We start from the raw sequence: 72089 nt of genomic DNA, 5'->3' as shown, positions 1-72089 counted from the left end.
AGACTGATATGTGCGTCCTTCGGGAGCACTAGACTGATACGTGCATCCTTCGGGAGCACTAGACTGATACGTGCATCCTTCGGGAGCACTAGACTGATATGTGCATCCTTCGGGAGCACTAGACTGATATGTGCATCCTTTGGGAGCACTAGACTGTTATGTAGGGTACCCCCGAATAGGAAGTTAACTGTTGTCCCCTAACGGGCCCAGTAGTGGGTCCCTTACTGGGTATGTTTATACTCACCCTTTCTCTTCTTTAACTTTTCAGGTAGGGGTACAGCGAGGGGCAGACCGACGAGAGGCAGGAAGGATGCGTGAAGGCCATATGGACGCGTCTGGTTTTCTTATCGCTTCCGCTATGTATTTTGTCAGAATATTTTGACTTGTGATTTTGAACTGGTGACTTGATATTTTATTTTGTGACTTTTTGATTATTTAAAATAGGGCCCGAAACTGTCTTTTGTAAGATTTTTAATGTTTTAATGAATCGTAACTGGTCCGTTTTAAATTTTATGTGAATGGTCGAGTTTTGGTGTTTGGTAGTGACCTCAGCTCAGTCCGGAAAGTTGGGTCGTTACAATTTGAACGATTGATCTGTTAGTCATAAACGATTATGTGGTATTCTATAAACGAATGTTTATGCAAATAAACGATCTAATAATAAAATCTAAACGATTGTTGATTTACATGTAAACGATCGTGTTGTAAGACCTATACGATCGTGCTGGTAAATATAAACGATCTTTTAAGTTTTACATAATGGAAATATTTGTTAAACGATCGTGCATTTATGTTAAAATGATATTTAAGTAAATTTAAACGATTTTATCATTAAATTTAAACGTCATTATATAACGTCTGAACGATTGGTCTGTTAATCATAAATGATCATATTGTATTCTATAAATAAATTTTTCTGCAAGTAAACGATTTGATAATAAAATCCAAACAATTTAAACGAATGTTTATATTCATAATTATAAACGATTGTTTTACAATATGTTGTCACATGTTACTATTTAACAAGTGTAATACAAAAAAATATTCAAACATGTACAATTCCTTGAGTTGTTGAATCTCACTCACCATTTCCTTCGACTCCTCGATTGTTTTCTTCCACTTCCCAAATGCTTTAGGATCAACCTCAATCTTGTCTTGGTCGACCGTGGAATCATTAGAAAGATTGTCAAACCTTAGAAACTCGTATTTACTTTGGAGCAACTCATATTCTTTGTTCTTACTCTCAATCTCCTTCCTCATCTTTACTTCTTTAGAAACCAAAACCTCCTCAGCCTGGTATACAATTAATTTTAACCAGGACCACTGTTTTCTGGTGTTGAGGAGGTTTAGGATGGAGAAAGTAGGTAAGAGCTTACCATAGTTTTTTATAGACATTTTCAAAATCAACATTACAGTTTTCTTTCTATCTACATCTTGTACGCTTTTTCCCTTTTCTTTTCGATCGTGTTGTTGTTGGTTGAAATAACAGCATCTTGAAAGGCTAATTAAATGAAGATTAAAGATAAAAAAATGAAGAGTTTTTTGTGTTAATCGATGAGGGGCTAATAAATGTTCATTGATTATGTACAAAACGTAAAAACCCCAGTCTTTGCATTGTCTCCACGTGGCCTGAATTTCTTCATACGGTCGCCATGATAGATGTAAACAATCATTGGTGTTACCAACACTATCGATCTTCTACATCTTTAAACAATCGTGCTGCTAAGAATGTTAAAAGCTAATGAATGCGAATTAATTGATTATTTACAACATGCAAACTCTACGCATGGACTCCACTTGGTTTTAAACAATCATGCTGCTAATAATTCATATTGTCGCCACAATAGATGTAAACGACCGGTTGTGTTTAACCAACACCATCGATCTTCTACCATTTTAAACGACCGTACTGCTAATAATGTTAAACAATCATGTTATAGTTTACACGATCGTGTAATATATTATTTAAATGATATTGATATATATTCTACATGTAAATGACATTGTTATACAGTTTATAGGATCGTATAGGATACGATCATGTTGTATAGTTACACGATCATGTAGGATATTATTTAAACGATGTTGTTATATATTTTACATATAAACGATGCTGCTATAAAAGTTACGCGATCGTGAAGGATATTATTTAAACGATCGTGTAGTATGGTGTAGTTATATGTTTAAACGATAGTGTTGTTGAATCTAAACGATCGTGATAATAAATGTAATTGATCCCGTTATACGTTTTATAGGATGGTGTAGTATATCAAGAGTGGAATGAAATACAAATTACTCGAGTATAAAACAAAGAAATCTTCAAAAGGTAAAATTTACAAATTTGAAGCTTTACAAACACTATAAATCATTTCTAAGATATTGAGAATTTTTAGGTCAAAAGATGAAAAGGAATCAATGTATTCTTGAGTTGACATTCTTCTTTCGTTCTTCTTGCTATTTTTTTCTTGTTTGTCAGATCAGTTGTCTTCATATCATTTTTTAAACTTTTGGCTTTTTTTGTCACTACTATTTTTTTTAATGTTTTCTTTTGTTTAATTTTTCTTTTGTTTCCTTTTGTTTCTAGTTTTTCTGTTGCATCTTCTTTACTAGGTATCAATGTCGATCTCTTCTTCAGTTTTCTTATTATCAACATCATCATCTTCATTCAACTTTTATTTTCCTTTTGTTGTATCTATTTTATTTTGTTTACCTTCAACTTTGTCATCCCATTTTTCTATTTTCTTTTTTTAACAATTACAATATTTCCTAATTGATCCTGGCTTTGTTTTGTTTTCGGGCCTCCTATTTTCTTCTTCCTCACTTTCATCTAATGTTTGATTATCTTCTTATTCTTCTTTAACTTCTTCTTTTTCTCCATCTTGAACTTCATCTGTCTGAATGTAACAAGAGAATTTGCTGTCAAAATGGTTGTGCAAGAAAATGTAGACGAGTGTGCAATATAAAGATCGTTTAAATATATATACACGATAGTGTAAAATATATAAACGATCATGTAACATAAATGGATGATCGTGTAACATAAATAAACGATTGTGAAACGAGTTGTATACCAAAGAAATTAAAGTGTGTGTAACCTAAATGGACGATCATGTGAAATATATAAACGATCGTGTAACATAAATAAACGATCGTGAAACCAGTTGTATATTAAAGAAACTAAAACCTGTGTCAACAGTTGTGTTTTTTGTGTTTCTAAATTTATGATTTCGTTGTTCTATTCTTCTTCTTCATCTATCTCCAAGTATGTAAAGTAAGAATGTTAAGAAACATCATATAGAAAACTATCTCTCATTATCACAGATAGACAGAGATAGACCCCTATCTTTGTCTATACCAGATAATGTGTATTTATTGTTTGCAAAAGAATTAAACGTGTGACAATATTTGTGTTTTGGGTGTTTTTAAATCTGTAGTTGCTATTATTTTCTAACTACTTTGTGTTTCAAAAACAACAGTTCCCTACATAGAAAAAGAAACAACACTATTGTCTTTTACTTGGAATTTAAGCAATTTTAGATAACACAAAGGAGTAGATAACGAATAAAGCACTAACCATAGAGCTGCAAGAAATATGAGTTTCTATGACAATTGGGTATAGCCAAATTGAGGTTTAAGGGTGAAAAAAATGTCATAAATGCTAAGAAAGCGCGTTTTTGGCGCGAAAAGGTGAAATTTTTTGAATTTAAAGAATTTATGACAGTTTTGAAGTGTGATAAATCTATGACAATTTTTAAATGTCATTGAATATAAATAATAAAATTACAAACATTTATTTCCTTTCCTCTTTCATACATTTTCCCCAAATTTCCTCTTTTTCTCCGAATACCCATGAAAATCCTAATCTTCTTCTCCTTCCCCAATTTTTTCAACCTCATACACTCTCAAACTCTCGTCACTGCAACTTCTTCAATAACCCTAATCATGGCTGATTGAGGAGGAGACTGCAACGAATTTGGCAGAGGCTTCGGTGGTAGAGATCGTGGTGGCAATCGTGGTTGTGGATGTCGTCGTGTTGGCCATCGTGACGAAGAAGAGAAATAGGTTCTAGTAGGGCTGGTTGCCATGACGAAAAGGAGATTGTGGCCGTGACTGCTATTCCGGTGACCTATTATTTGGTGGGCATGCCATCAGTATGGTTCCTGTTATTCCAGTGACTAAGGTTTCTTGCTATAAACTATGAATCCAATAAACTAAGGTTTCTTGTCTATAGTACATACTTGAACTTTATGTTGAGTCATAAAAGTAGATAGCTAGAGATATATGGTGCAAGACAAAATTTACTCCTACCCGCTTCTAGGGATAGTAGAGAAGTTGTTTCTTTAAATACAAAATTTGGGACTGGAACAAGAGATCTCACCCTCTCACTGGTCGGAGAGAGATTTGATTTAGTAGTTAGATGATAAACGAATTGTTCACTAGAGGATCGATGAGACTTGGAACAAGTTTTTTTTTTGGGTAAAACGATATTTCGGCTTAGCCAAAATTATGAACAACCTATGGAAGATCGACTTAGATCATGGTTATTTCAAGTGGACACAAATATATCTACCGTGAGGAGAGTGCAGCTACAAGTTATAGTGGACAATCCCAATAGTTAACCAATGCTGACCAACTAGGTTAAAGAGTTTAGTCCGTTATTATCGGATCATTGGAACTCATGATTTGTAGGTCCATTAAGTCTCTCTACTAGCCTCGTAACGAAATTAAACTTAGAGCATAGTGTGATCTAGAAATTTGAATTGTTCAAATTGACTTAGAAAATAAATCATTGATAATATCTGATATAATTAATGACTTAGACTTGAAAGAGAAATGATATTTAAATAAGATTTAAATATAAAAAATTCAAATAAGAATTCTAATTAAGTAAATTGGATTGATCGGGGTAGTAGATAAAAACAATAATTTAATATTGAATATTAAATTATAATTAATTGAATAGTTTAATTAGTTATATATTATTTTATACATTTTATATAGTTAGTTTTATTTAGAGAAATTCTTAAGAACAACGAAAGAAAAAAATTAAAACTATTTACAAAATATAGCAAAAAAAAAAAAAAAAAAAACTCAAATGATCTATAGAAGATTTAATAGATTTTATTATACTTTGTAAATAATTTTAAATTCTTTTTCTATATTAAAAAAATGTCTCTTTTATTTTATATATTATTTAATATGATTAATTAAATATAAGTTATATAATTATATAAAAATTCCTCTTGGTAGAAATTTCCACCTACATCAACGTTTTTATGGTCGAAGAATTTCTTGAAAAATGGGGTTCTGGTGGTTGTTTTTTTTCCTCCTATGACCCATATTGGGGAGAGAAAACGAGATTTGCCTTACTTTCTTATGATTATCCATACTGGAATTATCAAATAAAACCAGTGGAATGGGCTCTCTCACTCTTCTTCTCATCTTGATCTAACTCTCTTTCCTTTATCACAATTACTCTCCACTCTCCCGATCTCTCGACCTCACTCCTCTCTCTTTGCTCTCCTTTCTCACAATCTCGCTCTCTAATATCCTTTATTACAATCTTCTTCTACAAGATAAATGAAAACGAAGGGGAAAAGTTCGTCGGATCTGATCTAGTCTGGTCCCTTGTCAAAGAGAAAGAGAAGAAAAATGAAAAAAGAAAAAGAAAAAAAATGGAAAAACCTTCGCGTCCTAATTCTTATGATCTTCTCAATGTTTGACTTTTCAGTCTTGATCTTCTCACTTTTATCACTCTCTCACAAACTAAAATGTTACTTAGAAACAAATCGAAAATAATGTCAAACTTCAACAACATATGCATTGTTCATAAAAATCCAAAATAAATAAATATATAAAAGTTTCTCACTTGCATATTATGTAAATATGATTGATTGTTAAAAAAGCTATCAATCACATTTACTTAATATGCAAGTGGGAAACTTTCTATGACTTACTATTTTGTTATTGATCTTGTCATTTACTGCTCCTCTTTTCCTAATAAATTTTATGGAACCACTAGAGTAAGGGTTGTTTCTGTTTGAAGTAGCCTCGTATTTTTTTCGACACACCTCGTAATAATGTTCAACATCCCATTCTGCCCATGTCCCTACAATTATACTAGCTACAGTCATGCTGAGGCAATGTGCAAAAGTTGAGAAACTGGCGTCGACGCTTATGTTTTAAGTTTTCATTTTTACTTTTTATTATTCATGTAATTCCTGAACCTACGAACGTGTACTTTTTTAATATTTGAATTAATATTAATATAAATTTGATTTGGTATTTTAACAATTTCTCTTTAATTTTACGTTAATTGTAATTCAATTTGGAGTTTTAATAATTTTTATTAATTTTATGTTAATTGAGTTTTTAGAATGAATTTAAATCAGATAACATTGCCGACACCGCGTATCAGACGATGCTGACGTACTTGACGATGTCGGCAGTAAGGTATTTGCAACGTCATTAACAAACTTCAATAGTTTCTCATTGCCGACGTGTTGACCTTGTCGACGAACAGTGCGTTGGCAATAACGTATCCCTTTGTCGATGTCGTCACGTTTGTGCGTCGTGAGTGCCTTGCATGATGCATCTCTCACGACGCTCTTGTCGACGTCCATTTTTGCGTCGGCGTAGTCTTTTTCAACGTGGATCTGACATCTGTTGACACATCTCTGCGTCAGTAAAACCCCTTCTTCTTGTAGTGAAAATGGCTCTTCCAAATGTGGCTCCTCTTCAATTGGACTCCCTTTGGATCAGGACCTCACAATAACTTTTTAGTCCTCATGTTTATAATAATGGATTCACTTGGTCCTCAAGTTTTCAAAACGTAACTTTTTAATTTCTCAGTTTTTAAAAAATAGATTTAAAAAGTCTCTCAAATAATTTTATACTCTTATTTCAAAGAAGTATATTAGATTTTAAATTAGAAGGATAATTTCTAAAGATCATATCATATGTAGTTCATATAGTATGCAATTTTTTTAAAAAATTATATATCATATAATTAGTTTTAAAAAATCAAACAAAAAAATACTTTTTAAGACTTTTTAAAATTATTTTTAAAATTTTAGAGACTAAAAAGATAAATATTGAAAATTCAAGGACCAAATAAATTTATTTTTATAAACATGAAAACTAAAAAGAAACATTTTTAAAACTTCGAAAGGACTAAATATACATATTTATCAAAACTTGTGGATTGAAAAGATATATTTTTCTAAAATAAATGTCTTTTAGGAGGAACACTTATCAACTTCTTGGACCAAACAATAAGCTAGCGGAGTTCACAATTCTTGTTTTCCAACTCTTTGAGCGAAGCAGATGTTGTGTTAATAAACTTTTATTTTGTGTCTACTAGTTTCTAACCACGATTCTTCAACTTGAAATTTGTGTAGAATAAGTAATTGGTCAATCTTTTAACATTTCTTACAATTTATTTATTAGAAATAATTGTTTTTCAAGTATTGTTAGGCACACAATTTAATACGATGTCTAATACATAAACTGATTTTCAAATATGCCAAACACATCTACTAGATAGACTCAACATTGAAAGTTTAATCTAGCTTTTCATTTTTAGATTTTGAATACGCATACATACATATATATTTAAAACATTTTCAAAATTCAGACTAATTTTTTGTAAACTTAGAAAACAAATGTAATATTATTTTCAAAGTTCGGAGATCAAATGTGTCTTAAAAATGTTAAAAATATATATGTATATATAAAACATAAATGATGAGAAACGAAACTCAATTAAAAATATATATATTAAAAAAATTGTCATCAGCATCAACCTAACGTGTGTATTGATATTTTATTAGGGTAATGATTAAGTACATTCTATCTACTTGCCCTTCATCTCTTCATCACACAAAAATAAAATATAAAAAGATGAGGAAGCACCTAGTAGATGATGTAAGATACAATTAAAAGTTTTTTTTTTCTTCTTCTATATATTATATTATTGAAAATATTGATTAAATATATTATAAGAAAAAGAAACAAACGATCGCTAATTTGGGACCTTATGGGAAATAATAAGAAATTCAAAACACAGTACAAAAGATGAGAGGCCTATATGCTAATTTAACATTTAAAAAAAAAATCATTCAATGATGACATTTTATTGATTTCAATCCATAAAATAAGGTTGGGACAACACACATCATTCATAATCACATTAACCATTTATATAATAATAGTAACAAACCAACCACTCCTACTTGACCATTTATATACATTTTATACATCACGGTGATGTAATCAATGGTATTTTTTAAAATAAAATTCTTACATCATTAATAAGCCTAAAATGGTTTTTTTTTTTTTTTTATAATTTAAAATATTTATAAATTGATAGAGATTTTTAGAAGATAAAAAATGTTCTAAAATGTTGTCAAAATCTAATCCAAATATTATTGAAATTTAGACATTTTAAAGTAGGTTATTTCATAATTCTTTTTTCAATCTACTCTAAAAACTAAGTCTAAAGTTTATTATAATTACAAGGAAATTCTTGTAAAGTAACAAAACACCAAACATCTCGTATTACAAAACACGTGAAGTTTGTCATTTTTTTAAATATTCTAAGTTTGCCCTTCCTTTTTTCGATTAGTCTTCCTCCTCCTATTTCTTTCCTTGATCATTTTTCTCGTGCGATTTCGTCTGTCTTCTTTCCTCTCTTTTTTCCTACAATTTCTTTCTATCATCTTTCTTATTTTTCAATTCTTTATTTACGTCGTTTAATCTTTCCATCGTTTTTCTTCTCTTTTTTTTCGCTTTTCCATCATCTTTCTACTTTTCGTCTTCTTTTTTTTCGTTGCGATTTCTTTCCATCGTTTTTTTTACATTGTGTACAAAAAAAAATAGCAAAATCTAAAAGATCGTGTGTAAGGAATCTTGAAAAAAAATCATTTAGATTGGAGTAGCCAAATGTAAACGATCGTTTAAAAAAAAATAAACGATCGTATAAAGAAATCTAAATGATCGTATATTAAAAAAAATCGTGTACCAAATTTTGAAAAAAAATCATATCTAAACGATCACATATAAATTGTAGGCAGATCTGAAGGATCGCGTATAAATCGTAAACATATCTAAACGATTGTGTATAAATCGTAGACATATCTAAACGATCGCGTATAAATCGTAGACATATCTAAACGATCGCGTATAAATCGTAGACATATCTAAACGATCGCGTATAAATCGTAGTCATATCTAAACGATCGCGTATAAATCGTAGTCATATCTAAATAACAAAATCTAAACGATCATAAATATATTAGGCGCATATTTTTGACGGCGTGATTGACGGGACATTTTTGGTATTTTGCATGAGGGGGCTATGGACTTATTTCGTTTTTAAAATTGTTTTATAGAGTGTAATATTTTATGGTTTTTTTATATTTTTTAAAAGTCCCCTAGTTACAAATACTTAAAAGGAAAATAACAATAAATCAACCGTGTTTGGATATCCAAATTGAAATAGATTGTTTTCATGTTATAATTGAATGTTTTGGATATTAAATTCATTTCATTTCAATAATTTTCAACTGAACTTTATTTTCAACTATTCTTACTTTTTAGGATTTCATTTGGAAGCTTCCCAAACACAACTATATATATATATATATATATATATATATATAGTATAAGCCACAAGGGGTGAGCAAGTCCCAAATATTCCTTATGTGTGCATGACTTTGATTATGTCTTCTTCCATCAAGGGAAGACCCTAAGACCTTCTTCAAAATGGAAATCAAATGGCTTTCAATTCTCATAACCACCACCATCTTCATCATCACAATCTTCAAACTCATCCGCCATGCCCGCTCCTTGAAGAACCTTCCACCAGGGCCATCACCTCTCCCATTTCTTGGCAACATCCTCTTACTCCGTAAACACTCTTCTTCATTCTTCTCTCTCCTTCACACCCTCCATCTTCAGTACGGCCCCATCTTCACCCTCCACTTCGCCTCTCGCCCTGTCATCTTCATCGCCGGCCATTCCCTCGCCCACCAAGCTCTCCTTCACCACGGCGCCGCCTTTGCCGACCGCCCCCCTCCCTCCACCACCACCAAAATTCTCTACAGCAACCATATCACCATCTTCACCGCCTTCCACGGCCCTAATTGGAACCTCCTCCGCCGTAACCTCATCTCTGAAATCCTCCACCCTTCTCGCCTGAAACTCCACTCCGACGCTCGCCGGTGGAGCCTACTCTCGCTTGTCTCCCGCTTGAAATTGCATTCCCAGGGTGGCACAGCCGCTGTTTGCTTTGTGGATCATTTTTGGCCCACGATGATGGAGTTATCGGTGTTTATGTGTTTTGGGTTGAAGATTGAAGAGGATCGAATCAAAGCCCTAGCCGATGTCCTCCATCGCGTTCTATTGTATTCGAGTAGCCAAAACAAACTGAATCAATATCCATTAAAATTGGGAAAATTCATCCATCCTAATCTATGGAAAGAACTCTCAACACTTCGAGACGAACTCGAAACTGCAATAATTCCTCTAATTGAAGCTCGATTCAACAATAGACAAGGCGAAATAGAACAAAGGAAGAACGAGTTTGAATCAGAATCAGAAACAAAATCAGAACAAATTTTGCCATATCTTGATACATTGATAAACCTACACTTACCAGAAGAGGATCGGAAGCTTGAAGAAGGTGAAATCATCAGCCTATGCGCGGAATTTCTGAATGGAATCGTCCATTCCACTGTAGTGGTGATGGAATGGGCAATGGCAAACATCGTAAAATATCCAGAAATCCAAGAGAAGCTATGGAGAGAGATGAATCAAGTAATGAATATAACATCATCGAAAGAACTCATAACAGAGGAGGATCTAAAGAAATTGCCGTACCTGAAAGCGGTGATAATGGAAACGTTGAGGCGGCATCCGCCAGGGCATTTGGCTCTACCACACTTGGTGACTGAGGAGGTGGTGTTGGACGGGAAATTTGTGGTGCCGGAAAAGACGACGGTGCATTTTTCGGCAGCGGAGATGGCGAGGAATGGGAAGGTGTGGGAGGAGCCGATGGAGTTCAGGGCGGAGAGGTTCTTGAGGAAAGAGGAAGAGGAAGGGGAAGAGGAGATTTTAACGGGGAAGAAGGAGATTAGGTTTATGCCATTTGGAGGAGGGAGAAGAATCTGCCCTGGGATTGGGATTTCGATGCTTCATTTACAGTATTTTGTGGGGAATTTGGTATGGTTGTTGAAATGGGACGCCATTGGTGAAGTTGATCTTGAGGAAAAACTTGAAGTTTCCATTGTCATGAAGACGCCATTGGAGGCTCGCATTACAGCTCGCTAAGAATACGAACATGGAGATACATAGACGAGTAATGTGCATATGTTTTTCCAGTAACTTCCAAGTTAATGAATAAATCAACAGAATCAGTAACCATCGTCAAGGGTTGTTTGATGACAAGTTGTTTAAGGTTTGGCATTATAATTTTATGATTTGATGACTATTGAGTTCTTTTGTTCTAATTTTGTAGTTTCCAAAATAATAAAAAGGAAAATTTAACCTAACAATAATCTAGAATAAATATAGTAAAATGAGTAATTTTTACAGTAAAATAGGACAATATATATCTATTATAACCTCTCGCCGAGTAAATGATTATACTTTGGTGTATTTGTAAATGTATTCATAAGTTTTCTCATTTAAAACAATTTTTCTTTTAACTTATTATTGATAAAGTGTTATATGTTTAATATTTTTAAAGAAAAATATATTAATCGACACCCATTCTATCCATAATTTCATGCATTTACATTTTCTTAAAAAAATTGAAATCTCAACTTTTTCATCAATATCGACATTTTAAACATTAATTATAACAAAAAGTAAACAAATAAAGTAGAGGATATAAAATTTTAAGTCAGAAAAGAGATTATAATCACATTAAGTTATAAAAGACTCTTTATATAGTTAGTGTTTTTTTTTTTAATTTCTTTTTGTACAAGTTTATTTGTGTTAATAAAATCAAAATCTTATTTTATGTACAAGTTTGGAAAGAATGAAAAATTGAGTTGAATTTGCATTAGAAAATTAATTAAAAAGAATAGTGAAATAATTATATAATTAACTTCATGGCTATAACATTAACTTGTTGGGGAAAAACCTCCTCTTCCGTGGCGGAAAATAAGCAAAATAAATAAATAGTAATGTAATTAGTAGGAAATAATTAAAATTGAAATCACAAAAATTAACCAAAAAAAAAATTAATTGGATAAAAACTAAGAAAGAAATTCACTAGGTAAAATATTGCTACAATCACCGAGGATAATTTTTTCTCTCTCGACCCATTACAAAAATACTCTCTAAGAGCTTTGGGTCAACCAGTCCCTTTTTCCCACTCTTCCGCTAGAGAATACAAAATGAATTAATTAGAGTTAGAACAAAAGCTTAAAATGTTTCTAATTGAAAATCAAAAGCATACACTTTCGCATAACTTTCCTAAATCTTTTCAGTGTAGAAATAGCTCATGAGTTTTTTAAACATTTTCAATGTAAGACAAGTTCATGACTTTCTTCGACCCTTTCTTATATTATACAACTACACTTTTAATATTTTGTCAAAAAATCAAACACAACTATAACAATTAGTACCTAGAAATGAGATAGTAGAAGACCTCCATTGTTAGAGAGACAAAAGAAATTATATATAAAAAAAAGCAAAATAACAACCGTTATTTAATTAATTAACATTATTTAAACCGTAAACCTAACCTAAGATTTAGGGAAAGTAGGCAAAAGTCAAGTGAAAGGAAGGAAAATACAAAAACAACGAAAACATAAATATGCTACTGAAGCATTGAACAAATATGTAATTTAAAATTAGTCCAATCATCATAATCAACTTTTCGCTAAGTTACTAACGATTTTGTTATGTTATAACTAAAAGAGTGCATTATTGAAATCCTAAGATAAAAATGTTACCTTTTAAAACATAAAAATCAAATATAAGTTAAGCTCAAAACTTAGGTATAGAAAAAAGAAAAAAAATTTCCAGAAAATTTTCATTATAATTTAACTATATTGGAATAAAGAAAATACAAAATAATTAAGAATAAAAGTTTAAAACTAAAATAAACTTTAAATTCGTTCTTTAAGCTTTAACTTATCATTTTCTTTCTTTCTTTTCCTTTTTTTACAAGAAAAAAAGAGAAGTTGTTTATAATGGAAGTACTTTTATTTTAATTTGATTCTATACTTATTTTAAGCACATCAAAAAGTCTTTTTTTTTTTTTCCTTTCTTTTCTTTTAAAGTATAACAAAGTAAGTATGATAATTTGAATTAAAACCAAAAAAAGAAAAAGAAAAAAAGACACATCAGAAATAGAAGCAAATATAAAATTTAAAAAAACAAACAAGTTGAGTAGATAAATAGACAAGTTTTATATAATTGAAGGACCACTTTGTAATCTTTTAAAATATAAATAATAAAAGTAGTAATATTAATATATCTATTGGTCCCAAAATAATTTTTATGTAACTTAATATTAATTAAATACTTATAGAAAAACTAATTTTGTTTTTTTCTTTTTCAAAATTTAATTTGCCATCAATCATTGTGTTTCATATACGTCAAAATCGAATAGAAAAATGGTTTATTGAGATCTTATCCAACAAACTGGACAAAAGATCAATTTAATACTTTGTTATTTGTGTTTTCCTTTTTTTTTTCTTTTTCCTTTTAATTTTTATTTTTAAAGAAACATAATAGATAAGGAACTTTTATAAAACTAATAATAATAAAAAAAAAACACTAAACTATTTATGGTCTATAAAACTAGTCTTTTTTTTAATATTTCAGATTTTTTTTCATCTTTCTTCTCTTCCTTGCGATTTTTTCGTCTTCTTCCTACAATTTCTTTCATCATCTTTCTTCTTTTTCTTTTATTTTTTCTGCTGCAATTTCTTTTCAACATCTTTCTTCTTTTTCGATTCTTTTTTTACGTCGTTTAATCTTTGCATCGTCTTTCTTCTTTTCATCTTTTTTTTTCGCTGCAATTTCTTTCCATCATCTTTCTTCTTTTCCTCTTCTTTTTTTACGTCATTTAAATTTGGTAACAACCATGTACAAAAAATAGCAAAATCTAAAAGATCATGTATAAAGAATCTTGAAAAAAATCATTTAAATTGGAGTAGCAAAATGTAAACGATCGTGTAAAAAAAATATCATCGTGTAAACAAATCTAAACAATTGTGTGATAAAGAATTAAAAAAAAAAATTTAATCAAATTTAGACGATCGTGTAAACAAATCTAAATGATCGTGTAAAAGAAATAAACAATCGTGTATCAAATTTTGAAAAAAATTCGTTTAGATTTTGGTCCAAATCTAAACATAACCAAGTTTAAACGTAACCAAATTAAACGATGATATAATAAAATTAAATGATAGAATTGAAAAAATAAATTGTAGTCATATCTAAACGATCGTGTATCAAACAATAGCCAAATCTAAATGATCATATAGCAAATATATATATTATGTGCGTGTTGTTGACGACGTGGTTGACGGGACATTTTTAGTATTTTACACAATGGGCCTATGGGCTTTTTTCGTCTTCGGAATTGTTCTATACAGTGTAAGTACTTTGCCGCTTTGTAATATTTTTTAAAAGACCCCTAAAAGATATGTATGAATTTGGGTTTTTTTTTTATATATATAATGTTTGTTTTAAAAAATAATGTCAAAAAAATGAGGTAGGAGGAAAAGTGGAAAGTATTGACAAAACTAGGATAGTAAAGTCGTGTACCCTTAGTTATGAGTCGCTGACGCCTTCTTTATTATGTTCCTTCTGTTTAATAAGAAATTTTGGAACCGATTACAAATTTTCATGTCATTAACTAAAATAATTGTATTTGGGATTAACTAAAAATTGGCGTGTCCCAAATTAAATTTAAAGACAAATTAGACAATCTTAATGATGCCACATGACTTTATTATGACAATTGCATCAAATTAATTATTTTGATTCAATTAAATATTATTTACTTAGGCTAAAATTCAATTAAGTCCAAAAATAAACTTAATTTAGTCCAAAATTAAATATGACCCAAATCCAGGAGATTGAGCCCAAAGTATAGTTCATGGACCAGACTAGCCTCAAGTCCATAAAAGCTCACGAGGGAACTCTATAAATAAAGGAGTTCTCTTCATTTTTGGAAGGAACTTTTTTGGACTCCAGAAGGTCTAAAGAGAATTCTCCCAAAAGTTAGAAGACTCCCAACTCCTGAAGTCGATCACTCTCGAAGATTGAAGCTCTTTTGAAGATACAAGCTTTCTTCTAAGACTCCAATTTCAAGAACATCACATGCTCCGCTTCATTAAATCAAGCATAAGCATCCACCCGAGAGAGAATCAGAGGATTAAATTCTAGAGATCGAACCACATCGCATCAAATCAACATAAATACAACATCAACGCAAATTCAACTCCACAAATCAAATTTCTTCGAAAATCTCGTGTGAACACCTTCTTTTCTTTATTTATATATATATATATATATATTTTAAATATCCTAACTTAACTTCCTGATTCTAATCCTAAAATATATTTTCTTATTAAATTAACGTCATTTTCTAGATTTTAATTTGATTATTTTCTTATTAACAAATGTATTTATTCTTTTCATCTTTTCTTTATATATATATATATATATATATATATATATATATATATATATATATATATATATATATATTAGGAATGAAAATTGAAATTAAATTAAGATATGTAAGATATATATAAAGAAGAAAAGAAAAAAGAAATTTAAGATATAAATAAAGAAATTGAAATCAAATTAGGATATTTCAATCCTAAAATTAATAATAATATATATACAAATAATGATAGGGAAACTTTCCTAAATATAATAAACTAGTGAAATATTTACGCCCGTATAACAAAGTCCATAAATTTAGCCATTTTTTAAATATTCCAGGTTTGCCCTTCCATCTTTTTCTCCTCCCTGCGATTTTTTAATCGTCTTTCTCTATACTAATCATCTTCCTCTATACTCTTCTTTTTTAGCTGTGATTTCTTCCATTTTTGTTTGTTTTTAGATTTAGGTAATCAAATCTATTTTTTTCTATCTTCTTTCTTGTTTTTCTCATGCGTGCATGTCTTTCTTCCCCTTTCTTCTTTTTCCTTTTTTTTCATTCACTGCATGCATTGTATCGTTTTTCTTCTTTTCTTTTTTTACGTTTATATTAGGTAATCAAATCTGATGATGTATAAGAATTTTGAAAAAATTGGTTAGACATTTAAACTAGAATAACAAAAACTAAAAGATTGTGTATAAATAATATTAAAAATTAAAAATCGTTTATACCAAATTTTGAAAAAAAAATCGTTTAGATTTGGCTACCCCAAATCTAAACGATCGTGTAGCCAAATCTAAACGATCGTGTAACCCAATTAATTAAACGATCATGTAACAAATTAGTCAAATCTAAACGATTATGTACCAAATCACGTTACCAAATATATTATGCGCATTGTTGACGGGGCATTTTTGGTAGTTTGCACGTTGTCGCTTTTTTATATTTTGGAAAAGACCCCATACTTTTTGGTAGTTTACACGGGGCATTTTTCCATTTTCAGAATTGTTCTATACAGTGTAAATACTTTGCCGGGTTTTTATATTTTGGAAAAGACCCCATAATAATACACACGTTATATTATTTAATAGGAATTTTCATTACTAATAATTAAATTAGGATATTTAATATATATATATATATATATATATATATATATATATATATATATATATATATATAAGAAAATAAGAAAAAGAATAAAAAATGTAACACCTCAAAATAAGGTAACTTTAAATTTAATTAGTTTATGTTGAAGTTTAATTTTGTCGAAATTATTTTGGGTGTTAATTAAGTTATTTTGTAGAAATTATGACTAATTAAATATTTGTTGGGAGAATGTTTAATTGATTTAAAGATTTGGAGATGTATGTTATTAAAGATTGTGATTGGTTGATTTATATGGGAGAGATTTAAGGAATTAGATATATAATTAATTAATTAATTAATTTTAAAGGAATTTTAAAGGAATGGTGAAATAATTATATTAAGTATAAGGTGTTTTTTAAAAAATATAACAAAGCGGCAAAATATTTACACTGTATAGAATAATTTTAAAAATGGAAAAAGTTAATAGGCTCAAAATAGAAAATACAAAAAATACTCCGTCAACAATGCGCGTAATATATTTGGTACAACGCGCATAATATATTTGGTACACGGTCATTTAGATTTGGCTATTGCTTGGTATACGATTGTTTAGATTTGGTCGTTTAGATTTGAATAGTCAAATCTAAACGGTTTATTGTTTCAATTTTATCTTTTAATTTGGTTACACGATTGTTTAATTGGGTTACACGATCATTTAGATTTGGTTACACGATCGTTGAGATTTGGCTACCCTAAATCCAAACGGTTTTTTTTCAAAATTTGGTACACGATCGTTTAGATTTGGCTAAAAGATTTTTTCAAGATTCTTTTGGTACACGATCGTTTAGATTTGTTTACATGATCGTTTATATTTTTTCTAGATTCCTTGATACATGATCGTTTAGATTTAGCTAAACGATTTTTTAAATTCTTTTGGAACGATTTTTTTCAAGATTCTTTTTATACACGATCTTTTAGATTTAGTTACCCCAAATCTAAACGACGTAAAAAAAGGAGGAAAAGAAGAAAGACGATGCACCCAACGAAAAAAAAAAGAAAAATAAGAAAGACGATAGAAAGAAATCAGATTTGGTTACCTAAATCTAAACGACATAAAAAAGATTAAAAAAAAGAAAGAAAGAACATGCACGCAACGAAAAAAAAGATAAAAAGAAGAAAGACGATAGAAAGAAATCAGATTTGGGATGTAAAAAAAGAAGAGAAAAAGAAGAGAGACGATTCCGAGCGAAAAAAAAAAGAATATTAAAGGAAGAAAGACAATAGAAAAAAATCGCAAAGGAAAAGAAAAATGGAAAGGCAAACCTGAAATATTTAAAAAAAATGGCTAACTTTATGAGTTTTGTTACACGGACCGTAAATATTTTAATAGTTTGTTATATTTATGAAAGTTTCCATAAGTATAATATAATTATATAAAGAGTAGTATATTATGGAATTTGGAAAGATAAAAGTGATAGGAAGAGTTCCTGAGGATAGATAATTTTTTATTTTTTAAAGGAATGATTTGATTGGTATTTAAGTGAACAGAGAGAAGATGTGATTAGGTTATTTTGGAAAAGATTGAGGAAAAAGAAAAAAAGTAGTAGTAGTAATAATAATAATGTTATTATTATTATTTTATTTAAATAGGCCTCATCGACAAGTTTGCAAGCCATTCATCATCTTCTTCCTCACACAAAAATCCTAGCCGCAATTACTTATGTTTTATCATCCACCTTCATTGCACTCCATCATCTCCCTCCCTCTAATCGACAGCCAACAGAAAACACCGTCGCAAAGCACTCAGTCGTTTTCTGTTTGCAAGCTGTCGCACTTAGGTCCTTAGTTTCCAGTCAATGATGCGTCTCCTCCGTCCAGCACGCTATAAACGGGCCTTCATCGATCCTCGATCGTTGCATCCTACCGTTGATTGTAAGTCAAACCATCGACCACCGTTCAGGTTTTTGTCAAGCCACCCGAGCCGCTACTTCTTCAAAGCCGTCATCGAGCCATATGAGAAGTCCAAGCCATCTCCGAACCGGTCTTTCCTCATTGAGCCACATGCCCGAGCCAGTTCTCCCTTGCAAGCCGCACACCCGAGCCTCTCTTCATCCCTCACTGAGTTGCGCGAGTCGCCCATCCATTCCTAGTCGAGCCGTCAAGCTGCCAAGTCTTTTTGGTCTTTTTTTCATCTATTTTTGGTAAGTTTTGGTAATTTTTAATGGGTTTTATATAATATCTATGGGATATTCATTTTGGACACTAAATAAGTTAATTTTAGATTTTAGGTGGATTATTTTTCTTGAAGGATCTTTTAGTCAATCTTTTCGGATAAGTTTTTTTGAGAAATTCTGCCTCAAAGGTTTAATTGGTCTCAACCCCATTTGTTGGTAAGTTTGGAAACCCTAAGTAAATATTTGGTAGATATTGGTTAACAAAATTATTAATTTAATTTTGTCTATATTTTAAGACTGAGTAAATTGGGGATCTACTGTCAACTAAAGAATTAGTATCTGTTTGCTAATCTCAAGATAAGAGCTCCTACTAGACTCTTGTTGGATTTTATGTCCTAAAACTCGTAAATAATAAATATAATTCATTAAAAGTTATTAATAAAGTGTTATTATTATAATTTCAATAAGTATTATTGATTTTATTATTAGTTTTATTTTAATAACCCAAATCCAATAAACTAACATTCTAAGCTGTTTGATGAGTCTTGAACAATATGTAGACACATATAGGGATCAATGTTCAAGATCAGCTTAAAAAGTCTATGGTTATAGGGATAATGTTGAGTACCTTATCCTGGTAACACTATAGATATGACTCACTTTGTATTTGATACAAATGCAATGATCCAAAGCGTTCGTATAGATGACATGCGAGTAAGGGTATCCTATACAAAGAGTTTGCATAAGATCGGACCGCAAAATAGTTTCACTAGATGTAACTTCGTTAACTAGTTAGGTTTCTATTTCATTAGAATGACCTAGGTAACTTAGTCTTAATCCTGAGTGTATTATGAACTTCTGTTGGCGAAGAATTATCCTTTGATTTATATGGGTGAGAGTGACCAGATTGTCGACTTAATATGCTTATCATTTTGGAGGGCAAGACCGAGTGCGGAGTTGGAAACATAATCACACAAGATGAAATTCAATCCTTCTCGATTAAATAAGTAGATAAGTGTTCCCTTAAATGGTGTTTTTGGGACTTGAACAAAGGGTTCTACCCTCTCCATGGCACAAGAGGTTTTTTGTTTAGTGGTTGGACCATAAACATGTTGTTCACTAGAGAAGCACTGGTATTTAAGGACTAGATGTAACCTAGGGGTAAAACGGTAATTTGACCCAACTGTTGTTACGAACACTTGTGAATGAATAACTTACTGGTATTGGTTTATATCCGTAGACACAGAAATATATCTAAAGTGAAAAGAGTTCAATTGTGAGTCTTTAGCGGAGTGTACACAGTTAACAAATATTGATTAACGTAGTTAATGAGTTTAGCCAGGTAATCTTATATCGTTGTAGCTTCTGATCTATAGGTCCATTAGGTCCCATTCCTAGCTCATAAAGGGTAATGAGATTTATTTATATTGGTTGTAGTTTGAAATGTTCAAATCTACTTTGGGAATTAATATAACGTATGATGATACAATTTATATTTGAATTAGACTTTATTATATAAATTTAATTTTGGATATGATTCAAAATTAATCTATGAGAGAATAAAATATTTGAATGAGTTTAAATATTAATTTAATGTGAATTAGATTGTTAAAATTTAATGTGTATAGGATACATATTAAAACTATAGAGAAATTTATATTTGAATATAATTCAAATTTAGATTAAATTAAATATAAGATATTTAATTTAGTAATTAATTAATTAAAGAATTAATTAATAGTTTAGTTTAATTTTATTTAATTAAATTTGATTTAATTAAATTAAAATTATAGGTTATGTGAGAGATATTTATTTAAATATGATTTAAATGAAATATTAATCAAATATGATTTAGTTTAATTAATTAATTAATTTAATATTATTATGAATTTAATAAAATTAAATTAATAGGGAATGTTGGTGGTTTTCCCACGTTCCATGATTCTCTCCAACTTCCCTCTTTTTCTGTCTGAAGAATAGGGAGTTATACGCAATTCACAGAACTGTTCTGGAATGCAAATTCTCTCAAATTCTCAGAAGAAAAAATTATCACTCTCAGAATTTTCTTCCCTTCCAATTGGTTCCCACAAACCAAATAACCTAGAGAATTAGAAGGTTTCCAAGTGGTGGTGCTCCAATTTGGAGTTTTGTAGATACAGAGACGTCAGCGTGAGTAAGTTTCTTTCTTTTTTCTCTGTAATTTTTTTAATATAGCATGGCTAGCCATAGCCATAGAAATTCATTTTGTAATTTTGTTTGCCAATATATTGGTATATATTGATTTCCAAATAAAATTGAGTTATGATCTTTGTTAATTTTCCAGTGCGTAGGGATTTTATCCTTCAACCCCCGTACTGAAGTTAAGAGTTTGCATGTGATTTCCCTATTATGCATTGAAGTAGCTAAAATACATAATGTATTAATGATGTATGTTGATGACTGATAGTTATGACTAAGTTATGTTGACGATGACGACTAATTATGTTAATGTTGATGCATGAAATATTAATCTCATGATTAAGAACGTTATGATTAATATTCATGCTATGTTTATGATATTATGATGTGCTACATGCTATAGATAGGATGTTCTATCAACTTTATCTATTAGAGTCGTACCCATATGGGTGTCTCTCGGGATCACCACCTTTTTATGACTGTGTGGTCCGACGGGATCACTAGTCTCATGAGATGTTATGCATATGAGTGGTTCGACAAGGTCCTTTACAACTCGATTGTCCTAAGTGTTCCTTCGGGCTCACTGAAGACCAGTTTGTCCTAGGTGTTATTTCGAGCTCACTAAAGACCACTTTTATTTTTTTGGGGATTTATTTTTACATACTTTGATTTATTTATAATTATAAATGAGTGTCTGAGGTTTTGTTTATAAAAGTAGTGTTATTTTCTCATTTTGTTAAGGAAGTTTATATTTCTTTTAGGGTCAATTAGAGATATAACATTGGGCTCCAAATTAATTAAGAATATAGCAAAGGTTTAAAAAATTTGCAAATATGGCAAATTTTAACAATAAAGACAAAAATGCCCCTACATATACACTTTTAAATTTCTGCCGCTTCGTATTCTAATTTCAAGCAAACTTCTTCACATTTTCCTTCCATTATTCTACTTTCTTCTTCTTTCTTCATATTCCGATTTGGTTTCCAGTGCTGATATCGGTGCCTTCCGCTGCGCTACGTTCTCCACTTCATCAGACTTCTTTGTTTTGCGTTATTAACTTCGCTACGTTCTCCATTTCGCTATGTTCTCCACTCCACCTTTACAATCATAAGTTATTTGCTTTTCGTTTGAAATAATAAGTTACTTTCGTAAGGTATCTTTATTTTCGTTTGGTCATAACCCGTTTGAAGTAGATTTTCTTCTTTTTCTATTTGTTTGAAATTGATTCCTTCATTTTCTATTTGGTTGTGCTCTATTTTTCAATTTGTGTGTTGTTACTTAGGGTTAAGGTCTATCAATAATATGTTTATATATCACTGATCTATTTAACTGGTTTGTGTTGGGATGTTTAATTTGTTTCTTTGGCATGTTGATCTATTTAAGGTTTGTGTGTTGCTTAGGGTTAGGGTCTATTAGTGATATGTTTGTATCACTGATAGTCTTGATGGATATTTAGTTTGTTTGCATTGGGATGTTAGTAGATAATTTAGTTTAATGTATATTTTTATGTGATGTTGTTTATGTTCTATCAGTGATATGCTTTTATCAACTTGAAGGATGTTTTACTTGTTTATGTTTGATTGTTATTAGATATTTCACTTTAATGTACACTTTTTATATGTTGTTTCCTAGGGTCTATCGATGATATGTTTCAATCCTTGATAGTCTTGGAAGATGTTTAGCCCGTTTGACTTGGGAAGTTAGTAGAAGCTCTAGTTTCATTTGGATTTTTTGTGTTATGTTGCTTAGAGTCTATCACTGATATGTTTCTATCACTGATTGACAAATTTGGAGGATGTTTAACTGGCTTATATTGGGATGTTTAACTTGTTTGTTCGACATGCTGATCTGTTTTAGGTTTGTGCGTTAGTGCTTAGGGTTAGAGTCTATCAGTGATATGTTTGTATCATTGATAGTCTTGAGGGGTATTTAGTTTGTTTGTATTGGGATGTTAGTAGATAATTTAGTTTAATGTATATTTTTATGTGATGTTGTTTATGTTCTATCAGTGATATGTTTCTATCAACTTGAAGGATGTTTTACTTGTTTGTGTGAGATTGTTATTAGATGTTTTAGTTTAATATGCACTTTTTATAAAGTCTAATTCAATATTATTATTTCATGTTGTTCAAGAAAAGAAACAAAGTGAAAACTATGGAAATAGCGAAGAATTTTAAAAATGTTAGGCCGAAGAGACAACTTAACCGATCAAAAAAAATGTTGGAGAACGCAAAAGACTAGAATATTGCAAGAGACCGATTTATTTGTCCCTAGTTTTGATTTGCAACTCTCTCATTGAGTAAATTTATATTGTACTATATTAGTTTTGTTGATATTCCATAATAGAAAAGATCAATGATAGACTTTACATTTTATTTGATTTTGTTATATTGATATAGAAAAGTGTTGGACCACAGGTTGAATATTGCAAATTATTCCTCTTTATATTCTTAAATAGTCGTGGCTCTTCAATATATGTTGAAGTTTATTAATGATAACGGTGAAAAACTTCATGGTGACATTACCTCTTCACATTTAGTTATGTGCTTTTGTGTTTCCATTGAGAAATTAGTACTATACATGTTGAATAATTGCAAATTAGATTAATTGGTGCATTTTATTGAGAAAAAAGTTTGGTTAATATACGTATAAAGTCTATTATTTATAGAAGCTATCAACAATAGTTGACTAATATCGGTGATAGAATCTATCAACGATAAACTTCATAGTAAAGTCAATATTTGATAAAAACTATCAAGCTAAAAATTAAACTCCATTATAACATTTACTGTTACACTTATAACATTGATTAATCATAATTCTGAATTACTGCAAAAGAAAGAAAAATATACAGTTATCATCCTAGTGTTACACTCATAACATTGATAGAAGATAGAGTCTATCACTGATTGATTCATATCAGTGATGGACTAGGATATGAGTCTATCATTGATAGACTACTATCAGTGATAAACTAGGATTAATACAAGTCTATCACTGATAGACTAATATCACTATGCAAATATTAACTATATTCTATCAGTGATATATTTCAGAAAAGGAAAAAAAAACTCAATTTATTTTAACCTAAAAACGTAAAATTGATAGAAAAATTCATAATATGCTGAATTTCGACGAAGTCCCATACAAGTAAAATAAACACATTTTTTTCTATAAAAATTCTAGTAAAATCATCAAATTGAATCGAACAAAATCAACCTACAGAGATGAAAATAAAATTGTAAAAATGGGATGAAGTCAAATGAAAAATTTAGGGACAAATCACATCTGAAAACAAATATCAAACTGAGATGATTAACATAAATTGGATGAAAAAACTAAGAAACAAATCTAAATTATTTTTAAAAGAAAATTTGATTACATACCAATAAAATTGATACCAAACCCTAACATTGACATAAAGTAGAAGCAAATGAAAAATTGTTGAATGTCGAAAATTGCTGAACGCCCAAAATTGTTGAACGTAAGGCGAACGATTGGAAGAGAGAATTGAATGAAAAATCGACTAGTTGGAGGCGGAGACAAAATCACAAAAGGAAAAGAGAGGACGAATCATGAAAAAAAGAGAATTGTTTAGGTTTGAGAGAATGAAGAAGATGATATTAGAGATTGAGGAGTAGATCGTACAGAAGAACAGCTGTAGTAGAGAATGAAGAAGACCATCGTCAAATGGGAGAAAATTCTGCCATGTATTTTTCATCTAAATTAAGGGCATTTTAGGAATATATAAAAAGGAAATAAAAAATTTGCTATATTTGCAAATTGTTGAAGAAGTTGCTATAACCTTGATATGTTATGCCAAAAAAGCCACCCATTATAAAAACTCTTTCTTTTAATAGTAATGGCCTCAACATAGTATAAAGAGTTTGGTCGTTACAAAAAATGTTTGTTAATAAGGAAATAATTAAAATTAAATTGAAAATTGGAAATTAAGATATTTAATATATACATATATTATTTTTAGGATTGAAAATTGACCTAAGGGTCACTTAGCTCTCATGACAAAATATAAAATGAAAATTAAGCCCATGATCCAAGATTTTAAAATTTGCAAAAAAGGAAAATTAACAAGCCCGACCCACGGAAACTTCCAGATGACCAAAATGCCCTAATACTTAAAGATGTAGAACTGCATTTGATTATCGTCTGATTGTTATCAGATTGTCATCTAATTACCACTAATTATCAATGATGTCGATTGCTATTTGATTGTTGTATGATTACTAACTGACTGTTATTAGATGTTCATTGTTAATGATACCGATTTATCATCTAATTGTTATTTAATTTAATATATATTGATTGTTATTTAATTGCAAATGATATCAATTGTTAATTGATGACCCTACATTTTTTTTTATAATTAGTAATTAGTTTCTGATAATAATCTCATTACTTTTATGCTTTTGTCAAGTATTGAGTAGTTTCTGATTACAATCATATTATCATATGATTATCTTTATTTTTTTTTGTCAATTGGTTAGATTTTTTTGTAACGCCTCCAAGTAAGTAATTTTAAGTTTAAGTATTCTGAGTGTAATTTTGAAAATTTGTAATTTTTGGTGTTATTTGGTTAATTGGTTGAATTATTTGAATTATGAAGATTTGATTTTATTAGATATTAGGAAAATATCTAATTGTTTTACTGTTTGAAATTTATGATTTAATTGGTTGTGGTAAGTGATTTGGTATTTGGAAGAAATTTGGTTAATTATATAAATGATTGTTTTTGAAGTTAGAATAATGATATATTTTTTAAAGGATAAATATTTTATTGTTGGGAAAGATAAAAGTGAAATGGATTGGAGAGAGGGAGAATATTTGATTAAAAAAAAAAGGGGGATTTGGTGAGTTTTAATGAAGTGAGAGAAGATTTGGTTGGTTATTTGGGAAAAAAGGGAAAAGAAAAAGGATAGTTAAAAATAACATAATAATAATAATATTATTATTATTTTGTTTAAATTTGGCATAAGGAGTTGTGCCATCTCCTTCATTGAGAAAAGAAAAGGAAAACCCTAACCCTAAAAACCCTAGCTCCTTGCTACCAGGCTACTCTCCTCGTCGTTTTTTTTTTCTTTTCTTTCGTAAGCCAGTCGACACCCTCACTCGAGCCGTCTTTGCCTCTACCCGTCTCCGTCAACGTCGTTCAGTCTGTCCATCGATCGTCGAATGGCAGCCGAATCACGCAAGCCGCTGCATTTGTCGATTGTCGTCTGTTTCCGTCACGATTTGTCGCATAGCTGAGCCCTTTTTGTCAGTCATTGCGTGCGCTATCGCCGGAGTCCCATTCGGCCTGCGTCGGAGATCTTTGCGAACCCGGGCCATCTTCGTCGGTCGTCGATAGCCGCTGTCTGCCCGTCGATCTGTCTGCCGTCAGTCTCGCACACGAAGCCTAAACATCTCCAGCTGCTGAGCCATACGTACGCCATCCCCGAGCCGCAAACACCTTCGCTTGAGCCACGCCTGCCACCCTCATGAATCTGAGCTGCGCCCCAGTCGTCCGAGCTGCGTCTTTTAGCTACCCCTGCCCGAGCCGATTTCCCCTTCCCACCGTGAGTCGCGCCCGAGCCATCCTGTCTTCCAAGCCAAGCCGCTAGTCTTAACTTTTGGTTCTTTTTCGCATCATTTTGGTAAGCCTTTGTAAGTTTGATTGGGTTTTGGGCATACCCAACAAATATTAATTTTGGACTCTAATTAAATAATTGTTGGATTAAATTGGTTAGATTTAACTGAAAATCGAGTTGGGAATTTTTCCAACTAAGTGTAAATCAATTTTGGCCTCGATTTTGGGTAAGTTAAGTCAATTAGATTTTTGGATCCTTAATCAACTATGAGTTAAATTATTAAACTTAGTTATTTACCCATATTGTTTAAGATTTTTCCTTGGGAAGCTTGACCTTGCTGTTATGATTACCTTCGGTTTTAACTAATCTCCAGGTAAGAGATTCTACTACTAGACCCTCGAACTGAATTTAAGAGATCGCATGTCTTTATGCATTAATGATAGCTAAAATGCATAACTGGATGCTATTGATAATGACTGTCATTATATGAGTGATTGATGATGATAGCTATTAACATGTTTATTACTGGTAGTATATTGATGATGACGACTGTGTTATGTCTTTGATGACAATGTTTAATTTAAAATGATATGATCGATACTTATGTCATGTTTTTGATGAAGTATGTTATGTTACATGCTAAGATTAGGTTGTGCTGTTATCTTTAGCTATTAGAGTCGTACCCGCATGGGTGTCCTTTGGGATCACCAACTTTTATGACTGTGTAGTCCGACGGGATCACCAGTCCAATATGACATAGACATAGACATGATTATGAGTGACTCGACGGGGTCACTTACAGTCTGATTATCTTAGTGTTTCCTTCGGGTACACTAAAGACAAGTTGTCCTAGGTGTTCTTTTGGGTTCACCGAAGATCATATATGTTCCTACGGGATCACAGATTGCACGTGTTCGGGAATGTACCAGTTTAGGGGTACCACTTTACAGGCATCTAGCGTATTGTGAAAAACTTCCGCTAGTGGAATTTAGGAAAAATGCCGCCACGTAGAGTGGTAGAGGAGGCAGAGGAGTTAGACGTATCAAGCCTAAAAAGCAACCTGTCGTACAAGCTGCCAACCCTACTGCAGCCGTCACTCAAGCAGACCTTGCTGCAATGGAGAGAGATACCAAGATATGTTGAGGGATGCTTTAGCACAATTTCATGCTGCCTAGTAGACCCCGATCGCCCCTCCTCCAACCCTAGTGGAATCTCCGCCCGTGCCAGACCAACTATCAACCAAGGCTAAACATCTGAGAGACTTTAGAAAGTACAATCCTAAGACGTTTGATGGGTCTATGGATAACCGCACCAAGGTCTAGATGTGGTCGACTTCATTAGAGACCATTTTCCAGTACATGAAGTGTCCTAATGACTAGAAGGTTCAGTGCACATTTTTCTTCTTGGAAGATAAAGGTTCCGCCTGGTGAGAGACTGCTGAGAGGATGCTGGGTGGTGATGTCAGCAAGATAACCTGAGAACAGTTTAAGGAGAGCTTCTATACTAAATTCTTCTCTGCCAACTTGAGGCACGCTAAGCAGCAAAAGTTCCTGAACCTGGAGCAAGGCGACATGACTGTGGAGCAGTATGACATAGAGTTCGATATGTGATCCCATTTTGCTCCCAATACAGTGAGGGATGAGGTTACCAGGACCGAGAAGTTCGTTAGAGGTCTCAGACTAGATCTCTAGGGATTTGTTCGAGCCTTCAGGCCAACCACCCATGCTGATCACTGCGCCTGGCAGTGGATATGACTTTGCACGAGAGAGCTAATTTGTCCAAGACTGCAGAAAGAGGGTCAACCTTAGGTCAGGAGAGGAAGGCTGAGTTGTAGCTTACTATAGTGTCACAGAGGAACCTGAGGTTAGAAGGTCTTTTCCAGTGGCATCGCCAGGAGCTTGCTGCTACAGAAAAGACTTTGAGAGAGCTACCTGCTTGTCGTAGCTATGGGTGATCTCATATAGGTCGTTGCTTGGCAGGAAGTGGAGTTTGTTTTAGGTACAAGCAACCAGGGCATACAATCGACTTTTGTCCTCAAAAACTGCTTGAGACTACTTCGAACCAGACTCTCACTTCCTAGCAGGGAAGAGTTTTTGCCACTACACGTTAGGAGGTCGAGCAAGCTGGTACTGTGGTGACAGGTACGCTCTCAATCTTGGGGCACTTCGCATTTGTATTGTTTGACTCTAGGTCATCCCATCCATATTCTCAGTTTTTGTTCGGCAGATGTGTTTAAAAGTAGAACCTTTGGGTAGTATACTGTCTGTTTCTACTCCATTAGGGGAAGTTATATTGTCTAAAGATAAGATAAAGGCATGTCAAGTAGAGATAGCAAACCATGTGTTAGATGTAACTTTGCTAGTTTTAGACATGCGAGATTTTGATGTAATTTTAGGCATGGATTGGTTGTTTGCCAACCATGCAAGTATAGAATGTTTCTGCAAAGAGGTAGTTTTTAACCCTCCTTCAGCGGCTAGTTTCAAGTTTAAGAGGGCAAGGACTGTGGTCCTACCCAAAGTCATCTCAGCTATGAAAGCGAGTAAGCTACTCAGAGAGGGTACTTTGAGTATCTTGGCCAGTGTAGTAGACACTAGAGAGCCAGAAGTTTCCTTGTCATTTGAGTCGGTGGTGGGAGAATACCCCGACGTTTTTTCAAATGAGCTTCCAGGACTTCTACCTCCCAGGAAGATCGATTTTGTTATCGAGCTAGAGCCAGACACTGCCCCAATATCTAGAGCTCCTTATAGAATGGCCCCAGTTGAGTTGAAAGAGCTGAAGGTCCAGTTGCAGGAGTTACTGGACAAGGATTTCATACGACCTAGTGTGTTACCTTGGGGAACACCAGTACTGTTCATGAAGAAGAAGGATGGATCGATGCATCTTTACATTGATTAGAGAGAGCTGAATAAGGTGACAGTCAAGAATCGCTATCCATTGTCCAGGATTGATGACTTGTTTGATCAGCTGCAAGGAGCCACTATTTTCTCTAAGATCGATTTACGTTCAGGCTATCACCAGTTGAGGATTAGAGATAGTGACATTCCTAAGACTGCTTTCCATTCCAGATATAGACATTACGAGTTTATTGTAATGTCTTTTGGCTTAATCAATGCTTCTGTGGTATTTATGGATCTGATGAACATAGTGTTTATGAATTTCTTAGACACTTTGGTTATAGTTTTTATCGATGATATCTTGGTTTACTCCAAGATAGAGACTGAGCATAAGGAGCATTTGCATAATGTTTTGGAGACAATTGGAACCAATAAACTATACGCTAAGTTTTGTAAGTGCGAGTTCTGATTGAAGAAGGTGTCTTTTTAGCCATATAGTATCCAGTGAGGGAGTCTCTGCGGACCCAACGAAGATTGAAGCTGCTACTAGTTGGCCTCAACCATCTACAGTCAGCGAAGTTCGTAGTTTTCTGGGTTTAACAGGTTATTACAGAAGGTTCGTAGAAGACTTTTCTCGTATAGCCAGTCCATTGACTCAGTTGATCGGGAAGGGGACTCCTTTTGTTTGTAGCCCAACATGTGAGAGTAGTTTCCACGAGTTTAAGAAGAAGCTTGTGACTTCACCAGTCTTTTCAGTGCCAGATGAGTCTGGAAGTTTTGTGATCTACAATGACGCCTCCAAGAAAGGTATGGGTTGTGTTTTGATGCAGCAAGGTAAGGTAGTTGCTTATGCCTCTCGTCAGTTGAAGAGTCATGAGCAAAACTACCCTACCCATGATCTAGAATTGGCAGTAGTAGTTTTTGCACTGAAGATATGGAGACACTACCTGTATGGTGAGAAGATACATATTTTTACTAATCATAAGAGCCTGAAGTACTTCTTCACCTAAGAAGGAGTTGAATATGAGATAGAGAAGATGACTTGAGTTAGTAAAGGATTATGATTGCGAGATTCTGTATCACCTAGGTAAGGTGAACATGATAGCTGATGCGCTTAGTAGGAAGGTGTCACATTCAACAGCATTTATCACCAAGTAAGCTCCTTTGCTTAGAGACTTTGAGAGAGCTGAGATTACAGTTTCAATAGGAGAAGTTACTTTACAGTTGACTCAGTTGTCAGTACAGCCGACCTTGAGGAAAAGAATTATTGTTGCTAAGCTAAATGATCCATATTTGGTTGAGAAGCGTCGCCTGATAGAAGCGAACATGGTAGCTGATGCGCTTAGTAGGAAGGTGTCACATTTAGCAGTGTTTATCACTAAGCAAGCTCCTTTACTTAGAGACTTTAAGAGAGCTGAGATTGCAGTTTCAGTAGGAGAAGTTACTTCACAGTTGGCTCAGTTGTCAGTACAGCCAACCTTGAGGAAGAGTATTATTGTGGCTCAACTAAATGATCCATATTTGGTTGAGAAGCGTCGCCTGATAGAAGCAAAACAGGATGAGGAGTTTTCCATATCCTCTAATGGTGGACTTATGTATGAGAGACGTTTATTCGTCCCACCGAATAGTGCAGTTAAGACAGAGCTTTTGATTGAGGCCCATATCTCCCAATTCTCTATGCATCCTGGCAGTACGAAGATGTACCAGGACTTGAAGCGAGTCTACTGGTGGCGAAATATGAAGAGAGAAGTGGCAGACTTCGTTAATAGGTGCTTGGTATGCCAGCAGGTGAAGGCACCAAGACAGAGGCCAACAAGTTTGTTGCAACCTTTGAGTGTGCTAGGGTGGAAGTGGGAGAGCGTGTCGATAGACTTCATTACAGGACTGCTTAGGACTCTGAAGGGCTATACGGTGATTTGGGTTATTGTTGACAAGCTCACGAAGCTAGCTCACTTTATTCCAGGGAAATCCACTTACACCGCTAGTAAGTGGGGACAAGTATTACCACTAAATCCAAGGTTTACAACACCAAAAATTCCAAATTTCAATAATTAATTAAATATTCTTACAAAAATATTTATTAATTCTAACTTCCACAAAATTAAATAGTCCCCAACAAAAATTTCAAATAACTCCTAATAATTCCAACGTAATCAAATTAAACTAAGATAATTCAATTCTCAATTTTTGGAGCATTAGACGCTACTACAAAATAGCATACAATCCCTACTATAGTCAGAAACATATGAAACTAGATAATTTGAAATAGCAAGCTTTGTAACAAAACTTATTAGATCAAACCAATCAAATATGTCAAAAAGTTTTCAGAAGTAATCAAAATTAAAGGAGTCAAAACGCTTCCAACATTTTTTTTTTTTTTATGAAAAAGTCGTATACTTTTATTCGACATATCAACTAAAAACAGACAAAACACTTTGAGTAAATTCAAAAATCTCATAAAATATAATTTTAATAATAAAAGGACCATTTAAGGCATGCAAACAATTTCAAACGGCATAGACATACTTTCAAACATATATTTCAAAATTTAACAAACCACAATTAATAGTCAAAATTCATATCTTGGAAAGGACGTGGAAATAAAACTACTTACCTCGGTCACAATTCCAATTACCCATCATTGTGTTTTCATGGGTCTAGATGCTAATCCCAACATAATCAATCTTATCTACCCATGTACTCTTCTTCTCATTTTATGAAATTTGTTTTGCACAATAAGTTTACAAAATTAGTGTTTTTGAATCCCAAAAAACAAACATAGTTAACTTGGGTTTAACCCTCTTTAATCCTTAAAAACACATACCCAAATGTATAGTGATAATCCTATACAAATACTACTTAATTCTCCAATTTTAAAACCATTTAAAACATCAAAACCATCCTAAATTAAGAGAGAATTAAAATTTGGTTCTTCCCTTGTGCATTGAATCCAAGTCTTGAACAAGGAGTCCCACTCTTATTGGCCAAAGAGGGATTCAATTTATATGTTAGACTTTAAACTAGTTGTTCATTAGTGAATCAATGATACTTAAGAAACAAGAAGTAATCTCAACAGTAAGACAATAAATTAATCCAGTTGAGATTATAAACAACCTGTGTGAAGAGTTAACTAATTACTAATGGTTCATTCTCATTTTTTATGGTTCATTTAACTAGCTCAAAGAAATAGAATGATCCTTTAAGCTTAAAAATCACAATGTTGGAAAAAACTTAGCCGCTAGATAAAAATTAAAATTCAAAACATTATGATCTTTTTATTTTTCAAATATAATTTGATAGAAAAATTATAATTTTTCAATAATTGAATTCAAGATTAAAGTGATAAAAGTTTATGAAATTTTATTTCAAAACCTAGTAAAATCTAAATATCATATATAGATAGATAATCTTGAATATAGGAGCGCTTGCAAAAATAACAAAAAAATTTATGATAATAAGGTCAACGTCACTATATTTTCTGAATTGCAAAAGTAGAAAATTTAAAAGCGAATAACCATTTGATGGCTCTGATAGCTGTATGATATCTAATTACTTGTCATGTTTGTAATCCTTGCCATATGCAAAAAAGTGGTACTATAGATTGCTTTTTTCTAATTTTTTTGTGAACCGATGCAATTTCCTTTGAATTTTATTAAATGAATAATATAATTAATAAGATTTAATAAAATCACATATCAATTTTGTAAAAAAGGTTGTATTATAAAATTTTATAATAAATGTAGTTTGTATAAATAGGTGAAAGATACGGTTTGAAATGTATTTTCCAAAAATAGTATTTGATGTACGATATTATTTATTTATTTATTTATTTTTGTTTGTTGGGTTAGGTTAGCTGTGAATATGAGAATGCCACGTCCTTTAGTTTTCAACCACATTTTATTTCTGTGAAGCTTCCTCTGTCCCAAGTCCACATTGACTTACAAAGACCATTTTGATTTATACATATCCTTTGGATTTTAGATCTAATTCTTCTACAAATCATTTGAGCATTCTTTCTGAGAGAGAACCTTAGAATTGCACAATGGGTGATTTCCTATGGACTTTTGCTGTGGAAGAAATGTTGAAGGAGTTGAAGGTTGCACGGGATCAAACTGGCCTAGCATGGGGCTTCCAGAAACATCTCTCCAAGCTCCAAAAATGGCTACTCAAGGCTGAAGCTTTCTTACGCGATATCAACACGAGAAAATTGCATCATGATTCTGTGAGGATGTGGGTAGACGATCTTCGACATCTTGTTTATCAAGCCGATGATCTATTAGACGAAATTGTTTATGAACATCTTCGACAAAAGGTCCATACAAGGAAAATGAAGAAGGTTTGCGATTTTTTTTCTCCTTCAAGCAATGCTTTCATCTTTCGTCGTAACATGGCGAAAAAAATGATGACTCTTGTAGAATTGTTAGAAAAGCATTACAATGAGGCTGCTCCTTTAGGACTAGTGGTGAATGAAAATGCAAGACCAGAGATCGATGTTATTAGTCAATATCGAGAAACAATTTCAGAACTCGAAGATCATAAGATTGTGGGGAGGGATGTTGAAGTTGAAAGTATAGTGAAACAAGTGATTGACGCTAGCAATAATCAACTTACATCTATCCTACCCATTGTTGGTATGGGTGGATTAGGAAAAACAACTTTGGCAAAGTTAGTTTTCAACCATGAGTTGGTTAGACAACATTTTGATAAAACTGTATGGGTATGTGTCTCTGAACCATTTATTGTCAACAAGATTTTGTTAGATATTTTACAAAATCTAAAAGGTGGCATTTCTAATGGAGGGGATAGTAAGGAGGTTTTTCTTCGTGAACTCCAAAAAGAGATGCTTGGCCAAACATATTTTCTTGTGCTTGACGATGTTTGGAACGAAAATTCTTTTCTATGGGATGAGTTGAAATATTGTTTGCTTAAGATCACTGGAAACTCTAAGAATAGTATTGTTGTGACTACAAGGAGTGCTGAAGTTGCAAAAATCATGGGAACATGTTCTTGTCATCTTTTAAGTAAATTATCTAATGATCAATGTTGGTCCTTGTTTAAAGAGAGTGCAAATGCATATGGACTATCAATGACTTCAAACTTAGGGATCATTCAAAAAGATTTAGTAAAAAAAATTGGTGGTGTACCATTGGCTGCACGAGTCTTGGGACGGGCAGTAAAATTTGAAGGAGATGTTGAGAGATGGGAGGAAATGTTGAAAAGTGTGCTAATAACTCCACTGCAAGAGGAAAATATTGTTTTGTCTATATTAAAATTAAGTGTGAATCGTCTACCATCATCTGTATTAAAGCAATGTTTTTCATATTGTTCAATTTTTCCCAAGGATTTTGTGTTCGAAAAAGAAGATCTAATTCAAATGTGGATGGCACAAGGTTTTCTTCAACCACAAGAAGGAAGAAACGTGATAATGGAAAATGTAGGAGACATATACTTCAAAATCTTATTGTCGCACTGCTTATTTGAAGATGCCAATGAAACAAAGACAAAATATAAGATGCATGATCTTGTACATGATATTGCAATGGCAGTTTCAAAGGATCAAAATTTGCAACTAAATCATAGGAATATATTGGAGGAGGAGCTTAAGAAGAAGGAGATTCAAAATGTTGCATGCAAGTTACGCACCATTGATTTCATTCAAAAGATTCCTCACAATATAGATCAGACACTTTTTGATGTTGAGATAAGGAACTTTGTTTGTTTGCGTGTTTTGAAGATATTTATTAACAAGTTACCGAAGTCAATTGGTCAATTGAAACACTTGAGATATCTAGAGATTTCAAGATGTAGAGATGCATTAAAAATTCCAGAGCCTATTGTTTCGCTTCATAATTTGCAAACATTAAAGTTCCATTATTTCTCAGTGATTCTAGAAATTCCGACAAACTTTACAAATTTGGTAAATTTAAGACATTTTAAAGTCGGTACGATTTGCTCCAAAATGCCTCCACATTTAAGTCAATTGACTCAACTTCAAACGTTGTCTCATTTTGCAGTTGGATTTGAAAAAGGTTGTAAGATTACTGAATTGGGTCCATTGAAAAACTTGCAAGGTAGTTTGAGTCTTTTGTGTTTGGAGAAAGTTGAAAGTAAAGAGGAAGCAAATGGAGTAGTTTTAGCAGAAAAGGAGAATTTAAAAGAGCTACACTTAAATTGGCACATAAAAAGAAAAGATAACAACAGGTACAATGATTTGAAAGTGTTGGAAGGACTTCAACCAAACAAAAATCTTTGATCATTAAAAATCCACAAGTTTGCAGGAAGACATTTGCCTAACAATATTTTTGTTGAGAATTTAAGAGAGATATATTTGGGTGGTTGTAATAGTTGTGAAAAGCTTCCAATGCTTGGACAATTAAATAACCTAAAGAAACTTGAGATTTACCGCTTTCAAGTTCTCCAAATTATAGACAACGAGTTCTATGGTAATGATCCAAACCAAAGAAGGTTCTTCCCAAAGCTTGAGAAATTTGTAATGCAGAATATGATCAACTTAGAGCAATGGGAAGAAGTAATGACAAATGATGCATCATCAAATGTTACAATCTTTTCCGATCTTAGAAGCTTGGAGATAAGTAGATGTCCCAAATTATTAAACATTCCAGAAGTTTTTGACGAGAATGATATGCAACACTTTGAATCATTGATCGTTTCACACTGTAACAAATTGACAAAACTTCCAAATGGACTACAATTTTGTAGTTCCATTCGAAGAGTGACAATAGATCAATGTTCAAATTTGAGCATAAATATGAGAAATAAGCCGGAATTATGGTATTTACACATTGGTCCATTAAACAAGCTGCCAGAAGATTTATGTCATCTCATGAATTTGAGGGTAATGAAAATTGTTGGAAATATGGAGGATTATGATTTTGGCATCCTTCAGCACCTTCCTTCCCTTAAAACAATTTGTTTAGTGGAGAATGTGTTGAGCAATAATAGTGTAACGCAAATTCCTCAACAACTTCAACACCTTACTGCCTTGGAAAGTCTAGGCATTGAAAATTTTGGAGGCATTGAAGCTTTGCCAGAATGGTTAGGAAACATTGTATGTCTGCAAACACTCGATCTTCGTAATTGCAAAAAATTGAAAAAATTGGCTTCGACAGAAGCAATGCTACGTCTCATCAAATTAAACAACTTGTATGCTTACATACGTCCGATGCTACTACTTGACGAAGGTGATATGGAGCGGGCAAAACTTTCCCACCTTCCACAAATTTGGATACATAGGATTTAGTTTTTTTTATTTTTATTTTTATTTTTTGTTTGGTGTTGGAAGCAAATCATGTGTACTAAACTTTTCAAAGTTGAATTCTCTTAGCTTTCGTTTGTACAATTTATTTTTTCAATGGATGCAAATTGAGATTGAGGATCAACTTCATTCTGATCTCTCTTTTGGTTATTAATTAATTAAACACTTTGCATTTTATTAAAACAAATATACAAACTCCTTCTCGAAAGAGGGATGATATTTGAATGTTGTGTTTCTCTCTGACTTTTATATCTTCCAATTACCATAATGTTTACTGATGACTCATAGTTATCAAATTTTTAAAATTGGTTCTAATCCAATTTCTAAACCTTTTCTCTTTCTTTCTAGAAAACTTTTTTTGATTTTTTATCTATGGAATTTTCAGTTTGCATAAAAAAAGTTAAAGAAATTATGTGAGTAATTTTTCTTTTATTTTAAATCCAAGTATTTTAGTCACAAATCCACTCTTATTTCACACCAAAATCTCTCTTCCCCACTATCTTTTCTTGCTGTAAAGTATATTGCAAATATATAAAAAATATTAATAATACTGAATAAATAAAAAATTATGTTAATTTATTTTTATAAATATATACCAAAATATAATCTGTTATCTAATTAACTAGAAAATTTATCTTCTTGGTTTTTTAATTTTTAGTTTTAATTATGTTTTTTTAGTATAAAACTATAACACATTTTAGTTCTTAATTGAAAAACATAAAGTTATGGTACTTTTTACAAGAGGTTGGAAGCCTTGTAATTCTTTGTATTATTGATTATTAATAATTAGTGTATTGTTTATGATATATAGCTATTTTATTAAAAGGTGGAAGGTAAATTAATAAATAATAGAAATTTTGCACCAAACTGCAAAATCTTTTATAAAATTAAGTCCATATCACCTCTATTTAGTATCTTGTAAATATGAAAAAATTATTAATAATATTGAACAAATAACAAATGATGTTCAATTTATTTTTATAAATACCAAAAGTTACCCTCTTTTCTTCCTCCTAATCTTATCGAATAAAGATGAAATGCCTTGTTGACATGCTTGAACGCCTTCTCGAAACCAAAATAGGGATTCTTATTTTGATGCAATAGTAGAGAAAGCTTCTTGTATTGCTTTTTTTATTGTGTTGATGTGAGCAAATGACTCCGTCTAAATAATCTAGTACCAGTTGTCTGGAGAGTTAGCGACAACTTGAAGAATCTGAAAGGAGGCGAGGATTTTGTGGCACCATCAAGGTTTGGATTGAGGTGATGGGCTCGCTTGGCGAACTTGAGAGTAGACTTGAGATTGAAATCTCTGAACCTTTTCTCTGCTAGTTCTCTAAGACCCCGAGCTTCTGATTTCTCTCTGGTTACTCCATTCATATTGACAGAGTGGCGGCACGGTGGCGGAGGAGGAAGTTCCTAATCTGATTTTGCTTCCTTCACAATACAAATAAGGAAAAAGAGAATCATGTATTACATGGAGCTCTGATTCACTTTGTTGGACTTGAAAATTTTGTGACAATTCAAAAGGAAATTAGATGACAATTAGAAGGTAATTAGGGGACAATCAAAAGGTAATTAGATGACAGTTAGAAAACAATCAAATTAAATGATTATTTCAAAAGACAAACTAAAATGGAAAAAAAATTGAAAAGTGGAATGTAACAATCAAATGGTATCTATTTCGAAAAGCTAACTAAAATTGAAAAAAAAAAGTAATTAAATGACAATTACAAGGCGATCAAGTGATACTATCTCAGTATTTGGTTGTTGTGGCTGAGCATCCAATGGTCATTTTTCATAGTGGCAATGAGATGATAGACAATGTTATATAGATTACAAAAATGAAGAATACGTAATCATAAATTGCTTAGTAATTAACAAAAAAAAATTAAGGTAATTAGATGATAATCATAATGTAATACACAAATCCTTAGCAAATGACAAAAACATGGAATGTAATCATATGATAATATGATGGTAATTTGAAATTACTCAATTGACAAAAGAAGGAAAATAATGAAATGACTATCGATAAACTACTTAGTAATTATAAAAAAAAAACATAAAAATAAGGTTAGTGGATAGTAAATAATATCATATTAAATTAAATAACAATAAGATGGTAAATCAGTATTATTAACAATTAGATATTGATGTAGATCAAATAGAAATCAGATAACAATCAATTAATAATCGATATCATTGATAATTAGTGGTAATAAGATGACAATTAGATAGCAATGGGATGGTAATAAAATACATTTTTAACTATAAGAGTATTTTGGCCATCCAAAAATTTTAACCGGGTCGAATTTATTAATTTATCATTCGTGCAAAAATTTAAATTTAAAATGTTAGGTGATGAACACATAATTTCTATTTTATATATTGCCACAGGTGCAAATGGCCCTTTTTGAAAAGGATGTTGAAACTACTTACCCAAGTCACCAATTCCACTACCTGATCCCAAACTTTCAAATTCAACTCCTGCGTGTCAGCTTTCTTAAACCCTAAATAAATCCAATTACCAATAAATTAAAAGACCAGCATTGTGTTTTTATGGGTCTAGAAGCTAATTCCAATATAATCAATTTTATCTACCCAATTACTATTCTTCTCATTTTATGAAATTTCTTTTGCATAATAAGTTTACAAAATTATGGCTTTTCAATCCCAAAAACAAACATTGTTAAATTTGGGTTTAACCCTCTCTAAGCCTTAGAAAAACTACGAATATTTTAAAACCATTTAAAACATCAAAACCATCCTAAATTAAGAAATAACTAAATTTGGAATATTTTCTATTTTTCCTAAATAAATTCTCCTATGGTTTTAAACATTTTAATTAAAGAATGAATACTTTTGAACTCAAAACTAGATTTGAAAAATGCATTTGACGTGTTGTAAGACCATGTAAACCAATTATTTTTAAGCAAAACTCATAATTAAAGTCAACATTTTGGGATTTTTGGTGAACCATAATGAGACAAGTTTGTATTGTAATGTAATAAAAACTCATGTTTGTTTGTATCGAACATGGGTCTAATCTATTATATAAAACTAATTTTGTTCCAATAGTTTTCAATCTAACCCCTTTTTATTATTTCCACACCTTACAATCTCCTTCTCGTTTTTATTTTCGATTACTCATGCTTTCCAACACTTATTTGATTCTCAGTAATTTGAATTACATTCCAACTCTCTCCAAACACGACAATTACTTTGGCAACCTTTTGTGTAAAAACCCTATTTTAGAGAAGGATTGTATACTAAACTTTTAATCTAAATATAAAGGTACATACATAATTTAAAAAATATCCTTTTTTCTCGTTACACAAACAAATAAAAAATTACTATTCCTAAAAAAACGCGTGGATGTAACAAAAGCACAATGTGATTGATAATACATCCAATAAGAAGGTCGTTATGAAAGCAAGCAGAAAAATAATAGCATAGAAATTGATAACTTAGTTCGGTGCAAAACCACCTACGTCTAGGAGGACAGTATTCTCGGTGCTGCCTAAGTTTTAGATCCCCTCACATCCATTATATTTAGGAATACTTAAGACTCCCTTTAAGAGTGAGATCTTGTGAAACCCCAAACTTTTCAAGGCCATTGGAACATTTTAGGATTCGCAAAAATTAGAGGAAAGAAGTTTCAAAGGAAAAAGTTAGATTCTAGTGTAAAGAAGGAAAAGAATTGAGGAAAAATTTGCTAAGTATAAAATTTTTTAACAATGGCTAAATTAGTCCGCTTTGAAAAACTACCTCGTATCTTCTAAAAAAACCACGTTCATGATACATCATTTTTAGAATCTACAATGGCAAAAGCAAGAGGGAAAATTTAATTGTTACCATCTTATGAAGAAGTTGTTAATAGGATGCCACCAAACTTACATTTCATAAATGTCCCATCAACAAAAATAATAGGTCTACAATATTTCCACCCCTCAATTGATGCACCAAAAGCCATAAAGCAAAACTTGAAATGACCACTATCATCCATTTCTAAAGCATTGCATGTACCTATAATAATTACAAACACACTTTTATCAGTACAAACAAAAAAGAACAGAAAGAATGTGATAGATGCTAATATTGGTTTATCTAGATATTAGTCTATCCACATCTATTTGTAAATGAATTTAAATTTGATGTACAAAACTGATCATACCTAGGTTAGGTTCAACCAATTTATCAAAGAATCTTGGAATCAATACATACGATTCAACTGCGTCAGCATGTAATATCTTTACCATACGTTTTTTCGCCCTCCAAGGTTTTTGGTAACTTATATTAACTCCAAGATTTGTACGAGCCTTATGCACAATCTCTTTAGGAATGGAACGATTAGTAGACATGAATCTAAAATCATCTATCGAACAACTGCCAATTACTGTTGAAGAAGCTTGCATGTGAGAACTTTGAGCAATACTCAATGAACAATCATGGTCAGAAGTGTATTTTCGTAGCATCCACAAATCACTCTTCTTATAACGAGATGCTCTTACATACCATTTGCAGCCTTCTTGCAAACATCTAAATTCAAGAAACCTCAAATTTGATATTGTAGTCCTAAATTGAAAGTTGGTCTTCACTGCTATTAGGCAAAAACACTTTGAAAGCACTTCTTTACTTTCAAATAAACATTTTCCCTTCAAATCAGAATAATAAGAGATGTCTTTTATAACTTCATTATTTGAAACAGAAGAAGAAGAGCCTATATTCAGTGACATATCAACATTCTTCCATATACTACTAGATGAAGAAGACATTCCCAAACAATTAACACTTACATGGGCAACTAATGGATGTCTACTAGTTACATGATCTTTAGCAAAAGCTAAATGCCAAGCAACATCAATGTCTTTCTTTATTGACACCACAGTTTGAACATTGGTTTTACCAAAATCAAGTAAAACAGATAATTCTACTGATTCATCAAATTCAATTTGTTCACATGCCAAAGCAACCAAAGAATTAAAGCTGACTTGCATATCTACCAAAATTCCGGACACTGAGTAATTCTCATAAACATTGCAACCATTCCATTGACCTCCATGAAAAACAACAATAGGAATAGAAATTCTAATTTGGAAAAAAATATATTAATGGTAAAATGAAGAATTAAATAGATATCTATCACAAAATAAGAGAATAAAATGTACTAAACAATAAAAATAAACACAATGTAAAAAATAAATAAACGGTCGTGCAAAAATGATAATAAATATTAAACGATCATTTAACAACAATAAACGATCATATAAAATAAATTAAAGATCGTATAGAATAATTAAACGATAATGTTGACTAAGATACATGATCGTTTAAAGACGCTGATCATACAAAATATTGAAAATTTTCGTGTTCATAAAGATGAAGGATCGTATTCATATAGCAAAACAATCGTCTCTATATAGATAAACGATGGTGTTGATAGAGGTAAACGATCAAGTAACTAAATGAAAATTATTGTGAAAAACTTCAAACTATCGATATTCATAATGAAATATACAATTCTTACAATGATTCTTAAAAGTTCTAAACGAAAAAAAACTTTAAATTCTTACAAACAACAAAAAACAAAAACGACATTTTTACTTAAATATAAATTCTTAGTTCGACGTAAACAATCATTAAAATCTTCAACGATCTTCATAACAAAATACATGATGTCTTACATTAACCTACATATTCTAAACATTCTCTTGATGCCGAAATATATAATTCTGAACGAAATTTTATAATTAATCAACTAAATAATTCAAACAAAAAAATAATATTTAAAATACTCACCAAAACCAAAACCACTGAGGTAGTATTAACAGAGCAATATAGACGATCTTGATTGTCCAAGATGACAAGAAGAGAAACAACGTTATGGAAGATGATGAATATGAGAAAGAATGTTGTACAAAATTATGAACAAAAGAAAGAATGATCAAGATGAAATATATATAAAAGACGAGGTGAATAACTCGAAAACGACAATCATGAAAAAATCGGAAAGAACTATCAGATTTGAAAGATCATTATAAAAGAGTATGGGCAAATAAGGAATTTTAAAAAAATAATTTGCCTTAATGAGCTTGTTATACGGGCCATAAATAATTTACTATTTTTTTATATCCATGAAAATTCTCCTATATTATATTATATTATTATTAATATTATCATTTTCCTTTTCTTCTCCTTTTCTTTTCCCTTTTTAATAAAATTGTCCTATTTTCCTAACCAAATTCCAACAATACAACACCCAAACATTATAAACAAAATTTAATAAAATAAGATAGCTATGTTGAGAAATTACCTCAAATTTTTGGGGCCTTACATTTATAGTTAATTAAGTATATATACCACATCATTTTCTTCCGTTTTGCATTGTTTTTCATATATACCATGTAATTTAATAATTTTTGATATATACTTATTATATTTAATCAATTTTGTATTGATTTTCATATATTGGAAGTTAATTTGTAAAATCTTACCATGACTGAAACTATTTTACATAATATTAGATAACATTGTATGTGTGCATATTTTACATTTTATTTTAATTTTGTAACAAATGTTACATTATATAAAAGGACAAATTTAGATCAAAATGTAGGTATTAAGAAAAAGGAAGAGACTAAATGAAGATAGAACAAGAAAGGAAGAAAATAAATCAAAAAATAAGGAAACTAAAAGGAAAAAAAAACAAGTGGAGAGAAACGAGAAAATAGAGAGAACTTTAAATAGATCACAAAGAGACTGAATGATATACATCATATACTGTATAATATATCATATATTATGTCTATCATACTTTTAGATATACATTGTAATAGACTATTGTATAAGTCTTGAAAAGACATACGTTCATTCGCTAAAATTTCTGTTACACTATAACTAATGTTGTTGTGAGAATCATTGGAAAAAAAAACTCATAATATATGAAAATTTTAGTGAAAACCCTATCATAACTAATGTAAACATTTTCAAATTAACTTTCAATATATGAAAATCAATGCGAAATGGAAATAATATAATAAGTATAATATCAAAAATTATTAAAGTACGTTGTATGTATGAAAAACAATGTAAAACGGAAGGAAAGGATGTGGTATATATACTTCACTGACTGTAAATTTGCTTGATCGAAAAACTTCAAAGGAAAACTTCACCAACATACTATAATTCACAATGTTAGAAATAAATTTAATAATATGAAACAAATATGCACTCACCGAAAATGGATGTAATTATATTATATCATGTACAGTATTATTTAAAATATATACGAGTATATACTGTTCTATTTAAATCGAAATCAGTTTTTGACACTGTAAGAATTTATCAAATTAACTTTCAATGTATGAAAAACAATGCAAAATGGATGTAATATAATTATTAGAAATTAGAAATTAGTAAAGTATGTGGTACATATGAACAAAAATGCAAAACGAAAAAATGTACGTTGAATATATACTTTATTCAGAACTATAAATTTTCTTAATCGAAAAACTTCACTAAAATTTTTCATGTCACACCCTGTTTCGCATTCAACCCAAAAACAAAAATGCAATGCAGTATGTGACGTGATTTAAGATAAGCTTTTTAACTCAGTTCTCATCGCCTAGTCAACTTAAGATCTTAACACTTAATAACTTAACCACTAGACGATAAGAAAAATCAGAATGCAGCAGAGAGTATAGCAAACAGCATCTTTTATTAACTTCAACCTTAACATACAACACAAATTACATAATTTCTTAATACTAAAATATAACAACTTAAACTAAACGTCTCGCTGAGCTTCCTCGCCCAACAAAAGCATTGTCCCTTCGTATATGGTCTTAACACTTTGTCACTTGAGGAGGTAAAACTTAAACATAAGTCAAAAGACTTAGTGAGGAGTTTTTAGAAAACCTTTAAGAAACAGATTTCATAACTAAATCATTTTAGTTTAAAACAAGCTAATCGCATAACACATATTAACCTTATATCCTTCTCACCAAGAGCATGAACCATTCCCAACACCAAGACTCATCTCCTTGTGTTTAGATTACTGTGATGACCTTTTCATCAACAGTATCCAAGACTCTTCTGGCTCACTCCCCGTTGCTCAGGCTGCCAAACCCAATACCATTTTTTTGCATTATCTGGCTTCACTCTACCATGCAGGCCTTTTCTAAAGGCTTCCTAAACTCTTATGTGCACATAACAATTAGGTCAATGATTGGAATAAGATTAATAGTTTAAACACAATTTCACAATCGTTAAATAACATAAACTTCTTTAAACATAAGCCTTGATTTAAAATATTCATGTATAAAATATTATTACAAAGAACATGAAATTTAAAAAGAAAGCTTTGAAGTACAAAACATATTTTAAAGTCACTCAAAAAACTTGATTTCCTTTAGCTCAAATGACTAGCTTCAACTCTTCTTCTCACCCAGTACTTCTTTTTTCAACTTCAGCGCTTGAAAAATTTTCTGAGAATCTCCTTTAAATAATCCTTTTCAACTCTATTTATACTAATTGATTAGTTATCTTTGAGCTTCTCCCTAATTGTTAGTTCCTACTTATAACTTTACACGTGTGAGCTTAATGTTTTACTTAACCAAGTTTAACCTTTAATCTTACATGTAAACCTTTGTCAAATCAAGATTAGACATTTCCTCGCCTGGCTTCATCTAGCGTGATCTTCCAGAACACCCAAAAATCTTTAAACACCTAACACCTTCTTGTCTCGCCTCCTTTAACACAAACTTCAAAACATAAGCTTAATTCTTCTTAAAACGCCAATCAACACTTTGTCAAAATTTTGACCCTTCTATTTCAGATACGAGTCTCATATTTCACCGACATACTATAATTCACAATTTCATAAACAAAATTAATAGTATAAAACAAATATGCACTCAACAAAAAACTTGAAGGAGATGAATGAAATAAGAAAGAATGGACGGAGAGAGAGAATGGATAGAGAGTATATTGGAAGAAATTTTGACTAAAATCATCAAAAGAAAAATAATTAGAGGAAATTTTGATTAGAATATTACTATAATTGAATTAATTATATATTATATTTACATAGAACATCTAATAAATGATAATCTTAAAATTAAATGAAAATAAATATATTAAATGATTAATAGTCCACTTTCCTTATGCACGATGGTCCACTTTCCTTTTTTCTTTTTATTTTTTTCTATCTATTATTAATATTAAATGTGGGTAGTTTGGGCATTTGGGCTAAACATTTGTATAAAATTGTAGTCCATTACGACATTTATGAAAAAGGGCTGACAAGAAGAATGGTAAAATAAGAGGTTCACTTTGTATAAATGACAAATTTATTTTTAAATTTACAAAATAGCAAAGCAAAAAAATTAAAAAAAAATGAGGGAGCAATGTCTTAAATTCCCCTATCTAAGTGACAAGCTTGATTCCTAAATACATTTGTTCAATAATCTCCAAAGACCCTACAATTAAATAAAACTTTGCACCCACAATTGAAGATTCTACTTTCCTCCCAAAACCAAAAAATAACTCATCAAATCACATTCAAAGCTCTACAAGTTATCACATCTCTTCCATTTTGTGTAAGCCACCGTTTCGATTTCCTACTAAATTCTCATTTGGAAACACAAGGAGATTTTGAAAAGTCTTCACACCATTTTGAACCATAATCTTCAAACCCTAACCTTCACGTTCCTAATCTCATTTCACCGTTCGTCCCTTCGAATCTTCATCGTTCGTCTCTTCCGTAAGAAACACCCTTCGAATCTTCATTGAACCTTCGAGAAACATAGTTCCTCCCTTCTTCAAGCATTCAAATCTTTAAAAACTTTTTTGTTCAAATCATTCGTATCTTCAAAAACACCGTTCGTCCCTTTGAATATTCATCGTTCGTCTCTTCCCTTCGTATCTTTCGTTCCCTTCATCTACTTCAGAAATCCTTAAATTTCTGCTTCGGTTCATCGTTCCCTTCATCTCATACCTTCGTCTGCTGCAAATTCTTAAAATTTTTTGCCATTCTTCATACGTTTGGCTCAAATCGGTGAGTTCTTCAAATTCTTGAATGTATTTTCTTCTTTAGATTTCTTCTTTGCATTATAGTTCTTTATTTAACTAGAATTCGTTTAGTTTTTTAGTAGTTTCCAATGTTGTGATGTTTAATGTTCCGATATTTTGAAAATTGAATAATATTTTTTTTCTTTTTAATTTTATGTAATATTTATAAATATATTTGGGGATATTTTTTTGTTTATTTAATTATCTATTTCGATTACATAAACAATATAGAAACTGATGTGTCCTTTATTTTAGGAAGAAGAAGAGGGATTTGTTGTATATTTATGAATGTATATTGTTTTTATAAATTGTATAAAATCAAAAGATGAAAAAGGAGAAGGGAGAAGTCAGAACGAGAAGTGACCGGTTAAGAGCCGTAGGTATCACTGGTTCGAAAAAAACCATTGGCAACGGGGATTCAAACTCTGTCAAGTTCTTCCAATGAGGTATTAATGTATATTTTTAAGAATTACACATAAATTGTAGATACTTATAACTTTTTGTATGACTAATTATAGCAGAGATCAAAAGATACAATGGTGGAGGGGTCGGAAAGCAAGCGAGAAAGTCCAATAACTTCGAAAAATAGGGGGAGGAATGAATCTTCAAAATAAGATGCCACTGTAAAGAAGAAATAGAGGACAAAAAGCTTGGTAAACTACGTCATTATGATTTATTTTCTAATGAGTACAATGAAGGTTTTGATGTTGTGGTCTGTGTAGGTTTCAAAAAGGCAAGTTTACAGAAGAAAACATGAATAAAAGAAATAAGAAGAGATTGAAGAAAAGGTATGTGTTTTACCCTTTGTTGTACTTCAATTCCTAAATGTATTTTATTATATAAATTGATAATATAACGTTGAAAAATAGGAAAATACTGAAAGTGAAGAAGAGGAACAAGGAGAAGAAGATGAACATGAAGAAGAAGATAAACAAGGAGAAGAAGATAACAATGGAGAAGGGGGAGGGGGAGACAGCGGTAGATGAAGATTCCAGTTTATGGACGAGTGAACAAAATGAAGATCAACAGATAATAAAAAGAGAAAAAAGACTACGGAAAAGGGAAAGAAGGTAACGATATAATTCATTTGATCAAGTGTAAATTTTCTGTATTTCGCTATAAATTTTCTTTCTATAACATAGATGAAGACTATTAAAAAGGAACAAAAGGAAAAAGAAGATAGAAGAAGGAAGGACAAAGCACCAATGAAACAAGAAAAATCTGAGGTATGTGTGGTATGGTATTGCCGTTTATGTGAAGTATGGTAATTGCAATGTATTTGTGACTTCTGTTGTATGTGATGCATTCAATTACATTGTATTCTTGAATTGGATTAGGAGTATTATGCATTGTGGAGTATGCATCTCACACAGGTGAATGTTTACGGGGAACTAATGTTTGTTATAATTGTGGTCAACCCGGACACTTTCGCAAGGAATGCCCTCAGCTACATAAGGATCGTAAGGTTGGACAGGGTGCATCTTCCCAATCAGTGAGCCAAGGATACTCTGGTATATCAACTAGGCCAGTTGCAGTAGGTGTTGAAAGCCGAGTAAATAATGAAGGCACCATTGGATCAAAACAGAAAGGGCAAGCTAGCAGACCTCGAGTTCAAGGAAAGGTTTTTGCCATGACACAATAAGAAGCTCAGAAGGCACCAGAGGTAGTGACGGGTATGTTATCTATCCTTGGCGAATATGCTTGTGTTTTATTAGACCCTGGTGCGACACATTCATTTATTTCTACGATGTTCACTACTGGAATTGATAAGAATTTGGAATTATTGCCTAGTGAATTACTAATTGCAACACCTATTGGCAAAACCCTAGTAGCAAATAATGTTTACCGTAATTGTGTCGTCTAAATAGATGGTAAAGAGTTAACTGCTAACTTGATACCACTTGATATTTATGAATTTGATGTTATATTGGGAATGGATTTTCTATCTGTACATCATGCATCGATTGACTGTCATCGGAAAGAGGTTTCATTTAGACGACCTAGTGAAGATGTGATCCGTTTTAATGGTGATAGAAAATTTTTGCTAACTTGTATGATCTATGGATTGAAGGCTAGTAAATTGTTAAGAAAAGGGTGTATAGCATATTTGGCACACGTTATGGATACACAAGTGAGTAAACCAAGATTGGAAGATATTCCAGTTGTGCAAGAGTTTTAGATGGTTTACCTCCAAATAGAGAGATTGAATTTTCAATTGATGTAATTCCTGGAACATTACCAATATCACAACCTCCATACAGAATGGCACTTAAAGAGCTGAAAGAATTGAAGACACAGTTACAAGAGTTGGTAGACAAGGGTTATATCCAACCGAGTGTATCACCATGGGGTGCACCAGTGCTGTTTGTGAAAAAGAAGGATGGCACCTTGAGATTGTGTATTAATTACAGACAGTTGAACAAGGTGCCTATACGCAATAAATATTCATTGCCTCGAATAGATGATTTATTCGATCAGCTTAAAGGTACCTCAGTGTTTTCAAAAGTTGATCTACGTTCAGGATATCATCAACTTAAGATAAAGGAAGCAGATGTTCCAAAAACAACATTTAGAACATGATATGGCCATTATAAATTCTTAGTGATGCCTTTTGGACTAACTAATGCACAGCAGTATTTATGGATCTCATGCACAGAATATTCCATCCATTCTTAGACCAGTTTGTGATTGTATTTATTGATGATATACTCATTTATTCGTATAGCGAGGACAAACATGCTCAACATCTTAGAATCGTGTTGCAAACATTGCGTGATCGAAAGTTATATGCTAAATATAGCAAGTGTGACTTTTGGCTGGATCGAGTGATCTTTTTAGGTCATGTAGTTTCAGCTGAAGGTATATATGTTGATCCGCAAAAGATTGAAGCAATTTTCAATTGGGAACAACCAACCACAATCACAGAAGTCCGTAGTTTTCTTGGTCTAGCGGGATATTATCGTCATTTTATGGAAGGGTTTTCGAAATTGGCACTTTCGCTTACTAATTTGACAAAGAAGGACTCTAAATTTGAATGGACGAACAAATGTGAACAAAGTTTTCAGGAATTGAAGAAGAGGTTGGTGTCATCTCCAATTTTAACACTTCTAACACCTGGTGTGGAATTTGAGATTTATTGTGATGCTTCCCACCAAGGTCTTGGTTGTGTTTTAATGCAAGAAGGGAATGTGGTAGCTTATGCATCGAGACAACTGAAGACACATGAGTACAACTATCCAATGCATGACCTTGAGTTAGCAGTTGTAATTTTGGCATTGAAGATATGGAGACATTACTTGTTTGGTGAAAATCACATTTACACCGATCATAAGAGCTTGAAATATATTTTTGATCAGAAAGAGTTGAATTGAGACAAAGAAGATGGTTGGAATTAATTAAAGATTACGATTGCACAATAGAGTATCATCCAGGAAAAACAAATGTTGTAGTGGATGCATTGAGTAGGAAGTCTAGACAATCAAAGGCTTCACTTAATGCTATTAGTACAACTTTGCTAAGAGACCTGAAGATTTCTAGTGCGGTGGTTGTTGTAAATCAGAATGGATGTTTATTTGCTCACTTTCAGGTAAGACCTACCCTTGTGAATGATATTATTCAAGCCCAATTTGAGGATGTAGTGCTTAAAAAGATAGCAGAAGAAGTAAGACAGAACTAACGCACAAATTACACTTTGAGGAATGATGGCTCCTTGATGAAGTATGATCGGTTATGTGTACCCAAAAACCAAATATTAAAGAATCAGATCCTAGAAGAGGCTCATAGTTCTGTATATGCAATGCATCCAGGAAGTACCAGAATGTACAGAACTTTGAAAAAGAATTATTGGTGGCCCGGTATGAAAGGTGAGATTGCAAAGTATGTAGCTAAATGTTTAATTTGTCAACAAGTTAAACCTGAAGAAAGAGACCAACAGGACTTTTTAATCCACTTCCAGTGCCCGAATGGAAGTGGAAGCATGTGACTATGAATTTTCTGTTTGGTTTGCCTCGAACTCCGAGTGGTTATGACGGAATATGGGTGATCGTCGATAGACTTACTAAGACCGCACGTTTCATACCAGTTAAGGTGACATTTACGCTTGATAAATTAGCCAAATTATACCTTGACAGGATAGTGAGGGAGTCCCAATATCGATTGTGTCTGATAGAGATTCGAGATTTACTTCCAAGTTTTGGCTAGGTTACAGAACGCACTTGGAACTAAATTACATTTTAGCACAACTTTCCATCCTCAAACCGATGGTCAGTCAGAGAGGGCCATACAGACTTTGGGAGACATGTTGCGGGCATGTGTTTTACAGTTAAAAGGAAGTTAGGATTCTCAACTATCATTGGTGGAATTTGCCTATAATAATAGTTACCATTCCAGTATCGGAATGGCACCATATGAGGCATTGTATGGTCAACGATGTAGAACTCCTGTTTGTTGGGATGAAGTTGGTGAAAGAAAGCTAATGGGGCCAGAATTGGTACGTTCCACTACAGAAAATGTGAAAGTAATCAGGAAAAATTTGAAAATGGCGCAAGATCGACAAAAAAATATGCTGATAAACGACGAAAAGACTTGGAATTTGAGGTTGGTGACAAAGTTTTCCTTAAATTGTCACCATGGAAAGTCGTGCTAAGATTCGAAGGAAGGAGAAACTCAGTCCAAGATATATTGGTCTGTATGAAATTATTGAACGGATTGGACCGGTTGCATATTGATTAGCCTTACCAATGGAACTTTTCAGAATCCATGATGTATTTCATGTATCGATGTTGACTAAATACGTTCCTGACCCGACACACATCTTAGAATATCAACCAGTGCAGTTGGAAGGAAATTTATCTTACAAAGAGGAACCAGTACAAATTTTGAACAGAAAAGAACAAGTGTTGCGACTAAAACAATACCATTGGTTAAGGTATTGTGGAGGAATCATGCAATAGAAGAAGCAACTTGAGAACGCGAAGATCAAATGCGAGATCAATACCCTCATTTGTTTCTTGATGGAGCTAGCTGAATTTCGAGGGCGAAATTCTAAAATCGGGTAATAAATTGTAAGCACCCATTTAATTTCCCTATTTTCTTAAAAAAAAAAGAAAGAAAGAAGATAAGTATGACTTTAATAATAATAATAATAATAAATATATGTATACCGCGGTGGAGTTATAAAAAAAAAAATAAGTAAACTTTTTTTTAAAAAAAAGAGAATGAGAAAGAAAGAAAGCTTCTTTCTTAAATTCTTTCTCTCTTCTTTCTTAAATTCTTTCTTTCCCTTACCCCCTCACTTAAGTCTCTCTTTGAGCCACTCATCTTCATCGTTAATTACCACGAATAAGCCGTCGACCTTCCACTGTTGCTTTTAGTGGCCGCCATCATTTCTTTTAGTTGGATTTCGAGTTTTGGAGTCCGAGTTGGTCAAGCGAAAATTGGGATGATCTACAACCCGAACATATCTCACCAGTAGTATTGTACGACAGAGTTCCAAGACTACCTACTTGAGTTCATATCTGCCACCCACCTGCCTAGTCGTACTACATAATATTTTGTATGTATAGTGTTTGGGTTATGCATTGTAAAGTTAGTATTTTGGGATGAAAATTTTGTGTTAAATAGACTTAAAATAGTGGTTGGCATGAGACTAATTGAATAAGGTTGTGCCTGGTAGGTAGCTTTGAGTAAACAATTTTGGGTGTATGTAAATATTGGAATATTTGGACTGGGCTGAGCTAGCGTACATGTTTTGAAACTGGATTAGTTATTGAGAAATGTTTGAAAATTTTCAAGTATGGGTTATTACATTTATAACGAAACTCTGCCAAATTTTTTATAAATTCCTCGTTAAATGGAGTTAAATTTAAAATAGTGCTGAGAACATTTTAAATAAGCAAACAAATATAGAAATTTGACAACCATTAGTTTGAGGAAATAGTTTAGAAAGTGACAAATGACTCCTAAGTTAGTTGGGTCTACTGTCGACTGCCACGTCCTAGGTTAGTTAAGGTAACTTGGGGCGGGGTGTGTCACTAATCTCCTTAAGCCCTTTAGAACCTACATTTTTCATGCTTAAATCCAAAATTGTTTATTGATAAAAAAATCAACATTATCATTTTCCACAATTGATACATTGACACAAGCATTCAACACTGAAATATCTAACACGTACCATCATCTTGACCGTCATAACTCGAAACATTTTTACCAACCAAAACACTATCAACAAAAAACTTCTCGAACACCCCAAAATCACAAGGACGATTTTAGAAAGCAATGCTAGCAGACACTATAGAATAAACAATGTCATCCTTTAACACATCAACTGGCTAGATGAAAGATCTCAATAGCTTTGTCAGAATAAAGATACTTACCATTCACCAAATTTTCAAATGAGACAATAATGATTTTATCCAAAAATTCAACAAGAGCAACATTATGAATAACATGCTTCATCACACATCATATGGAACTCAACAAATATCTCAACACCATCAATGACAAGTTTTTTTAGGACAATAGTATGAAAAACACATGGTTTACAACCATATACCTGAGAACCTTGGCAAGTATTCACCTTGTTTCTAAAAGGTAACTTGACCATTTTAATTTTTCTAAATAAAAATCTTTAGTTGCTATAAGATAGTTTTACATTTTTGGGGAGAGAGCACAAATTCATTGTGCTTGGGAATGCTACAACCAGGTTTAAAAACACTAGGAGTCCACAAATAACAACTACCTCTCAATGATAAACTTCGGATTCCAACAACTACCCCTCTATGATAAACTTCAAGGAAAATCACCTTTTATATTCAACTACAATGACAAATGCTTTTAAGTACTACAAAAATAACTTGGTTAGCAAAAGTGCTTTTAAGTACAAAATTGAAAATTACTAGTTTATAATGCTTAATAGCCATATTTTACAGTAATTTGATATTAAGAAGTTGTCTAAGGATGGTTGGATCATTCTTATAGATTTATTTGTCACAAGCAATCAGAAGGCGCTACAAGAAAATGGAGCATTCCCGACGTCGAAAAGGACATCGGCATAAAGAACGTTGGGAATAAGGGCTTTCCCGACACCATCAACACCGCGTCGGGAGAAGCGTCGGGAAAACATTCTTTTCCCACACATCACGAAGGCGTCGGCAAGTATTCGTCGGGAAAAGGGTAAATTAATTTTAAAAAACGAAATATTCCCGACGTCGTGCATAGTGCGTCAGGAGCGGCGTCCGAAATAGGGGTTTTTCCCGATGCAACCTTAAGCGTCGGGAAAACCGTTTAACGAGCGTCAGGAATTCCCCTTTTTCCGATGCTTTTTGGGAGATTTCCTGACGTCGCAGGACTGCGTCGGGAAATCCCCTTTATAATCGTTTCAATTCTGTATTTTATAGAACTGAAACCAAGAGGGAAAAAGAGAGGAGAAGCCGAGAGCCGTCGTCGTTTCCGTCGCCCTTCCGTCGCTGTTCTATCGCCGTCCGTCGCCGCTGTCCCTCGCCGCCGTCTGCCACTTTAGGTAAGTGGAAAATTAAAATTTATTTAGTTTAAATTTATGTTTTAGAGTTTTTTTAGGAAAATTATTTTAGGATTTTTTTTGGAATAGATTTTTGTTTGTTAAATGTATTTTTGTATAGAATGTGTGTAATTTGTGGTTGAATTGAAATTTGAATGGTTTAGGGTTTAGGGTTATTTAAAAAATTGAATTGAGGGGAGAGTTTATAGTTAAATGAAAATTGAACGGGGGTTGAATTGGGGGAGGGGGTTTATTGTTAAATTAAAAATTGAATTGGGAGGGGGGTTTATATTTGAATTGAAAATTGAAATTGGAGAGGAGGGGGGTTAATAGTTAAATTGAATTGGGGGGAGGGGGTGGGGAAGATTTATAATTAAATTGAAAATTGAATTGGGGGGAGGAGGGTTTAAGTTAAATTGAAAATTGAATTGGGAGGGGGGTTTATGTTTGTAATGTATAGCGATTGTTTGTGCTTGATTTCAATGATCAAGCAATGAATAGGTTTGTTGAGCATCAGATGCTTACGACCTTTAAAGAGTTTCGGACCGACTGTCATAGACATTTCAAAAAGTACAGCGACCCGGAAGAGGTTCGTGCCAACCCACCAAACGCATTGGTTGGACGTGATGAGGATTGACACGTCCTCTGCGACCATTATATCAGCTGTGCATTCAAGGTATTTGTCATGATTAATTCTCCCCCGTTCTCCATTACTGCTTCCTTTAATTTCATTACTGTTCTTTTCTCCAAAATATACACACATATAAACACACATTCATATACACAATGAATTAGTTTAAAGTTTTACGTATGTATGACACTATTGTATGAGTAATATGACATATTTGTAATAATTTAATACAAACTTTTATTTCATTTCATTTAAGAGGGTTAAGAGTTTTTATGAGAAATTAACCATTTAAATTTAAATTTAAATTTTAGATTGAAAACTAACTATTCTTTTTTATTAAAAAGATAATTCCATTGTTTTTCTTTTTTCTCTTTAAAAATTAAACAAGAAATAATGAAACTCAAAGAATCTGCCATGGGAAATCCCTACTCCAGATTCCCATAAATTGATTAGTAGTTCATTGATTGATAGAGATCGAAGAATAGAAGAAGGGGACTGAAGAAAAATGGATAAAAATAAATGAAGTGTGAAAATAGAGCAAAGTAGAAGAAAGAAACATGAAAAAAAGAAGAAGCAATTGAGAGTGAATAAACAATTTTCGAATTGATATCAGTGTAACTATTGAGATACTAACAGTTTTCGTTGATATATAACCATAACTATATATTTTTTTAAGAGAATAAATTTGAACTAATAATGATGAAGTTATCTTTTTAAGCTTTTTTTATATATAGTTTAAAGATACATAGAGATTGAACTCTATCACCAAAAAAGTTATGTTCGATTAACTTAAAGATGCATTTGACCAAAAAGAGAAACAAGCTCAAATACCTCACTGACCTAATATAATGAACTATGGAAAAAGAAAAACAGTTTTATGAAAAAAAAAAGAAAGAAAGAAAGAAAGAAAGAAAGAAAGAAAGAAAGAAAGAAAGAAAATTAGTTTTATAGTCTTAGACTAATTTGAAAAAGCAACCTGCACAAAGAATTCCCAAATTTTCATATTTTTACCAGGTCTAATGAGATAAACTCAATTTTGAACTAAATAGATCAAGTGGTGAGCTGCACGAAAGTTATAAAACCAAATAACCAAATTGGTGAGCACATGAAAGTTTTAAAACCACATATATTTTAATTATGTCATCCAATCCAATATCCAAAATATACATAATATCCAAAAAGTTAGATGTTTGAACATTCCATGCCGTAAAAAATGGTGTTAATCTACTAAAAAAACTTTCTAAAACAAACATCCAAAACAAATAAATAACGCTAGTTACATTCCTATTTTCAAATACATATAGAAGCACAAGTTTCTGAGGCCCATTATCAAGCAAAGCAACTTTGTCCAACAAAATATGTTTATGATGTATATATATATATAAACATATAAAGTAGAGAAGAAACATAACTAGAAATATCCATTTGTTGTCATCCTCATTATAATCTTACTTTTATCTAGACTTTCAAATCATAGTTTTGTATTATTCTAAGCCTAATAACAACATTCACCTTCAGCTTCTTCAATTGTCTGCACATAACCGAGTTTTTGATACCCATAAAAACAGAGCAGGAAAGGGAAAACAAGACAAGAATACAACAGAATTCTCCATCTACATGGTTGCTCACATATACCGAAAGTGAACGACTAGCTTTCAAAATACAGGCATCGAAGTTGAGAGATAAAACTTGAAAATTTTCTCAAAGCATCATGCGGCTTTCATCAATTATCTGTGGAGAACAATATTGAGGATGGACTAAGAATATGGAAGAAACCGAACAAGCTTGGTAGTAGCATGTACTAACCATGGGGAGATTTTGAACTTGTGGTCGACAAGTCAGACGAAGCCATTGGAATTGATATGGAGAGCTGTGTTGTGGAGAAGGAAGTTTGATTGGATCTTTCATCGTCGAGTCCAGTCCATGACTCCCTAGTTCTCGGCCATTCGTCAAAGAGTGGCTGAAGAGATTGGCCCTCTTGTTTCAGAGTTTCCCCAGATGCATATTCCCCACCAAAGAACGAATGCTGCGCGTATCCACTTTGGAAGATTGAGTTTTCAGTTGATTTCGATGTCGGGATAGATGGGGATCTGGATGACATCATTGGCCATGTGTTGTCAATCGGTGCATCCATTTGAACAGCCCTGCTGCTTCCTGATGCCTCGGAAAAGAAACTATGCACTCCAGCTTCAGGTCTAAGCCCTTGAAGATACCTGTAATCCAACAAATACAAAAATAAGTAAAGAATTTGCATCAATATCCTTAAACTTCCCAGCCAATTTGAACTCCTATACACATGGATCCATGTCAATTCATCCATTTTCACAATGAGAAACATATACTACTATGGGTTAGGAAGACCAGGCATCGAATTGGCTTTCAGTAACTTGATTTTCATTGATGAACCAATGACAGTATGACGATATTTTGGGCTGTAACCCCCTTGCTCCTCTCTGTCACTTTCTTTTGATTCTATAAATGGCGAGCTCCTATAACATCGTCATGTACCGTACACCATAATGCTATAGGGATGACACAACGGCTGATCAGAGTCTTTGACCAGTTGGATTTACCGTGTCAGATGGATAATTAATGTCAAGTTCAAAACGGTGGAAGCTCTTTATTTGTAATTCCCTAAAAGATGCCCCCATTCAACTCACTTCCACTTCCGTGTGTAATACACTAAAATGCGGCTATCACGGCTTGTGATCAAGATAGATAATGGAGTTGACTGATAGGTATAAAAAACTCTAGATTGATCCCAAAAAGGGTTAAAGAAAGCAGAAGGAGAACAGGGTAGGAGAGGAAATCAAATTAGGAGGTTGATGCTGAATAAAAATAGAAAGATGAGACATTAAAGAAGGATGAGGCAATTTAATTAAGATGTTTTGAAGATTACCTTCAAATACACATTACGAAAATTATAAATGAATCAATGATAATCAGAAGTTGAAAACAGTGATATCAAATATTTCTTTAACCCAATATGTTTTAAGGCTGAATTTGGTGGTTCTCCCACACATCTTGTGACTGATCAAAGACATTGAAAGTGCAAGAATACAAGTTATAGATTCAAATATATTAGCAGTACTTTTTGCTGGGTACACCAGAGATTTAGAAGTAAGAAATTATATGAATTGAAAATCAAAATAGTTCAGAGACATGACACTTTTTCCTCAGGTAGCTCCACTAAAACAAAGTGGTAAAGGGGAAAAAAGGTAAAATGAGGCAAATGCCTTCTTCTTTCAAACATGAAGAAATTGATCACAAAGTCAAGTTGAAAGCTAAAAACTTAAGCCTCTATTTGGCAACAATTTTGTTTCACAAAACTATGCTTTTGAAAATTACTTATCACTAAACTTCTTTGAATAATTGATAAAAAATGTTCTTGAAAACTACGTTTTCTTTCTTAGTCTTTGAACAGAAGAAAACAAAAAGCAAAAATATTAGAAAAATGTGCCTAAATGGACAAATAGTCTATAAGGAAGAAGTGGATTACAATATATCAGGTTAAAATGTTGAACTATGATGCTAACTAGAAGACAGCAGACATTCTAACACTGATCCAAACCAAAAGGTATGAACCTTAAAATTAGTCAAAAGTAAGACGACAGAAATTGAAAGCTTAAGCATGATTTAACCACTAAGGTCCAAAGATCAGTCAGCTCACACAATATAACTGCTTCCTTTAAAGTAGAAAAGGCAGGTAGTAACAATTAGAACTAAATATCAAGAGTTCAAAAGAACATATAATGGTTGTCAGAGTTGTTCCCTGTGAGCAACAAAACTAAACTAAGCAGCCATCTGCAGACATTAGGACCCAAAGTGTTGGACCATGATGAAAAGAAAGCAGATAATGGTAAGAATTTTCTAACTCGTACCTAAATTTTCAAGAATTGACCTAGAATAAACCAGATAAGGAAAAAAAATTGATTAGTTAAAGTTTACAAAAGTTAAGCGGACGACCATCAGAATGCAGCAAGGGAAAAGGATATAACTCTTCAGCAAATATTGATTGCAGAATGTCAGCACAATATGAAACATTACCATAGTTTACATCAGACACAAGTTGATTTTTAGGGAAAAAAGAATAGAGGAGAAAAGCCAAATAGAGAGAGAAAAAAAAGGGACAAATTCAACTTTACAGACCACTACAATTGGGCAGCACTGACATTTCTTTTTCTTTGTCTTCGTATCTTTTAACATAGAGCTAAGGTATAACCAATAGGGTTACTACAGTTGTTTTAACAGCAAGACAATTTTTATAGTTATGTCAGCGTTGCATCAACTAGAGAAAACAGAAAAGCAAGGCATCATAGGCAGAGAGTAGAAAAAAAGACTCTGTGAAACATATATACTTAGATAACAAAAAAAGAAATTATGAAGAAAAGAAATGAATAGGGCCCAAAAACTTGGATCCAAAAGAATTGAAAAAGGTCTATTGAAATATTCAATAAAACATATGGCAGAGAAGAGCACAGTTTTGGGTTCCCACCACATAACTTCAATATGGTCCCCAAGAGTGAAAAAATTATGTGCCTGCTTCAAAACACAGCTACATTTGAGCTTTTTTTATTCTTGTAAATAAATGCATGCAATGCCCCCATGAAAAGTCAGAAATTGAACTCCTATTTGAAATCAGCTCTAATATGCAAGCATATACTTTCTACTTAAGGGATGGGAGGGGGTCAACATCATGCTTTCCGTGAGTAAATACCGAGCCCATCATGGCAATTGGATATGAATGATCATAAATTCTTGCATTACCATGTGATTAGACAGAATGGAGTTGCAGTGAGAAATTATAAGATACCTATAATCTTTGCTTGGGATCCCATAGGGAATGGAGTCCAAGGGATAATGAGGCTGACTGGTCCCAGTGGTAGTGGTTTGGGAATTGCTCAAGGCATTCAATGGAAGACCATGGAAGCTTCCAGTTCCGGTGCTGCTACTTCCGGTAGCAGTAAGAGATGTCACAGTGGACGACGACTGTGTCATGGTTTGAGATTCCACAGGCTTTCTTGAACGGTTGCGGCCACGATGCATGTGGCGCTCACAGTATTTGGAGTCTGGGTATGCATCTTTGGAGCATCTCCATTTCTTTCCATCAGTCCTCCTGCATCTACCAGGCTCGGGGTCCACCTTCTTCCCGTAGAAGGAACAATAAGCCACTGCACAAATTGCACCTCAAACCTCACAAATCTCGCACATCAAAACATGAAACTAACTTAAAGACAGATAGCAAAAACATGTTGTAAGGCTTTACATACACAAAATGAAGATGCAAAACAATGAAGATATTGATTCCAGACTTAAGATTGGGGGATTGATTATGCTATTAGATCCCACAAACCAAATAACAGAAAGAAACCCTCAAAAACTGAAATTATTGTCCAAGATTTGCATGTGCTAGTTGGATTTGAAACCAGAGAAACATCTGCATATTCCTATGGTTATCTCCAAGTGAAGAACTAAACACTAAACACCAAACCCCTCATTCATTCAGCTGAAAAATGCCATGATTTCTTATATAACTTGCAGATTCACAGCTTCAATACATGGAAATCACAAAACTAGGCAAAAGGGGAGAGAAAACACAAAGTTTTGAAACAAGAAAGCCTCAAAAAAGCACCACTCATGAATCCAAATGAACACATTAGTCAAGTAAAACAACTGTAGCATAAAAATGACATCTAGAAAAAAAAAAAAAAGACGGAAAAATAAGAAGTAAACAAGATCCCTAAAATCAATCAAACACAAACAGAAGCCAATCAAACTGACAACACCCAGAGAGAGAAAGAGAGAGAGATAGGGAAAGAGAGAAAAAAAGAAAGAAACAAGAGAGGGTCGAAGTAAGATTACTGGTGGGATGATGGAAGAACCTATGAGAAATGGACTCGAAGCTCTTCTGAATAAGGAGTACAAGTTCAGGTGGAACAGGCTGACCTGCCATCATAAATTTGAAGATCAGAGCCTGAAGTTCCAGCTCCTGCCACTGTAACACTGTGAAAGGTGACCTATTCATCCCCATCATTCCACTTGCTGTTCCACCTAAAACTACAGTCCTACTCCCATCCTCACCACCACCGCCACTGTTGTTCATAATAACCACCACAAGAGTTTATCCTCCGCCGCCGACCACCACCACTTTCTCTAGCAACTAATACAGTAAAACCCACAACCCCTTTTGGCTAAAACACCCCAGAAATCCCTCAAACATAATCTGAGACAGAGAAGAAAATCATGGGACATAGATCAGCCTCTGTCTCCACCATCTGGATTGCTCTCACTGTCACTCTCTGTAGTGTTTGTTTTTAGTGTCCGAAGGTTTGTGTGGGTAAAGGGGGGGCAGTATCTGTATCTGTGGAGGAACCGAAGGAAGCCAAGTTTGGTCTCATTTTTATTTTTGGGTATTTGGGATTTGGGATTTTGGGAATTTGGGTATTGGATATTGGAGGATTTGGAATTAAAAAGATTAGCTCTTTTTGCTTTTAGATGATCTTGATTCTAATGGGTGTTTGCTTAATTAATCAAAAACCACTTTTTTTCTATTAACACACACACAGCTAAATAGCTATGATTGTTTTTGTTGGTATTGGAATCTGGGGGAAAGAGAAAAGAGTTATTGTTCCAAATCTTCCTTCTTTGTGCTGTGTGAATTGAATTTGAGCCCCACATTGTTTCTTTTCTGTTTTCATTTTCACCATCCATTGGACTGGGAACAATAATCCTCCTTCTTCCTTTTTCCATTGGTAATTTTTTACTACCATATCCTCTCTTTCCTCATTTTTTTTAAATATATATTTTTCCAAGATAATCCTTCTCACTTTCATGTTTATCACATTCATTATTCATAGCCACACCATCTCATTTATCTTCCATTTATTATTATTTCATTTTTTTTTGTCTTTATAATTACCTTTCTGACCCTATCTTGATAACCTTTATTGTTATTATTATTATTATTATTATTATTATTATTATTATTATTATTATTATTATTATTATTATTATTATTATTATTATTATTTACATTTTTGTCTTAAAAAGAATATTTCATGTCAAATATTATGGTATCTTCAATATTTTAAATTTCAGATGTTTTGGTTTTCTTAGTTCTAAGAAAATATTTTTGTTTAAAGATACCAAATGCAAATAAAATCTATTATGTAACTTTTTGTTCGTAATCCTTAATAGATTTAGGTTACACTTAAATATCATTTTCCTTCCGTTTATATCAAACATTTAAAGATAGAAGAAGATTTAAAAAACAAGTGTCATATGACAAATTTGTGTTAGGTGTTAGTGGGGCTGTACAATTGGGTATCAAAATAGCTTTTAGACAAAAATGAGCTAATTTATTTATAAATATAATAAAAATTTACTTTTTATGGATGATAGGTTGTGATATATCATAAACTTCTATCACTATCACATATGTCTATATGACTCTCACGATCCATCAAAAGTAAAATTTTGGTAAATTTGTAAATATTTTAAACAATTTTATCATATTAAAACAATTTTCCAACAACTTATTTTATACCTTTTTTTTGTTTGTTTTTAATTTTATAATTCAAATAGAATTTAGGTTAATTTTTATTAATATATCAAAACATCAAAATATTTTCATCCCATTTAACAAAATAAATTGTCCATGAAACCAGTTTTTTTTTTTTTTTTAATATTTTAAGGTTGCCCTTGTTGCTTTTAAATTTTACCTGGCTCCAGTTTCTTCCTTTCCACCATCTTCTTCACAGTGAAAGTCTCTCATTCTCTTCTTTTTCTATAATTTTTCTTTTATATATTTTTTTAAAACCATGATCATTGTTCTACAATTATTATTATTTTTATTATTATACCTTTGTTATTACTATCTTTGTTTTCAATCAATCTTGTATTATTTTTTTAATGTGTCGTGAGCGGAGATGAACTACCCGTCCGTGTATCATAAACTACATAGTAGTGTATCATGATGTACATGATCGTTTATCATAAACTACTTGATCGTGTATCATCATCTACACGATCATTTACTAGAGCCTTTTCAAAACCATCATAGATTATCGTAAAATTGTTCTTTACAGTATAAACATTTTTTCAATTTGTTATATTTTTTTAAAAAACTAATCCCTAGAATTTAGCCGTATAATATATATACAAATAAAAAAAATTTGCATATGTTTCAAAAAAACACACATAAGTCCAAAGGATGGCTTAAAAAAGTAGGAATATGCACAATTAACAATTACAATTACTAAAATTGTAGACCCAAGAGAAGAACTAAGTATCCTAGTTAGTTGAACTGTCAAAAGTTGTTTTTGAAATAGAGGCCCAATTTTAGAAATGTATCTTGAGTTTTGGAAACAGGAGCCAGATGCTTACGAGATAAACATGTTTATTAAAAACTTAGAAATGATTGTTAAACCAATTCTCTGTCCAACTAAAATTTGTACATCTACCCAAAACTATCTTATGAATAGCAACATATTTCTCTCACTCTCTTCAAAATCAACTTAACAACATGTTTTTTTTATCATAATTCATAGTTTATGTTAATTTAACAAAAAAAATGTGAATCAAATTCTTTGAGGCACATTTTTATTGAACTTTATGTATATCAATGCATATATATATATATATATATATATATATATATATACGTGGGACAAAAATCCTTTAATCTTTGTCATGATAGTACAAAATTTATGTTACTCAATACTTGCAACTTTTACACTAATTTAACTCATATATCTAGAAGATTGATCCAATTCTAAACATTGAATTAGAATTTCAACAATAATTTACATCATATTTGATAACGATTTTTATATTTTATTTTTAGAATGCATATGCTTGTTTACTAGTTTGGAGGTGTAAATTTTTACTACTCCTTGAGATACTAGCTATTTAAGATACTCTCGAAAGTAATTTTATTGTCTAGAAAAGTTTATTGTTCCGATGATATTTAAGCGTCGAGCGAAATATCGTCCAATGAAACAATTTTCTTGTAGTGACTTAATATTTCTGTAATTTTATTTTCACATTTTTTAATAAAACATTTGGATTTTGGGTCAAATTTTCTTCTTTTACAAAAACTATAATCATTTGTTTGATAAATAGATTATAAACACTACTTTCTCGCCATTAATTCCTTTGATTTGTTAAGTACTAGATTTGTGTTTGAGATTGGTAAATCATCATGTTATCTTCTAACCCCCTGTACTGTCCCTTCAAGGTTGATCAACTTGTTGGTGCATGTCCTAATGGCTTATATATTTTTCAATTAAGTTGAGATTCTTTGAATATAATTTTAAACAAGGGTAGGGTAATAATTGAAATAATAGACATGTATTTAAATATTTGGATACTACTTCTCTCTCAATATATGAGTGATTGACAAATAAAATAATTATAGCTAGAACGTAGGTGTCATGATATATGACTCACGATAAGAATAGACATGCTACATGTATATCATAAATTACAAATTAGCTACAGTAATAGTAGAGTTCTTGATATTTGGTATAACATTGTGTCATTTGATGCATTTTTTAAAATACTTGTCACACTGATCACACTGATGTTAATTAGAATGTAAATATAATCTAATCAAATATATATTTTAGGTTACTCTTTTAGATGACCATAGAATACTCCTCGACTCATTGATAAAAAAAAATCTATACATATTTATTGATGAATCAAGCCATCATTGTCCAAGTGTCATGTTTTAAGGATCAATTTAGAAGAGGTCAACATAGCTAAAAGATCATAAACTATGGTCTTTTATTGAAATAAATTGTGTGTTTCTTTTTGTGTACGTCCATCAATGGTACCATTCAAAATAAACAACTGAAACTCTATTTCTTTTGGTTTGATTCTAGCCCAAATCCATTATTGTCAAAACCAATTCACATGCTAGCTAGCTACTTTGATCAACTTTGTAATTTTCATTGAACTTTTTCTTTTTACTTTTCAAACAAGTTTCAAAACAAAGCTTGAACAAGGGCTTAAAAGAACATATATATATATAAAGAACTTTGTACAATTACAAGAAGACACTCAAAACATAAAAAAGGAAACATACTCATGCAATAGTTTTCTTCATTTTTAGTTTTTCTTAATTTGTCTTTGCCCCATCTAAGGACAAGAAAAGAAACACAAAAAGTGGGGAAAGAGAGTTACACAAAAATAATAGGTTTTGAAAAGAAAGGACATTGGGGAGCAACTTGAAGTTGGCACTTCCAATCAACATTTATTCTTCAAATGGTAGCTTTCCAATGGCTCTATCAAACTCAAAGTATCTTCTTCCATCTAATTAATTCCTTCTTTCTCAACTTTATAAGGCTTAATAATATTCTTTTGTTATGTAAAGCTATATATATTCACAATGACACTTATATTACTTCACAACATGTGATCAATTGCAAAAGTAGCTTTGAGAAAAATACCCTTTAATTTGTACCATTTGGAACCATTTTCTTTATTTTTGGAGTGGTATCTATCAAACATTGAGATTTAAATAGAGACTTTCTAACCTAACACTCACTCAATATAGGACTTTTTTTTTTCTTTTTCTTTTTCTTTTTTTATAAAAAGAAAACATAAGTTATATTATATACATATATTCTTGGTGTTTCTTCTACTTAATTTTTCTTTTCTAGAACAAGATATATATATTCAATGGAGAAACAGTGAAGCATATATGCAGGTGTTGATGCATAGTGTGTCAAGTTTAGTAAAGTGATGATAGAACAGAACCATGTTGTCCTTTAAAGTTAGGATCTAATTTATATTCATGTATTAACCCTACTTTTAATTTTATGTTGTTTCGAAGAATATTTGTAAGAAATAAAAAGCTAATTAGTATTAATAATAAAAATTTGTTGTTAAAAAGAAGGCTAAAGATTCATAATAGAATGAATAATCCATAGGAGATCCCCTTTAAATTTTGTAATTAATTTTACATAAAATTGTCTATTCTTTATTCTAATGAGTTTAGATGAGTTATTAAACCACTTGTCGGATTTGACCATTTGATTCTTTTTTTTCTAGAAAGAAGCTTGCAAAATCCATTTATATTTATAAGTTTCAATCCTTTGTCATCCGTTTTTCTAGTAACGTTTTCAAATAAAAGCCAACAAACTTTGAAACTTAAAGAAAATAATTTTTAGGAACTTTTTTTTGTTCATAGAATTTAAATAGAAAGTTTTAATGTCTTTATTTAAAAAAATATAAAACTATAATTGAAAAATTGGAAGAGAACAAGTTATCAAACCAGACCTAAAAATTTGATTTCTACTCTTACCTGAGTTTGATGCTTCCTAATCTTTGTGCAAATCACACCCCACCATTTCTACTTGATCACTTTTCTCAGCTTGACTTTTCTACTGTCTTAAAAAATTGCCAGCCAATGGAGGCTTTTATATCTTCTTTCTATTTTATCTGCACATAGAGCAGATGAAAATCCCTTTCTTATACCTTCTAATTAGGTTGAAAGGAACTTGTCGGTTAGAGGCTTTAACTTTTCCTTCAACATAAAGTAAAGGTTAAAGATGATCGTCCGTCCTTGATTGCAGTCGGAAAGTGTTATCGCGTAGGACTTACTAATTGGTTACTTTTGTGTTTAATTTGTATATTTTGACACCGCTTATTATTGATTTTGTAGAAACCCAGCTAGAATTTGAAGATTTTGATATTATAAGTGATAAAAAGGAGTATCAGTGATGGAATTTGGGACCCAGCTGACATTTGAGAGATTGAAGAGAATAGCCTAGAAAAAGGCCAAGGGGAAGGGAGAAACATCGTAATGTCTCACGTCGATGAGTCGTCAATGGTGCTTTTCTTCTCAATAGAAAGTATCTTCACATTATTATATTATAGATGTTCATAACACTTCTTGAAATGCTAGTTTGAATCTATTATCTGGTGTTACTGTTTTAAATGACCATTAAGAACGAGAGTAGTCTCGCTACCATATCATTGCTAGCGATATGTGAAAAAAGTTTCATCATCTAATGCTCGCGACATTAATTAATTATGTAGCACTTTGCGATGTTGTGCTAGCATCGAGATAGTGTGTATAGTGTCTTGATTCTCTTGCCAATTTTATACAACTCTTATTACATTTTGGGTCAGAACTAGGAGTGAAGTTTTTAGACGGGAGCAATGAACAAACATTGTTTACTTTTAGGAAGTTGTCTCAGCCTAGAGGCTAACTTGTGAGAATTGACAATAAAAAAATTAGGGGCAAAATTAGAGTAAGATTATTGAAATAGTTTCTTCTACCTTTCTTTGCTTCTTAATCTCCTGGATGTAGATAAATTCCCTTAATTATAGGATGTCAGAGTAGTTACGCATTATTAATGGATTTAATTGTAATTCTTAAACTTAAATGATGTCGATGAATGACTTTAATCTAAATATAAAACGATAGTGTGATGAGGACAACATATCCTCCACCGATCTCCACAGTTATATGAGATGGTGTCTATTTAGTTTGGACTAAAACTTTGATATACATTTGTTTTATTATTTCAACCTAAAAGGCCTCAAACCAATAAAGATAATGTTATCACTTATACACCAATGATTATTTTCTTCCACAACTAATTATGCGACACTTTATTCGCACCTTATATAATATTGTCAAGTGTCAAGGGTGTTATGGGTTTAAAGTGTAGCTAATGCTAATAGTGATATACATGATTTGGGTTGAGGGGCTTTTCACGAACCAACCAAAAAAATTTAGTTGGTCAAATCATCTACTTGAAAGATCTAAACAAAGTCTCCCACTCAACCTCTTTTTAGATTTAGGTTGGATTAGGTCACTAGATTTCTTTTTCCTCCCCTTTTCATTGTTTCTCCCTTTTCACCTTTTTATTTTTTATTATTATTTTTTTTTCAAACTGTATGATCACATACGTGAGATTATTAAGAACAGAATTTGGTTGCTCGATTGTTAAGAATTAAGAGTTCAAATGAAAAACGAAAGAATTAACTATAACAATTAACCACACAATATTTCAAATAGGTTGCTAACCTTTTTGATACTCGATCGAAAGGAGTGATAGATTCTCTAGGTTTCTCTTCCTTAGAATCTAGAGATGCTTGGATGATTTTTTTTGATACATTCGTTATTTTTCATGTTGACCATATTGGTACGTTATCTAAAACTAATAATTGAAAAGATGCAGAAAGAAAGGACTAACTTCCCTATCAATTAAATAAATAAATAAAAACTTTTTTGTTGATTGTTTTCTCTTTTGTGTGGGAGATTAAATTCTACGATACTAGCATGACCCAATTGTATTTATCTATGTTTGATTTGATTTATTAGTTATCTTTTGTAGGGAAGAGGTGCATATAGATTGTCAAGGGTTAGCCATTTATTTTCTACACATAGATAGGTGTCTAAATCATTGTGAGAATACTAGTGTTTTTATGTGCTCCCTTTTGAATAGGGTTGGAGACCAACGTTTGTGGAGAAAATTTATGAGATTTCTAATTTGAAGTTATGGGTGAGTCAATTTTAGTGTACTTATTTGGATGGAATACTACACTTAAGCATTTACAACAACCTTTACACCAACAAACTTTTAATTTTGAATAGCTTCCAAAGTTTCAGGTGTATGTCTATTTATAACAAACATATAACTCAAAAACAATATAACATGATTCTTAATGGAGGTGTTTGGAGTAAAAATGTGAAGTTGTTTAGTGAGGGAGGATATTTAGATTTGAACAGTGGTTTACTTGTGGACCCCAACTTAAAATAAACCATGAGATTGCCCTTTTTAGTCTTGGGCTCACAGTGAGTTTAAAAAACTATGAGTCAAACAAATCATGAATGTTAATGTAATGCCTCCAAAATTAAGATTTAATTTATCGGGCGTTATTTTGAACTCATTTAATGAGAATTATTTGATTTTGTTGAAATTGGAATTAATTAAATGTTTGTTGAATGAATATTTAATTAATTAGAGATTTTTGGCTTGTGGTGTTTGTCGAGATTCTGATTAAATGGTATGTTATGAGGTTTGAGTAAAGTTGAGAATTTTTTTTTGTGTTGTTGAAATTGAATTAAATTAAATAATTATGGATGTTATTAATTAATTTTTAGAGTGAAAATTTTATTGGAGATTTGATAATTATATGTATTTGTGGAAATATATATATATATATATATATATATATATATATATATATATATATATATATATATATATATATATATATATATTATTTATGGGAAAGGAAAAGATAATTATATTTGTAAAAGGATAATTATTTTGTGAAAAAAATTAAGATTAATTATTGTGGAAGAGAAATGGTTGATTTGATTGGACGAGAAAAAATATATTTACTTTAGAAGAGAGAACAATGAAATAAATAAATACATATGTTTATTATAGATTTTAGTGAGAGAATAATAATAATAATAAATAAGTATTATTATTATTAATAATAATGGTTATAAATAGCTAAGATTTTGTGTATTCAAGGAATTTATTGAAGAAGGATAATATGAATAAAAATTATGTATATTTTGATATGATCATATATATACTAAAATGAAAAGGAAGTAATAATAAGAAATAATATTGTTATTATTTGGATTTATAATAGCATGAGAATGCTTAAGTTGGAAGAGAAAAAAAGAAAAGGAAAAATGTTTTTCATCTTCTTCACTAAGATAACCATTTATTGGTGTCTCACTAAGTTTAGTTATGATTGATCTCTCTAGCAAAGCTTGAAGTTTTAAGTAATGAATTGCTCCATCAAGGTTAAATGATTTTTCAACCTCCATTTTGTTAAGTTTGGTAAGTTAAGGTAATTAAATTACTAATTTGTTGGCAAAAATTATTAATTTAATTTTGGATCTAATTGGGGTTTCTTTAAAAAGTTCAATTGGCTAATTTTTTTAGATTTAATCTTGAATTTTTTCCAATCAAGGTTGAATTGGTTTCAACCTTAAATTTTGGATAAGTTAAATTGGAAATTTTAGATACTAGCCATTGGTAAATTTGATTAATTAAGTTATTGATTTTCTCTTGCCGTTTAAGATCGAGTTAATTGGAAGATTCTCAACCGTCAACTAGAAAATAATTGTTTTAGCTAATCTCGAGGTAAGAGATTCTACTACTAGACCTTCGAATTGAATTTAAGAGAGACTGAATGTATTTACGGTTATGATGATGACTGATGTTATGATTGACAATGATGACTGATATGTTTATGATTATTATGATACAAGATATATTAATAACATGTTTAAGGACATTATGATTAATATTTATTTTATGATGTTTATGATGATGTTACATGCTTTTGGATTATGGTGTGTCTGTTAACTTTGTATGTTAAGTTTCTTACTCCATCTGTATTGTGATCCTATCTATGGGGTCACTCGCATGACTAGGGGTGTTACTACAGAACACTCGCATGATTTAGGGGTGTACCTATGACTCACATCCACGGTTAGAGGACAGTTATATTGTGTATACGAGGTCACTTGCATGACTAGGGGTGTTCCGATGGGACCGCTCATACGATTAGGGGTGTACCCGTATTACATATATGTTTATGGAGTGAGTACCTGTGATCACTCGCACGACTAGGGGTGTTCCCATCGAATCACTCGCATGATTTAGGGGTGTTCGTATGGTTTCACTCACTCAGGTGTGCTCCATTGAACCCACGACATTATGATTATGTTTTTAACAGAAAGTTAACATATCACTTAGCGAGACTAGTAGTGGGTCCCTTACTGAGTATATTTATGTACTCACTCTTTTCTATGTTTAATATTTCAGGCCAAGGTAGAGAACTTGAGAAGCCGGCGAGTGACAGAATGGGATTTGTGGCATACCATATGGGAACATATAGTTAGTTTCTGCGTTTATTTATATGTTTTTTTTCTAGTATTTTAAATTTTAAATATTTTACTTAAGATTTTGTCATATTTATTTGATTTTATTTTCTTTAAAATTGTTGGAACTCGCGGGTCACGTTTTCAAAATACTTTCGTTGGTTTTAATAACCTTATATTTTGTAAAAATCTTGATTTTAAAAAAATTTTAGTCATCCGTCTCTTCAAGAAAATGTAATTTGTCCTTCGTCTTTTTGAGTAATGACCTTCACTCAAGTTTAAAAGTTTGGGTCGTTACAGTTAACAACTCCGATATAAATCAAACATGTCATACCATCGACTGTGGTACATTATGAAACATCAAACTAAATAGAAGTACAACTAGACATGCTATATAACAAAAAAGTTGAAAATTTAAAAATCTATTAAAATCATTGTATCTCTCGTAACCATAAAAGTTTAAATACACAATATATTACAAAATGAATTAATAAAAAGAGAAAAAAAGGAAATTTTTTATAAATATAACAAAAAGGTAAAATATTTACGACCTGCATAACAAAACTCATAAAGTTAGTCATTTTTAAATATTCCAAATTTGTCATTCTGTCTTTTTTCTCCTCTTTGTCTGTTCCATCGTCTTTTTCTTTCTTTTTTTTAGAGTGTTATTTAGTTCGTCGTGTATCAAATATAAAAAATCTATTTTTTTTCAAACTTTTTTATTTGTTTGTTCAAAATTGTGTACTAAATATAAAAGACTGACGATTTGAGTAGCCAAATCTAAACGATTGTCTAAAAAATATAGCCAAATCCAAACAATCCTATACAAAAAAATCCTAAAAAAAATCGTTTAAATTGGGGTAGCTAAATCTAAACGATTGTGTACAAATATAGACAAATGTAAACGATCATAACGATCATGTACGAAATTTTTTTAAAAAAAAATTGTTTAGCCAATCTAAATGATCTTGTAACAAATCTAAATGATTGTGTAAAAAAAATAGTCAAATCTAAACAATTTTTTTTTAAAGATTTAGTACACGATCATTTAGATTTGGTTATCCAAATCTAAAGGACCAAATGTAAACGATCATGTACCAAATATATAAACGATTGTGTACCAAATATATTATGCGCGTTGTTGACGACGTGGTCGATAAAACATTTTTTATATTTTTTATGATGGGCCTATGAGTTTTTTCTGATTTTGGAATTGTTCTATAC

At 31.8% G+C, this 72089-nt stretch overlaps 4 protein-coding genes and 1 long non-coding RNA gene across 5 annotated transcripts; 4 read left to right on the top strand and 1 right to left on the bottom strand.

The window, feature by feature from the left end:
- The first annotated feature begins 9765 nt into the window (after positions 1–9765).
- Positions 9766–11331, top strand: LOC103501081 (cytochrome P450 89A2-like). The gene has a single exon (XM_008464569.3). It carries the CDS (start codon positions 9766–9768, stop codon positions 11329–11331), a length of 1566 nt encoding a protein of 521 aa, XP_008462791.2.
- A 22142-nt stretch (positions 11332–33473) lies between these two features.
- LOC103501129 (putative disease resistance protein RGA3) lies at positions 33474–36897 on the top strand. Its single transcript, XM_051091691.1, has one exon. The coding sequence runs from the start codon at positions 33540–33542 to the stop codon at positions 35748–35750; it is 2211 nt and encodes a 736-aa protein (XP_050947648.1). The 5' UTR covers positions 33474–33539; the 3' UTR covers positions 35751–36897.
- On the top strand, positions 35859–36758 carry LOC127143901 (disease resistance-like protein DSC1). The gene has a single exon (XM_051079190.1). The coding sequence runs from the start codon at positions 35859–35861 to the stop codon at positions 36756–36758; it is 900 nt and encodes a 299-aa protein (XP_050935147.1).
- Positions 36898–47363: 10466 nt separating the features above from the next.
- Positions 47364–47866, top strand: LOC127143994 (uncharacterized). The gene is made up of 3 exons (XR_007815484.1): positions 47364–47497; positions 47567–47632; positions 47714–47866. It is a non-coding gene; the product is annotated as an uncharacterized LOC127143994 (long non-coding RNA).
- Positions 47867–56399: 8533 nt separating this feature from the next.
- LOC103501080 (growth-regulating factor 4-like) lies at positions 56400–61584 on the bottom strand. The gene is made up of 4 exons (XM_008464568.3): positions 60854–61584; positions 59805–60162; positions 56798–57204; positions 56400–56722 (listed from the first exon to the last, which is right to left on the bottom strand). The coding sequence occupies exons 1-4, from the start codon at positions 61092–61094 to the stop codon at positions 56715–56717; spliced, it is 1014 nt and encodes a 337-aa protein (XP_008462790.2). The 5' UTR covers positions 61095–61584; the 3' UTR covers positions 56400–56714.
- Between the last annotated feature and the right edge of the window lie 10505 nt (positions 61585–72089).

The sequence above is a fragment of the Cucumis melo genome, chromosome 11 (genome assembly GCF_025177605.1).
Source record: "Cucumis melo cultivar AY chromosome 11, USDA_Cmelo_AY_1.0, whole genome shotgun sequence".
Lineage (NCBI taxonomy): Eukaryota > Viridiplantae > Streptophyta > Magnoliopsida > Cucurbitales > Cucurbitaceae > Cucumis > Cucumis melo.
The sequence above is the reverse complement of the archived record's forward strand: the minus strand, read 5'-3'. Positions and strand labels throughout refer to the sequence as shown.

Coding starts and splice junctions, on each gene's coding strand:
- LOC103501081 (XM_008464569.3), top strand. CDS start 9,766: ATGGAAATCAAATGGCTTTCAATTCTCATAACCACCACCATCTTCATC.
- LOC103501129 (XM_051091691.1), top strand. CDS start 33,540: ATGGGTGATTTCCTATGGACTTTTGCTGTGGAAGAAATGTTGAAGGAG.
- LOC127143901 (XM_051079190.1), top strand. CDS start 35,859: ATGCTTGGACAATTAAATAACCTAAAGAAACTTGAGATTTACCGCTTT.
- LOC103501080 (XM_008464568.3), bottom strand. CDS start 61,094: ATGAACAACAGTGGCGGTGGTGGTGAGGATGGGAGTAGGACTGTAGTT. Junction 60,163..60,853: donor GTTCTTCCATCATCCCACCA/GTAATCTTACTT, acceptor CAATTTGTGCAG/TGGCTTATTGTTCCTTCTAC. Junction 57,205..59,804: donor ATCCCAAGCAAAGATTATAG/GTATCTTATAAT, acceptor GTTGGATTACAG/GTATCTTCAAGGGCTTAGAC.